The sequence below is a fragment of the Solanum dulcamara genome, chromosome 10, assembly GCF_947179165.1.
Source record: "Solanum dulcamara chromosome 10, daSolDulc1.2, whole genome shotgun sequence".
Taxonomy (NCBI): Eukaryota; Viridiplantae; Streptophyta; class Magnoliopsida; order Solanales; family Solanaceae; genus Solanum; species Solanum dulcamara.
The window spans coordinates 52,547,529-52,619,617 of record NC_077246.1 but is presented as its reverse complement, the minus strand read 5'-3'; the positions used below and the strand labels follow the sequence as shown (position 1 = coordinate 52,619,617).

Sequence of the window (72,089 nt, the reverse complement as noted above, 5' to 3'; positions counted from 1 at the left end):
AGTTGAAAACTAAAAGTATAGCAAGTTGGAATATACTTTGTCCAATTATATTTCTCCACATCGTCTTGGAAATCAAACTCACTTCCCTACCAAAAGAAGGTCTATTCATTAGTTCTTCATGAGGTGGTTCAGTGGCCAAGGCAGTTGCGCCTAAACTGTCCATAATAAGGTTGACCCACAGTAGTTGAACCACAGTAAAAGGAGTGGATCCTATTATGTTATAGAAACAGGTAAATATCAGCTATCAATTAGGAAACTTGTTCTCACTTTTTTTCCAATGGCACACACTGATCACTAACAGACAAACAAATCAAGAACTTGTATAGAACATTGAATACTTGAAATGCATACGGAGACAAAATTGATCATCAAAAATGCTGTTCCATTTAGTCATTTACTGCAACCCTTCAAAAATCATAGAAAAATAAAACAAAATAGTTTGCTATTAGCTGCCAGTATGAACAATGTATCTTTTTTGCAACCATCCAATTTTTCACTGCTACAAGCACATCACCAAGGCATACCTGGTGTCTTCTCAACTGATTTTCTAGGTGTGCCACCTGTAAAATTTGATTATATAGGCAACGTGAGACGGTCACTATGGTCTTTCAGTTTGAAGGATACATTATCATATAGAACAAAAGATTCATCATGTAATAGACTAATAGAGTCAGGGATTAGCTTTAGATCACTAAAATATCCACGAATAGCTATCTTACCTTCACTGAGTTGTTCTGCAAAAATTCAAGCACGACTACAGTATATTGAAATGATCAAGAAAGTAACTTTAATGCATTCTAAAAGTTACACGCTATCATTTTCAGTATACATTAGAATACTGTATAATGAGTTATTCAATACAAAAAGAAATAGTTTGAACTGAGAACACATCAATACATCATAGCTTGGAATTTTTGCTAAAAAATAGCTCTTTAGAACATCCATAACTGATCCAAAATCTGCTTTCACTATTTTTCAGCTTGAACAATGTAGTCAATGCCAAGTTGATATGTTGATATGCGATTACAAATCAAGAATAAGGGAATCTTTTGAGCTATCAATATCATCCATAGCTAAAAGAAATTTAAAATGTGTCAATAATTAAACTAAGTAAAAAAATATAAAAATAAAATACAAAAACTGAAAAACATAACAAGTTCAAGTTTCATAAGATTATTAAAATCTTTTTCAATATTTATGGGATAAGGCTCATTTCAACGCCAATCTTGAAGACAAATAATAGCTTGCACCAATTTTGGAGTCAAAGAACTCCTAAATGAATCAAGAATACGACCCCCGGTGCTAAAGGCACATTCCAATGCCACACTAGAAATTGGAATTGCCAACACATCACGATCCATCTCAATTTTTTTTATATCTAGGAGAATGAGCTTTCCACCATAACAAGATATCAAAATTGTCGTCATCATCATTCGAATCTAGTTCTTCACTAAGATACTTTTCCAACTCTGACTTACCACCCAAACCTGTACCATCTTGTTTGTTCCTCTTCATTTGGATCCTATTTCTCACTTTTGTTAATTTTGTGTTAGTGTTAGAGATAGATAAATCAGATGTATGATTTAATAAATCAGAGAGAGAAGATGAGCGTCGAGATGCATTAGAGAATTTTGCTACATACTCTTCAAACATAGATTTCATGTAAGTCACCATTTCATCTTTTATTTCACTCCCCTTTTCATATCCAAATATATCCTCAAGTACGTCGCCAACATACTCAAGTTTGTTACGAGGATCTAAGATAGAGGCAATAAAAATTACTTTATTTATTTTTCAAGAGCACCCCAATACTTGACAAACTTTTCTTTCATTTTTACTCCCATTTTTGCCAAAGAAGGATCATTGTCTTCCATACACTCTCTTAAATGATTGTGAAGCTCAACTATATCTTCAAAATCACCATTAGACGTGACGTAGAGTTAACCTAAAACCTTCTCAGTTAGATCATAAAATCTTTTAAGAAATATTACCATATTTCTCACCTTTTGACAATCATCACTTTCAAGTACACCTGCAACACTTTCATCTTCACAAACGTGATTAGCAAGATAAGTTGACAATCCACCATATTCAAGATCAAACCTATCAAATGCACTCTCAAAATGTTGTGCGGCATCCAACATCAAGTAGGTCGAATTCCACCAGGTTGAAACATCTAAACATAATTACTTCTTACTGTCTATAATTTTTAGTTTACAATATTCTGCAAATTTTCTAATCCTTGCGGGAGATTGTCTAACATATTTCACCATTTGCCTAACACGTTTGATAGATGGACCAACTTCTTTCATTCCATCTTGCACAATAAGATTAAAAATGCGAGCCATACATCTCACGTGAAGATGGTTACCATATTTCATGTTAGATCCCCAATTAACCATTTGTTTGTATAACTCTTTCATCATGACATTATTAGAAGAAGCATTATCTATAGTTATAGTGATTAATTTCTCCAATTTCCAATCAAGAAAACACTTACTAATACAATGGGCCATTTCGTCACCCTTATGACTAGTAACAACCTGAAAGTTTAAAATTCATTTATGCAAGAGCCAATCACTATCAATAAAGTGTACTGTCAAACACATATAATTTATTCTCTGTATAGAAGTCCAATCCATGTGTGAGTGGTTAGACAAACTCTCGGTGATATTTCTTTCAAATACTTTATAAATTTTTGTCTCTCTTCACCAAAAAATTACATAACAATCCCTAGTCACTATTCTACGGAGGGAACTCGGAATAAAGGTTGCATTTTTTGCATAAACTTCTTAAAACCTTCCTTTTCAACAAAAAAAGGAAGCTCATCAAGGATTAACATCTCAACTAAAGCCCTCCGAGATACCTCTTGATCAAAAGTCCAAATTGCCCCATCACACATTTCACCTTCTAATGGAAAGTTTAAATTTGATTGTTTGTACTTGGAATTGAAAGTGTTAACCTTATTTCGATTTTTAGGACAAGTTTTCAAATGTTTATTCAGTCCACTTGTTCCATTTTTAGTTAAATCAGTTAAGATAACTTTACCACAATGCTTGCACTTTGCTTTATTAATTCTATGAGCTTATCATAATGTGGCCAAGCAGCAGATCTTGATTCTATAGCTTTCCTCTTCACAGTCACTGAATGTTGTTCAACTTTCGGTGTTGAATTAAGAGACTCAGTAAATTCTAGAGGTGTGCTTCCACTGACATTGGTTGTTTGACTTGTTTCATCTTCCATCTAAACATAAAAGAGATTACAAATGTTATAAGACATAAATTGGAAGTGTAAAACAAAATAAAAAAAGAATAGATTTTGCTCATCTCTAATAGAAGAATTTGCGCTAAACCTGTGTAACAATTTCACAAAAAGATTAGAAAATAAGGAACAGAAAAAGGGTGAGCAAAGAAATAGAGATTACATAGATGAATAACCTATTCGTCAACAACAACAACCCCCTTTGCCGCTACTAAACTGTAAACACACTATCCCACAATAAAAGGTTGCCCAATATTCCCTTCCTTTCCCCTTTGTTGTCCCAGTGTTTTCAAAAGTGCTTGCTTCAGCGCTTTAAGCGAGAAGAAGAAGTAAAGTGCACATAGGGATTTTCTTCCATGAATCATGACCATGGAGAAAAAGTGTGCATTTCTGAGAAAGGTGAGAAAAGCGAGAAACATGCACTTTAGTGAGATCTTGGTCTTTAAAAAACAAATTGTAAAAACATACTTACGAGTTACGATAGCTGTGACCTGTGACTTCTTTTCCACTGCTCTTCGACTCTTGGGACTTCTCTTCAAGGTAAGTTCTCTTCTCTAATTATTTTCTTCTTCTCTGATCCTCTTTTTAATTTTTTTTTCTCCTTTTTTTCTTTTCTCTATTTCCTCTGCTGCTATAGTGGTACTCGATTGCACTATTGAGGTTGTGAACTTGTGATTGTGAAGGACTGAAGGGTGAGCACCGGCCGCCGAGCAGAGAAATAGAGTTGTGATTATGAAGGAGTGAAGCACTGAAGGTCTGAAGCTGTGAAGTGTGAAAGACTGAAGGTCTCAACTGATGAACTGAAGCTGTGAACTAATTTTGTGAAGGACTGAAGGTCTCAACTTAGGTTAGGGATTTTAGATTTGGGCTGGACATAAATATTTTGACAATGGGCCTTTTTTTTTACTCTTTTAGGCCATACACTCTTTTAGGCCCAACAGAATACAATGGGCTGCAGAATTGGACTATTGGTCATTTATTTATTTAACTTTGGTATTTGGGAAATACCGAATACCAAATGGTATAATTGTAAATACCGAATACCAAAACCGAAATATAAATTTTGGTACCGAATATCAAATTAAAATACCAAATTATCGAATAACGAAATACCAAAATAGCCTGTTCGGTTTGGTAATTCGATTTTCAGTATTTTATGCCCAGCCCTACCCTAGCCCTTCAAACATTCCCCATTTCCTCTTAATCTCCTAAAATTATCTAAGGCACTCAAGGTTCACTCCCAAGGTTTTCTTCTCCAAGTCAAAGCTAGGGTTTCAAGTCAAGTTCAAGTCTCCATTGCTAGAGCTTGCTTTTAGAGATATGAAAATCAAGGTACATTTAAATTCACCAATCAATTTCTTTCATCCATTGGGTCCCAAATGATCTTAGTTCTTCAAGTTTAATTTCACCCAAATTTAATTAGGGTTTTATGTCAATTATTCATGGCTCCTTTTTAATAATTTTAATTGATGTTATTCTACTTTATTATGCATGAATTTATTATGGTACATGATTTTCACTTGATTTCATATAAACTCATGCATTATATCTATAATTTTTAATTATGAACTGTGAACTATGATCATGATTTTGATGAAGGATCTACACATGTCTTTATGAGAATGATGAATTCTTTTTAAAGGGAGTTTTCAAGTAAGTATCAATTAATTGTGAACGATTTTCTCACAATATGAAAAAAATAATGATTTAGATGATTAGAAAGGTGAATGTCTATATGTCTAGTATTATACGATTTTATTATGTGGATTGGTAAATGTTCACTGCCTTTTCTAATGTTATGCTTTGACAATTGAATTTATCGATTCCGTTGGGACTTGACATAGCACCGAGAGGGCTTGAGGTGTAGGCTTGGTAAGGGAGTCTCTAGTAGCAACCTTTATTCCCAAACTATGTGCTCCCTTAGATTGTCTTAAATGACTTAGCTAGTGGATACCCAAATAGCTCATGATGATATGATACAGAGTCTAACTTGGCAAGTAGCTTGTCCTTTTTTGATGTAGGAGTTACACTGGATTCCATGTTATAGCTTACATGGACTCTTTGTCTGTTACGGTTAATATCCCACAAAATGATTATATTTTCTTACAAGCTTTTTATGATGTCTTTTATTTATGCATTGACCTTATCTCATGATTTTATGATTTACTTCAAGATTTTAAAAGATTTTTGGTCATGCATCTCATATTTACGCCTTTCATGATATCATGTTTTACGTTATGTATATTTCTCATAAACTTAGTATATTTTATGTACTAACGCATAATTTTGCCTCTATTATTTCATAATATAAGTTACGACGCTTCTACCTATTCTCGTGGCTAGAAAATGCTCATATTAGAGTTATTTATTTTGTGAGTCCTCATGCTTTGAGGATACATCCTCTATGTCATTTCTTACTTCAGGCACTTGTACTTTCTTATTGTTTGGGGCTTGTCCTACACCCTCGTCTATGTTAGTAGAGGCATTGTCGAACTAGACTAGTATTCTTATGTTTATATATTATGTTTTGAATTCTCATTTATCGAGATCTCTATGTTTTGAGAATTAACTACCACATTTAAGTTTTCTCTTGATATCATATTATCTTATGTCATGTTATGTTATGCTAAAAGGCTTAATTATTGTCCCTCAGGATTCTAATTTTCATGTCAAATCTAGGGTCTAACTTGGATCATGATAAACTTGGTATTAGAGCATAAGAGAAAACTTTACTTCTTTAATCATTCATCAGTCGTGCGATAGAGTTGAACCCTATAAGTTTTCCTTTTAACTTCTGTCTTTGCATTAAAAAATCATGCCTCCACTAAGAGCCTATGTGAGCACGAATGCGAATGCGAATGTGGATGAGGAGTAACAAGCTCCACAAGCTCTAAATGGCCCTTTAGCCAAACAAGTCTCTCATGCCCAATGTAAAGCGGCTTTCCAAGTGGTTGCCCAAGCTATGGCTGCACAAGCCAACCGCGAGGGGGTTTCTTCTGTGAACTAAAATATGGATACAATGACAACAGGAGTTCATTATTTCATAAGGTTGAATCCCTCCGAATTCCATGATTCAAATATGGATGAGGGTTTACAAGAGTTCTTAGAGGGTATCCAAAAGATTTTTGACATAATAGGGATCATCATTGTTGAAAGGTGGATTTAAACGCTCATCAATTGAATGGAGTAACCCAAATTTAGTTCAACCAATGGAAATGAGAGAGAGCTAGAAATGTGGGTCCCTTGTATTAGGAAGAGTTCAAGGATGCTTTTCATGATCATTTGTATCCCCTTAAGTTAAGGAAGGATAAAATTCATGAGTTCATTAATTTAAAGCAAGGTAACATGAGCATGAGAGAGTTTTCCTTTTAGTTCACACAATTGTCTAAATATGCTCCATTTATGGTTGCCAAATCTAGAGCTCGAATGAGCAAGTTTGTTTTGGATATTTCGAACTTGGTGATCAAAGAGTGTAGAACTGCCATGTTGATTAAGGAGATGGGTATCTCAAAGTTGATAGCTCATGCCGAGTAAATCGAGGAGGAAAAACTTAAGGAAGAAAAGAGAGAGTAAAAGAGGGCAAGGACCGATGGTGGTGACATTTCATATTTGAGGTTCGGTATTTATGGAAATCTATAGTTTCACCCAAAGTTCTCCATCAGAATTCCTTTAGTACTCATACTTCAGAGTTTAATAAGGATAGGATGTCTAACCCTAAGCCTCAAGAGAGTACTCTGGGCGGTCAGACTATCCCTGCATGTAGGAAGTGTGGAAAGAGCCATCTAGGAGATTATATGGAGGGTTCTAATGCTTTTTATGTGGCAAGTTGAGTCATATAGTTACTCAAGGGCTAGTAGAGGTGTTGCTTGTTGTTTTTAGACTCAGACTACTAGTTTTGGTGGTCCAGTTCAACAAGGTACTTCATGGGGTTTTGGTGGTGGTTAGCGTTAGAATAGATTTTATGCTCTTTAGACTCGGCAGGAGTTGGAGGATTCTCCTGATGTGGTTACTGGTATGTTATGTGTATTTCAGTTTGATGTTTATGCTTTGTGAGATTTGGGAGCAAATATTTCTTTTTTTACTCTTTATCTTGCTATGAAGTTTGATGTTAGCTCCGATGTCTTGTTAGAACCTTTTTCAGTCTATACTCATCTTGGTGATTTAGTTTAGCCAAACAAGTCTATAGAAATTTCCTAGTCTCAATTTTCCATATATTTAACTAAGTTGATTTCGTAGAGCTGGATATGACTAATTTTGATGTTATTCTTGATATGGAATGACTTCATTCATATTATGCTTCTATTGAATATAGAGCCTGAGTGGTTTTGTTAATGAGCTAGTCCTAGAATGGAAGGGTTGCAATTTCATATTTAATTCAAATCATCTCGTGCCTTAAATCTCGAAAAATAATTTCTAAAGATTGTATCTATCATATTGTACGTGTTAGATATATAAATTCCAAAGCCCCTATCTTAAGTCACTATCGGTGGTGAACGAGTTTCCAAAAGTTTTTTCCCGATGATCTTCTGGGTGTTCCTCCTATAAGGGAAATAGACTTTGGTATTGATCTTCTCTCTAATATCCAACCTATCTTTATCCCTCCTTATATAATGAATCCGATAAAACTTAAGGAGTTTAAGGATCAGTTAAAGGACTTATTGGATAAAGGCTTCATTTGGCCGAGTATCTCTCTATGGAATTCTTCTGTTCTCTTTGTTTTAAAAAGGATAGTTCTTTTCGTATGTGCATTAATTATCACAGTTGAACAAGGTCACAATCAAGAATAAGTATTTTGTCCCAAGGATTGATGACTTGTTCGATCATTCTAAAGTGCAAGTTATTTCTTAAAGATTGATCTTCGATCGGGTTATCATCAGCTTCAAGTGAAAGAATGTGACATTTTGAAGATGGTGTTTAGAACTTGGTTGGTCACTTTGAATTTTTTGTTTTGTCTTTTAGACTAACAAATTCTCTTGCTGGTTTTATGGATTTGCTGATTAAGGTGTTCAAGCAATATTTGGATATGTTCATCATTGTGTTCATTGATGATATATTTATCTATTCTCGGAGTGAGGATGAGTATGCCGATCATTTGAAGATTATCTTACAAGTTCTGAGGGATTGTCAATTGTTTGCTAAATTTAGCAAGTGTGAGTTTTGGTTGAGGTCGATTGCATTTCTTGGCCATATTGCCTTTGGTGATAGTATTAAAGTTTATCCTAAGAAAATAAAGGTGGTTAAGATTTGGTCTAGACTTCTTTCTCCTTTAGAGATACAAAGTTTCTTGGGCTTAGCCGGTTATGATAGACAATTTATGGAAGGCTTTCATCTATTGCTTCGCCTTTGACTACTTTGACTAAAAAGAAGGTGAATTCCAATGGTCTAAAGCATGTGAAAAGAGTTTTGAGGAGTTGAAAGATTGACTTAGTTCTGCTCTAGTTTTGAATTTACCAGAAGGATCTCATGGTTTTTTTGTGTATTATGATGCCTCAAAAATTGTTCTTGGTTGTGTTCTGATACAAAATAGTAAGGTGATAGCCTATGCTTCTAGGAAACTTAAGGTGCATGAAAAGAATTACCCAACTCATTACTTGGAGTTACCGGCGGTTGAGTTTGTGTTATAAATATGAAGGCTCTATCTCTATGGTGTACATGTGGATTTGTTCACCGATAATAAGAGTTTGCAATATGTGTTAAAGCTAAAGGATTTGAACCTTCGATAGAGAAGATAACTTGAGTTGTCGAAATATTATGACATGAGTATTGTACCATCTAAGAAAGGAAAATATAGTTACCGATTCTCTTAGTAGATTGTCCATGGATAATATTGCACATATTGAGGATGAGAAGAAGGAGTTAGTTCATGATGTGTATAAACTAGGTTATTTGGGTGTTCGCTGGATTGATACTGAGGATGATAGTATGGTTGTTAAAAATGGTTTTGAATCATCTCTTGTGACGATGTAAAGGCAAAGTAAGATAATAATCTGAATCTGTTTGAGTTGAAGAAAATGGTTTTCGAAAAAGCCATTTAGGATTTCTCCCAATGGGAAGATGGGGTGATTTTTACCAAGGTTGATTGTGTGGTCCCAATGTTGATAGGTTGAGGGAAATGATATTGTCTGAATCTTATAGTTCTTGGTATTCTATTCTCTCGAGATCCACCAAGATGTATCGTTATTTGAGGGAGGTTATTGGTGGAATGGCGTAAAGAAGGATATGGCAAAATTTTTGTGTAAGTGTCCAATTCGTCAACAAGTGAAGGTTAAGAATAAAAAACAAGGAGTTTAGCTCAAGACAATGAGATTCCTACTTGAAAATGGGAATAGTTGAACATGGACTTCATTACAGGTTTGCCTCATACTCGTAGGCAACATAATTTGGTTTAGGTTGTTGTGGACCGACTTATGGACCGACTTGTGGACCGAATGACTAAGTTGGCATGTTTTCTTTCCTTTAAGACTTCTTATTATGTAAGGACTATGCTAGACTTTATATTCGAGAGTTGGTTAAGCTTCAGTGGGTTACATTGTATATCATTTAGGACCGAGGTACTCAGTTCATATTTCAGTTTTGGAGATCGTTCCAGAAGGGTCTTAGTACTTAAGCTTAGTATAACTTTTCACCCTCAAACTTACATTCAAGCTGAACAGACTATTTATACATTGGAGGATATGTTGAGATCTTGTGTGATTGACTTTAAAGGAAATCAAGATGACCATTTACCATTGATTGAGGTTTTCTACAATAACAATTATCATTCGAGTATCCAACTAGCTCCAGTTGAGGCATTATATGGTAGGAGGTGTAGATATCTAACATATAGTTTGAGGTTTTGAGGTTTCTTTGATAGGTCTTGAGTTGGTGTGTGAAGCTATGGAGAAAGTTTGACTCATTAGGAAAATATTGAAGGCTTCCCAAAGTCGACAAATGTCCTATGCCAATGTGTGGAGAAAAGAACTTGAATTTGATATTGATGATTGGGTTTACATGAAAATCTCACCTATGAAGAGTGTGATCCATTTTGTCAATAAAGAGAAGCTTAGTCCTCTTTACGTAGTCCTATATCAAATTTTGAGGTTCTTTGGTAAAGTAGCTTATGAGTTTGATTTGCCTTCAGAGTTATCATCGGTGCATCTGTTTTTTTATGTCTCTTTGTTGAAGAAGTGTATTGATGATCCTACTTCTGTTGTGCCATTGGAAATTATTGATATGGAAGAGAGTCTATACTATGAAGAGGTTTTGATTGAGATTTTAGATCATCAAGTACGAAAGTTGAGGAATAAAGAAGTAGTATCCATGAAAATTCTTTGGAGGAACCAACTAGTTTAGGGTGCTACATTGGAGGTCGAAGACAATATAATGTCTCGTTATCCTCATCTCTTTTCCTCCATTTTAGCTTGAAGTGTTTAGTTTCCTCGTGTTCACTCTTCCAAACTCATGCGTATCAAACATTTTCATGTTTCCATATACATGCATGTTCATGAAATCGATTTTAAGTCTTGATTTGTCTTGGGGTTGATTACTCCTTGATTTGTGCATTTTATGTGTTGTTACATTCATTCTAGGCCGTTAGATCCTTTTCCCTACTCGATTCATGCTAGCTTGAGTCCAATTCAAGGAATAATATTTCCAAGGGGGAGATATTGTAATACCCTACAAGTTGGAAAGCCAAAGTTGAAGGAAAAGTCTAGAAAATAATCTAGTGGAAGTTTTCATGAGCCAACCTATGACCTATAGGAAGACCTACGAGCTGTAGGAAGGAAGTCGTAGGAAGCCTGGACATTTAGGAAATTTTGGAAGTTTGTGGGTTGGCCTACAAGGACTATCTATGGACCGTAGGAGGTCCTACAATCCATAGGAGGGGTCCATAGGAAGGCTCCTAAGAAATGTCAGAATCCAATGGTTCAACATGAATTTTATGAAAGGGTTCTACGAAACATAGAAAGTTCTATGGGCCATTGGATGACTCATAAAATGAGGTTCAAAGATGGGTTTTTGGAATTTTATGGTTGTACAAGATGATTGGGTTCTAGATTCGTAAAGCCTTATATGACCAATAGACCAGTCGTAAAGTTGAGGTACAATTCTAATGGTTTCTATTTTAGAATGAGATTTCTACGAGCATGTTCTATGACTCATAGGACTATCTAAGACCCTAGGACAAGGGTTGTAGTATTATAGAGTAAATTCAGTAGCCTCTGGGACACAAGTTCTACAGATGCTTCACATGGATCATGGAAAGTCCTACGGATCGTAGGTCCCGTCCATAGGACACTTCAACAGTTTAAAATTAGGGTTAATTTAGACAATTCCCTTTTGTTTAACACCTAAAATACATCTTTATTTGTTAATTTGGATATCCTACAACTATCTAAACCATTGAAACACTCCCTATTCCCTCCTAATCTCCCAAAATCATCGAAGGCACTCAAGGTTCACTTCTATGGTTTCCTTCTCCAAGTCAAAGTTAGGTTTTCAAGTCAATTTCAAGTTTCCATTGCTAGAGCTTGATTTTAGGGATTTGAATATCAAGGTATGTGGTAATTCACCAATGGATTCATTTCATCCATTAGGTCCCAAAGGATCTCAATTCTTCAAGTGCAATTTCACCCAAATTCAATTTGAGTTTTATCTCAATTCTTTATGGCTCATTTTTAATTAATTTCAATTGATGTTATTCAAATTTATTATTCATGAGTTTACTAATATATATGATTTTCAATTAATTTTATATGGACCCATGCATTATGTCTATAATTTTCAATTATGAACTATGAACTATGATCATGATTTTGATGAAGGATCTATCATGATTCTATGAGAATGATGAGTTTTTCTTAAAGGATGTTTTCAAGTAAGCATCAATGAATTATGAGATGTTTTCTCATAATATGAAATAAATTATGATTTAAATACTTAGAAAGATAAGTGTTTATATGAACAATATTATGAATCATGGTTTTAAAAGAAGCTACTCTTATACGATTTTATGATGTGGATTGGTAAATGTTCATTGCATTTCCTAATCTTATGCTTTGATAATTGACTTTATCTATTCCATCTGGACTTGACTTAGCACCGAGAGGTTTTGAGGTATAGGCTTGGTACGGAAGTCTCTAGTAGTAATGTTTAGTCCCAAGCTATGTGCCCCCGTAGGTTGTCTTAAATGACTTAACTAGTGAATCCACAAATAGCTCATGATGATATGATGTAGAGTCTACCTTGGCAAGTAACCTCTTCTTTTTTAGTGTAGGATTTACATTGTATTCCATGTTATAGCTCACATAGACTTATTTTCGGTTATGTTTGATATCCCACAAAATGACTATATTTTCTTTCAAGATTGTTATGATGTCCTTTATTGATACATTGACCTTATCTCATGATTTTATGATTTGCTTAAAACTTTTAAAGGATTTTTGGTCATGCATCTCATTTTTACGCCTATCATGATATCATGTTTTATGTTATGCATATTTGTCACATACTTAGCATATTTCATATCCTAATATATACTTTTGCCTATATTGTTTCATAATAGAGGTCATGGCACTCCCGCTAATTCTCTTGTCTAGCATGGGTTCCTATTAGAGTTGCTTATTTGGTGAGTCCTCATGTTTTGAGGATGCAACCCCTATTTCATTTTCTACTTCAGACTTCTATACTTTTTATGGTTTTGAGTGAGCTAGCGCCTATTCTACGCCCCCGTCTATGTTAGTAGAGGCATTCATTGGTCTAGACTAGTATCCTTATATTCATTTTATAGGTTATGTTTTGAATACTCTTTTATCAAGATTTCTTCTTTTTGAGACCTACCTTCCCTATTTATGTTGTCTCTTGATTTCATGTTATCTTATGTCATGCTATGTTATGCTAAGAGGCTTGTTTAGGGTCCCACAAGTTTATAATTCTCATTTCATATTTAGGTTCCTAGATTGCATCATCACATTAGACCAAATATTTCTTTTAGATTTCTCCATTCCTATTTATGAAAAAGAAGAATGGCACTACCAGGATGTACATCAATTGCATACAATTGAAAAAAGTGATTATTAAGAACAAGTATCATATTCTGCGTATTAATGAATCATTTAATTATTTCAGTAATTTCTAAGATTGATTTGAGGGTTAGTTACTATCAATTGAGGGTTAAAGTGGAGGATATCTCTAAGATAGCTTTCAAAACCTGTTATGGCCACTATGAGTTGTTGGTTATGTTTTTTGGATTAACTAATGCTCAAACATTTATGGACTTGGTGAATGGTGTGTTCAGGCCCTATTTGGATTTCTTTATTATAGTTTTCATTAATAGTATTTTTAATCTACTTTATAGTAGAGAGAAGTATGAGTAGCATTTGAGTATTATGCTTTAAAATTTGAAGAAGGAGCTAATTTATGTAAAATATTTCTAAGTGTGAGTTTTATATTATTTTTGTGACATTTGGGCATGTGGTGGCTATGGATGACAACATGGTAGATTTGAAGAAGATTGAGGTGGTTAGCGATTGGGCTAGGCCTACCTTACCTAAATAGATTCAATGTTTTGTGGACTTAGATAGTAATTGGAAATGGTTTGTGTATGGCTTCGTTCTATTGCATCTTCATTGGCAAAATTAACTTAGAAGAATATGAATTTTCAATGGTCTGAGAAGTGTGAGGAGAACTTCCAAAATCTTAAGATACTATTGACTTCAACCCTGGTTTTGACTTTGTTGATAGAAAGTAAAGGTTCCATGATGTACTATGATGTTCTATAGTGACCCATTCCTTTCATCATGGATAAGCCACCGTGGAAGAAATTTGCGCCAGAAAACTTTTGAGTAGTAACTTACAAATTTTGAGACTAGGCCAGACTTGGATGGAATATGAGTTAAGTGAGGTCTAGGGAAATCTGGTAATGGATTGGGGTTGATTTTTGAGATTTGATTATTTAAGTTAGCATCTAAGATGTTACGGAGCCTTTAAGGCTTTATGAAATTAAATTCGGGCGAGTAGAAGTCCCATAATTGAATTTGACGTGAAAAGGTTATCTTTGAACGTCAAGTTTTGAGGTTGTGTTGCGAAATGGGGGCTTGGCACATCAAATTTGAGATTTTGTCTTCGTGAAAGACACATAGTAGGCTAAAGTTTTCTATGGCAAAGCCGCAATAGCTGGATGAGGGCCGTTATAGAGAGACAATCGTGGGTTTTAAGTCGGAAAAGTCCTTAAACCATTTTTATTTCTACAAATTTGTTTTTGGAGAGGTAGTGGCTGTAATGACCATAAAGGTCATTTTCGATATTTTTAAAAATTACCATTTTACCTCTCCCATTAGTTTTCCCGTGTTATTTTTTGTTGGGTCTGAAAGTTGGTTTTTGGAAGTCTTGTGAAAAGTTGAAGTTTTACTAAAGAAATGAGTTCTAAAGGCTTAAGTTGTCAAATTTTGAGTTTTGGAGTGATTTAGAGTTTCGAGTCTCAGAATTGAATTCCATCAGTTTCAAAATATGGGAATTGATATAGGAGAGTTGTCGGAATCAGATTTGGCCGGAGATGTAGGTCTGCCATTAGATGGTTTGATTTTGTGGCGATGGATAACCTAGTCACTTATTTGCTCAGATATTCCATGGAGAGGGTTCAATTGATTCAGGGTAGGTTGTTGACAGCTCAGAGTCTCCAGAAGAGCTATGTTGACAAGCAGGTTCAACCTTTGGTGTTCATGGTTGGTGACCGGGTATGGTTGAGGATCTCACCCTTAAAGGGAGTCATGAGGTTCGGAAAGAAGGGAAACCTCAGCCCTAAGTATATTGGTCCTTTTGAGATCCTAGATCGACTGGGAGAGGTGGCCTACAGACTTGCCTTGCCACCTCGTCTATCTGTTGTACATCCATTATTTCAAGTTTCTATACTGTGGTGCTATATCCCAGATGAGTCTCATTTGATTTCCCTTAATTCAGTGGAGATAAGCCTAGATTTGACCTATGAGGAGGAACTGGAGGCTATTCTGGACAGACAAGTTAGGAAGTTGAAAAGTAAGGAGATAGCTTCATTGAAGGTTTAGTGGCAACATCAGCCGTGGGGAAGGCTACTTAGGAGATAAAGTCAAATATGCGGGCCCGTTACCCTCATCCTTTTGAGGCTCCAGGTATGTTCCTTGATTTATGTTCGAGGATGAACATGGTTTTTAGTAGTGGATGATGAAATGACCCTAATGGTTATTTTCGATATTTTCGACAAAATTACCATTTTACCCCTCCCATTAGTTTCCCCGAGTCACTTTTGGTTGGGTCTGAAAGTTGACTTTTTGGATGTCTTGTGAAAAGTTGAGGTTTTGCTAAAGAAATGAGTTTTAAGTGCTTAAGTTGTTAAATTTTGAGTTTCAGAGTTATTTGGAGTTTCGAGTTTCGAAATGAAATTCCATCAATTTCATCAGTTCCTGAATGTGAGAATTGATCTAGGGGTTTGTTTGGAAAGTCACCCTGGTAATTGGATTTGGTGTAATTGGGTGTAATTACACGGTTTGACCTGTTTGATTGGCTAGGTAATTATTTGGTCGGCATGTAATTGGGTGTAACTGGCATTATACTCTCCAATTCACAAGGGCAGACTGTGAATTGCTAGTAATTACATGGTGTGATTACAAGATGATTACTTTTGAATTTCTTTCTTTTATTTCAATTTTTATTTTTTTGTTTTAATTTATTTTTTATTTCTATTACTTTAAATTCTTTTTATTTTTATTATTCTAATATTTTTTAAAAATATATAATATTTTATAATATTTATTTTTCATTTCCATCTCATTCTCAACCTTTACTTAATGTGATTCCATGCAAATTTTCATAGTATCTTTTTTATTTGTTTATTCTATGTTTATTTTTTCATTAGCATGATTTTATTAGTATTCAAATTTTTAAATTGAAGTTCAATTCATTTTCTAATAAAGTTATAAACTTAGTTTTTTTCCTTTTAAATCATATTTATGTACGTTATGTTGAAATTTGACATAAAAGTATTATGTTAAATTTTTATTTTGAATTTAGAAGTTATGTTATATTTTTATTTTTATTTCTTTTAGTAGTATTGACTTGATATTTCATATTACAAGCCATTTATTTTTTAATTAGATTTGATAGATTATCTTTTTGTTAATTATTTTAATAACTTTACTATGATATTATATTTATAATATTTAATATTTTAGTAAGCATGCATTTTATGATGTTCGTTGAGATCTTGTATTTTTAGTTTTTTATAATTAATTTAATTAAAATATATTAATTTGAAAATAATTAAAATAAATTAATTTGAAAAATGTAAATTGATTTTTTATAATATTAGTTAAGAACATATGTTTACTGATTAATATATTTTCAAAAGATAATATATATCTTAAATATTTATTTTAATATTATTTATAAATACTCTTATTTTTCTAATATAAGTTTTTTAATTTTAAATAATTAACTTTTATTTTTAAAATCTAATATAATCTTGTAATTACACTTGTGCAACCAAACACCACACTTGTAATTACATTGTAATTATATTATTACAAACAAATAGGTAAGAGTAATTACTAGGTTGTGCAATTACTATCCCGGTAATTACTACCCTAGTAATTACACCAATTTCAATTACCAATGGCTTTCCAAACAGAACCTTAGGAGAGTTTTCGAAATCGGATTTGGAATTAAAACATGGATTTTAGGTCCGAAATTGGAAATTGAGTTAAAGTTTTATCGAAGTTTGACTTTAGTCAACACTTGGGGTTTTGGTGCTTAGATTGAATTTCTGATGGCTCCAATGGTTTTGGGGAGGGGGGGTGATTCTAATCCTAGAAATGACTTTGTTGTAATTTTTAGAGGTTCCGATGGTATTTTGGGTATTTCAAGTGTCGAAATTAGTTTAGTTGTGACTTATCGGATTTTCAAGTCAAGGAGACCTCAAATTCGAATTTCGACGATTCTATTGAGTCTGAAATATCGAATTTAGTAGGATTGCATAACTGGTTTGTGTTTACGAGGTTCCAAATGAATTTCGAGGGTCCGTTTTGAGATTTAGGCATTGTGGTGAATTGCTGATGCTAGTACATGTGGCACTCTTCGCGTTTACGGCGCTGGTCCTGCGATCGCGATAAGGTGACCCCTGCAATGTTCATCGCAATCGCGATGGGTCCTCCCACAATTGCGATTCTTCATCTTACCTTGCCTTCGCGTTTGCGGACATCTTCTCGCGATCACAATGTGACTTGCCCCTGTGCTTCGCGATCGCGGAGATAAACGACTCACGATCGCGAAGGGCATATGATACCTGAACAGTGAAATGTCAAGACTTAGCCGTTTTCCCCTATTTTTTGATATTTTAAAGCTTGGCTAGGTGATTTTCAAAGAGATGTTTCTTGGAAAACCATTTGGTAAGTCATTTTCAACTTATATCTTTGATTTCGATTGATTAAATTATGATTTTAACCTCAAACTTGGTGATTTGAATTAGAGATTTTGGTTTTTTTGCCTAATCAAAATTTTATAAAAAAATTGGGACTGTGAACTCACTTTAACCCCATTTTTGAAATTTTCTTTCACCATTAGATTCCTAATTACTTGAGGAATATTTTCATTCAAGAATTTTCAAATTTGAACCGCGATTTTCGGCATTTAATTTTTGGACCAATTTACCCTTTTCACCTGAATTGATTGATTTTAGTGTCATTGGCTTCAAAATGTGATTGTGAGTTTATATTTGATTACATTGTGGTGATTTGGAGTATAGTCGGAGAGGTAAAACTTTGGATTTGGGTTGACCATTACCTTGACTAAGGAAAGTGGACTTCTAACCTTTTGTTAAGTATGTTGAACCTTGCATTGTTCTATGTGCGGGGGATTAGGGTGTATTTGGGGTAGTAGATTGAGTATGATTCATCTATTATGAGGTGCTGATTGTGAAATTTGGGTATGGGTAATTGTCTAAATATTGTAAATTCTCGTATTATTGATTGTTTGTGTGATTATGGACTATATGGTACTATAATATGACTATTTACTTTGTATTCACTCATTACTTGTGCATATATCTATATGTGATGGCCGAGAAAGTGATATTAGTGAGATATTATATGATTTTGAGATTTCCTGTGTATGCCCGAGTATGGTGATGAGATCATATATATACTTTCTACTTCTGGACTGTTTGGTATTTCTGAGATAGTTGCTATATAAACAGTATCGACTGGGTTATCTGAGTGCAAGTGTGTAGTTGCGGCGATATGTGGTAACGATGTTAGGAGTACCTATGTTCTGTATTGCTTTACTTAGGGTTTAGTTTCCTTTTGACTGAGGACCATATTTGTTGGTGCTTACCCCTTTCTTCTATATCTATATAGGATCTGAGCCCGGTGCCTCCTGGTCTTAGTATTCCTGTTGATTGGACGGAGCTTCTGGATGCATGAGAGGCAATAAGTTTTCTTCTTCGGCAGGATCTTGCTGCCCATTTATCTTATGTTTTGTTCTACTTGGGGACTGAGACATTTGGGCATGTATCTTTTCATTTCTGTTGAGATAGTGTCTTGTACATGTGACACCAAGTGTTAGGTGGTTTGGATTTATCTTCCGCGTATCCTTATGTATATATATCTTGTTAGGGTTTACTCTTTCACCTTTATTTCTTTTTATTAACTTGTTTAGACTCTTAGACTGACTTGCCTTTAGTGGGTTAGGCTATAGCCATCACACTCGATTTCAGGTCGTGATAAGTGCGACTTAGGGCTATTTCCTTTTAGCTTTCCACTAGTTCTGTCGGTAAAGGTAAGTTAATCATTCCTCTAGCTTGTAGTTAGATTCTTAGACCTTATAATCTATGGGAATATCTTTGGGCAAGGGTTTGGCCTAATATTAATGATGAGAAAATCCTTAGCTGGGTGAGAAGATCAGGAAATTTTCCAAGGGTAAGGATTTTGATATAATTCGGGTAATGTAGGCCATTGTTCATTGATTTCTTGTATTCTTTGTTCTATTTAGACCAAAAATGAGCCAAAGCATTGGATTCCATTCTTTAGAGTTTCCAAGGCTTATTTTGAGTTTGGTGATGGTTGTGTATTCCCATTTGTGTTATATGTATCAGTTAACTACTTCGTTAGTACTGTATGCATGGTATATGATTAGGGAAAATGAAAGAACATGAATTGAAATGATATCTTATGATCAAATTGCATGCAATGAATATATTACTTGGTTGTACAAGTGTATGCCTGTTCATTGTGATTGTGATTGTAATGTGTGACTTTATGTTGTTTGGGTACCTTGTTGGTACATTTGGATCGGGTACCGCATCGGTGAAATTGGATAGAGTACCATACCGATACATTTGGAACAGATACAATGTTGATACATCGGCTATTGGAATGGGTACCACACTGGTATACTGATAGTTTTGATATGGGTTCCATGAGAGGACCATTATTTGACTGTTGCATTGTTATTGAGTATGTTCACTTGTATAATGATTCAAATGTTAAGAACTGAGAGTCCGATGTGGCATAACTGTGATGTGATTGCAAATTGTTTGCTTCACTATGTTGTAGTTTCTTATTCATATTTCATTTATTGTAATTAGCCGCGTGATCCTACCAGGGCAATGTGGTTTGTGATATGAGACTTGCTCTTTCTTTGTTGAGTACAAGATATATTCAAGCAGCTGTTGACAGACCTTAGTTAGGAGACTCGTGATCTTCGAATTCAAGGGTGAGAAATTTACATTTGGATTTATGGATTCATCTTAGTTTTTAGTCCTTTCTTTTCAAACTCATACTTGTTAGACAATTGCTTTTATATTTATCAGTATCGGGGTTGCATCTCCTTATTCTAGTCCCATAGATATAGTTGGTACAGTGACTTTCAAGTTCTAGGGAGTTAATTTCCAAATGATGTTTATAATTTTTTTGAGTTTATGGAAACTCAACTTTTAATTGATATCTACAAATGTTTACACTTGTCGAATTGCCTGTTTTGGGTAACTAACGTATTGTAGTTGGGTTAGTATTGGTTCTCCCATCGAAGGGTTGGTGTGGCTACCACTCACAATGGGTCAGGGTCATGATAAAATTGGTATCAGAGCCCTAGGTTCTTCGATCTCATTGTACCATAATGATTCTAGTAGAGTCTTGTGGAATGGTACAAAGACGTTTGTACTTTTCTTTGAGAGACTACAGGAATTTAGGAAATCTCTCAACCTTCTTTCTCCCTTCATGGTATAACTTGATTCCAATTGGTATATAGCGATCCAAACTAGTTTCTAATCTCTTTCTCTCTTATGTTTTCAAATAGTTAACACTCGTCACAATGGTGCAAGGACAGTAGCTCCAGTAATTGAGCCAGCAATGGAGCCAGTAGCAAGAGGATACAGTAGAGGTAGGGGCAGAGGAAGGGGAAGGGGCAGTAGAAGTGGAATGGTGACACCCCCAAGCGTAAAGCTCAAGCTGAGCATATACTAAGAAGAGCGACCCCCCACCCCAAGATGATGTGGAAGAGAATGTTGAGATTGAAATTAAAGAGGATGTGAAACCATAGGCGGGAGCACTTGTTGGGATTACATGTCTTCTTCTTTTGGATCCAGGGATGGTTCAGCAGGTATTGTCATTTCTAAGTGGGTTGGATGGTTCTAGATCCACTCCTACTATTCAAATTATTCAATCTCCAGTTACTGATCTTATTTCTTCCATGGTCCCTAAGATGGATAGAGCATTGGGTACTTGTGTCTTTTTACGTCCACTTTTAGGCCTTGTGATGACTGGCACTAAGCATGATATGATGACTAGGTTCTTGAAACTAAAGCCTCTAGCATTTCTTGGTTCAGAGAATGAGGATGCCTACAAATTTAACTTGGGCTACTTTGAGAGACTTCACAAGTTAGGTATTGTGCACCAACATGGGGTTGAGTTCGTGACCTTTCAACTTCACGGCAAGGCAAAGTAGTGGTGTTGGGGTTTCATGGAACGTCGATCATCAGTCTTACCTCCACTCACTTAGACCCAGTTCTATGCCTTATTTCTGGAGAAATATGTTCCCCAAACCTTGGAGGATCGAAAGAAGGACGAGTTCATGGCTCTTGAGAAAATTAGACTGATTGTAACTTTTTATGAGGCTAAGTTCCATACTTTATCCATTATGATACGTGGTTACTGAGAACTAAGGAAGAGAGGATAAGTTTATTCATTATGGGTTTGAATCCCGAATTGTAAGTTTTGTATGTTCACATAAACTCGGCAGGTAGGAGCTTTAGTGAGGTGATTGATTTTGTTAAGAAAGTGGAAGGATTTCAAAGAGACGGCTAGGTCAAGGCCTTGGCTAAGAAGCCCAAGAATGCAAGAAACTACAATGGATATTATTTCAGGGGTTTAGGTCGACTGGAATTTGAAGCCGGACCAATTTAGTCAACTATGCATAAATGTACAAGTGGTTACTCCAGGACTCCACGGCAAAATCAGACTTAGGATGGTCAAAGAGCCTCATACTCGTCAACCAACAAGACCTCCATTGATCGTAATTGCTATAATTATGGAGAATTAGGATATTTAGGGAGGGATTTCCCTTACCCTCGCATGAATGATCTATTACAACAACAAAACAGGGTATTAGTATCATTAGGTAGTGGTAATAATAGTAGAAGACATCCACAGCGTGAGAGATAAGAAAATTAGAGAGGTCATGGAGGCTGGGGAAATAATAATGCAGGTAGAGGAGAGGTACATCCTAGCAGAGAGGTTGAGCATAATTATGATAAAGCATAATGTTATGCTTTTCAAGGCAGGACAGAGGCAGAGGCATCTACGGTGATCACATGTACTATTCTTGTCTGTGATGGGATGGCTATGGTCTTTTTTGACCTAGGCTCTACTTACTTTTATGTGTCAGTTCAATTTTCTTTGGGTTTTCGATTGATCTGTGATATACTTGATGTCCCCATCAATGTTTCTACCCCCTGTTAGAGAGTCAACCATGTTTATCGTGATTATTCTGTCTTGTTTGTGGGTTTCATACTTGGGTGAATCTGGTTATTTTGGACATGGTTAATTTCAATGTGATCTTTGGTATGACTTGGTTTTCCTCCTATTATGTTGTGCTTAACTCTAATGCTAAGACTGTAGCTGTAGAGATCCCGGGAAGGGAAAAGTTAGAGTAGAAAGGTACATGCATATAAGCCAAGCAAGATTATATCCTTTATCCGAGCTAGGAAACTAGTGGGGCAGGGTTGTTTGGCATATTTGGCTCATATTTGTGATGTTGATGCATATTTCCCCTCCATTGAGTCTATTTGTGTAGTTTCAGAGTTTAAGGAGGTTTTTCCTGCTGATTTACAAAGTATGCCTCCGAATACGATTATAGACTTCTGTATTAATTTGGAGCCGGGTACTCGCCCAATCTCTATTCCTCACTATCTATGGCTCTAGCAGATTTAAGGAAATTTAAGACTTAGATCTAAGAGTTTCTTGATAAGGGTTTTATCCTTCCTAGTGCTTCTCCTTGGGGTGCTTTATTTTATTTGTGAAGAAAAATGTTGATAGAATGACAATGTGTTTAGAGTATCCGTGGTTAAATAGGGTTACCATCCAGAATAAGAATCCATTTCCCTATATATATATGACCTATTTGACCAGTTACATGGTGCTTTAGTCTTCTCAAAAATCAATCTAAGGTCAGGCTATCATCAACTAAAAATTAGGCCTGAGGAATTCTCTAAAACGACATTCAAAACCTGGTATGGACATTATGAGTTCTTGGTAATGTTGTTTGGGTTGACTAATGAACTTGTAACATTTATGAGTTTTATGAATAGGGTGCTCAAACTATTTTTGGATTCTTTCATGATTGTGTTTATTGATGATATCCTGATCTACTCTAAGAGTAAGGAAGAACAAGCAGATCATCTTTGCATTGTTCTGGGTATCCAAGGAAAACATAAATAATATGATAAATTCTCTAAGTATGGAATTCTAATTGTCTTCAGTTGCCTTTCTATGGAATGTGGTTTTAAAATGTAGGGGTGATGGTAGATCCCTAAAAGATTGAGGCAGTTAAGAACTGGGTCCGACCTAGTTCCGTGACTAAGGTTAAATGTTTTGTGGGGATTTTCAGCTATTATCGATGGTTTGTAATTAATTTTGTTGCTATTGGTTCGCACTTGAAAAGACTGACTTAGAAGGAGGTACCTTTTGAGTGGTCTAATAAATGTGAGGAGAGCTTCCGAAAGCTCAATACTTTTCTTACTACATCACCTATTCTGACATTACCAGTTGAAGGTAAGGAGCTTATTATTTATTGTGATGCTTCATATTTGGTCTTATGTGTTGTATTGATGCAGGAAAAGAATGTCATAGCCTATGCCTTGTGACATTTGAAAATTCATAAGAGAAATCACCTAACTTACGACTTAGAATTGATATCGGTAATGTTTGCTCTTAAGATATGGGGACATTATCTCTACGGTGTCAAGTGTAAGGCTCTAAAATATTTGAATTTGAGTCATCAAAGATGGATGAAGTTACTCAAAGATTATGACATCACCATTTAGTATCATCTGGGTAAGTCCAATATGGTTGCAGATGGATTGAGACGGAAGACAATTAGCATGGGCAATCTATCTTGCTTGGGTATGTCTAATCTACCATTGTCTAGAGAGATTCAAGCTTTGGAGTCTAAGTTTATGCAATTGGGCATCTTAGAGAAGGGTGTAGTTAGCCAATATTGAGGCTAGACCAACCTTTATTGAATAGATCAAATCTAAGTAGTTTGAAGAGGATAGTTTGAGCGAGCTCAGATGAACACGGTGTCTAGCAAGGCTCAAGATGTCTCTCTTGATGTTGGTGGTGTGCTCATTTTTAGGGGAAGGATATTTTCCCCAATCAACGATTTGATTCAAAAAGTGTTGATAGAGTCTCATAGATTACAATATTCTATTCATTTAGGTGTTACCAAGATGCATCAATACTTGAATCGGCTTTATTGATGTCCCAAAATGAAAACGGACATAGCGGAGTTTGTGGATGTGTCAAAATTGTTGTAGGTAAAGTATGAGCATCAGAGGCCTGTAGGTTTGCTTCAGAGAATTTCCATTCATGAATAGAAGTGAGAGAGAATGGACATGAATTTTATGGTGGGTCTTCCTAAGACTTTGGGTAAGTATGAATCTATTTAGATTGTGGTTGATAGACTGACAAAATCATCCCACTTCATTCTAGTCAAAGTGGATTATAATGCCCGACCATTATCAAGGATCTATGTTAAGGAGATAGTTAGGCTACACAAGGTTCCCCTCTCTTTCCTCTTAGATCATGGTACTTAGTTTACTTCGATGTTTTGGCATAAGTTGCACGAGGAATTGGGTACTCAACTCAGCTTCAGTACAACTTTCCACCAGCAAATTGATGGACAGTCAAAGAGAATGATCCAAGTGTTAGAGTACATGTTGAGTGCATGTGTGATTGACTTTGAGGGCCATTGGGATTAGTTCTTTCTCTTATGCAAGTTCTCTTATAATAATTGCTACCACTCCAACATTGACATGGAGTTGTTTGAAGCACTTTATGGGAGGGGATGTAGATCGCCCATAGGGTGGTTTGAGAAGGGAGATGTGAAGCCTTTGGATGTTGATCTAGTAAAAGAAGCTTAAGCTAAGGTAAGGAGTATTCAAGCCAAACTTTTGGCAGCCCAAAGTCGATAAGAAGAGTATGAAAATCACAAGGTGAGATAAATGATATTTCAGGCTAGTGAACAAGTATTCTTAAAAGTGTCACCCATAAAAGAGGTTATGAGGTTCGGCAAGAACAACAAGATTAAACCTAGTTGTATTAGCCCATTTGAGATTCTTGATTATGTGGGGCAAATGGCTTATAGGTTGGCTCTACCACCTAGGCTATCTGGAGTTCATCCTTTTTTTCATGTATCCATGTTGAAGAAGTACCATGGACATGGAGACTACATTATTAAGTGAAATTCAGTCTTGTTAGACAAGGATCTCCAGTATGATGAGGAAACCATTGCAATTATTGATTGTTATGTTTGTGTTGAGGACTAAAAAGATCAAATCAGTTAAGATACAACGAAAAATTATCCGACTAAAGAAGCCACCTCGGAGATCGAGAAGGACAAGCAGGACAAGTACCCTTACTTTTTGGATGATTCAAGTACTACTCCACTCTTTCCTTAGCCCAGTTTTTCGTGTTTGTTCACTCAAGGATTAGCGATGGGTAAATTGGTATCTATTGTGACAACCTATTTCTGCCATTATGGATAAGCCAATGGAAAGAAATTTAGACTAGAAAACTTTTGAGTAGTAACTTAAAAATTTCAAGACTAGGCCAGACTTGGACAGAATGAGTCAAGTGAGGTCCAGGGCAATCCAGTAATGAATTTGGGTTGTTTTTTGGCATTTGATTTTTTTTTATAGTAACTAAGACATTAAGAATCCCCTAAGGCTTTACAGAATAGAATTCGAGTGACTAAAACTCTTGAATTGAATTTGGTGTGAAGGAGTCAACTTAGAACGCCAAGGTTTGAGGATGTTGTGTCACAAAATATGGGCTTGGGGAAACAATTTTGAGATTCTGTCTCTGTACAAGCTGCCATAGAGAGCTAAATTCCGCTATGGTGGGGCCGCTATAGTGGGATGAGGGCTACTATAGTGGGATAGTCATGGATTTTAAGTTAGAAAAGTCTTGAAACCATTTTTATTTCTACAACTTTATTTTCTGAGAGCTAGGAGCGACTTAGGAATATTTCCTTTCAGTTTTCCACTAATTCCTTCGATAAAGATAAGTTAATCATTCCTCCAACTTGTGATTCGATTTATAAACCTTAGAATCTATGGGAATCTCTTAGTTGAAGATTTTGTCTTGAAAATAATGGTGAAAAAAGCCCTAGTTAGGTGAGATGATCATTAAATTATCCAAGGGTTAGGATTTTTTGATATAATCCGTGTAATGTAGGTAATTTTTCATTGATTTCTTATACTCTTTGTTTGTTCTAAACTAAGAATGAGACAAAGCATTGGAAAAAAGGAAAGCTCTAGTTCTTTAGAGTTTCCAAGGCTTGTGTGGAGGTAGGTGATGGTTGTGTCTTCACGTTTTTGTTATATATTCTGTTAACTTGTTAATTAGTATTGCATGCATGATATATCATTAGGGAAAATGAAATAACATGAATTGAAATGATATCTTGTGATCAAATTGCATGCAATGAATGTATTACTTCATTGTATAAGTGTGTGTGCCTATTCGTTGTGGTTATGATTATGATGTATGACATTATGCTAGATTGGTTACCATGCCATTATGTTTTGATATGATACCATACAAGTACAATTGGATTGGGTACTACACCGATATATTTGGAATGAGTACCATGCTGGTACACTGAGTATTGGAATGGGTACTATACGGGTACACTAATAGTTTGGGTATGGGTTCCAAGAGAGGACCATTTTTGACTATTGCATTGTGATTGAGTATGTTCACTTGTATAATAATTCAAAAGGTAAGGACTGAAAGTCTGGTGAGGCATAATTGTAATGTGTTTCTATATTATTTGTCTTACTATGTTATAGTTTCTTGTTCATATTTCATTTACTGGAATTAGCCGCGTGATCCTAACAGTTTACTGTGGTTGTGTACTAATACTAAACTATTATTTTTTGTTGAATACATGGCATATTCAAGCGGATATTGAGAGACCTCAGTTAAGAGACTTGTAATCGTCGAAATCAAGTATGAGCTAGTTCTTTCAAGCTGTTGTGGGTTCAATTTATTTTTTAGTCCTTTCTTCGGACTTAGACAATTATTTTTATATTTATTATTTTCGGGGTTGCATCCCCTTATTCTAGACCTTTAGATAGAGTTTTGGAATAGTAACTTTTAGATTCTAAGGAGTTAATTTTGAATTTTGATAATATTCTTGAGTTTATGGGAACTCAACTTTTAAACAATATTTACAAATGCTTAACTTTTTGAGATGGATGTTTTGGGTAACTAGAGTATCATAGTTGTGTTAGTATTTGTGAGGCCCCAAAAGTTGAAAGGTTGATTTCTAAGTCAAAAAGGAGAAAACTGTGAAAATTTTTGGTCTTCATCTCGCTAACAAGCATATGCGACTCGCCATAAAAGGTTAAAGGCTCTCTCTTTAGTTCTGAAAAATGTGCTCAATGGTCGGGGACATTTTGGTAGAAAATAAAGTCCTTGGTGACTCGCCAACTAAGGAAGGCGAGTAAGAGTAACTCTTCAAAATGCTTAGAGAAAATTGCTGAGAAAACTAGGAACTTTGGCAAGTGCATGATCAGGTTGGAGACTCGCCAACCTTGTTCTGCGAGAAAATACCTATTGCCCAAAAGTACAGTAAATATTAGAAGGGGAAGAAGATACTGGGCAAGTAGAGAGAAAGGTTGGCGACTCGCCAATCATGCTAAAATATTCAATGGTTTTTACTTAGAACTCAGGCATTCACAGAGGGTCACTTACTAGGCATCACGATCACATGGCCCTTGTCCGCATCGCGATGAAGATTTGACTGGGAGTTGACCTAGTTGGTCTTCATGATTATAAAACATGAACTTCGTGATCATGATAGTCTTGTTTGGGGATGGTTATTATGTAAAAAGGCCCATGTTTTTTGGCTTCCTATACACCCCTCCTAGGTTGTGGAAACTTTCTACTCCTCCAGAAATGGGATCATCCTTGTGTTAGATATTTGTATAGTCATTTCTCTCTTGTTTCTTCACCATTTTTGGTGATTCAAAGCTCTAATTGTCCAGAATCTTTGTGGCTTCATGGGTAATCAGTGAGGAAGTGTCGAGGAGGCATTAGCAAAGGTAATATCCATAAATTAGCTACTGCCATTGTGTATTTCTTAGCTTAGAATGCGATTTTTATGCATGTAGTTGTTGGGGCTGATTTGAGCCCTGAATTATATTTATTTTTGGGACACATTTTCAGGGTAGTGTTTAGGACCTTTTTACGAAGGCAATTCTATAATTTATAGAGTGGGTCCCACATTACCATTTTTGACTCCAAAATTGGTCTATCTTTGAATTTGGTGAACTGGGTGCTAAAATGACCGTGTTAATATTGTGATTCTATTTTGATAGCTTTGTGTTATTCTAAGGCCGTTCGAAAGGGAAAATCTTTGGTTTATTGAGTTGGAGCACGCGTGGTCCGTGTACAAGTAGGCTATGACTTTCTCCTCTTTAGACTAATTATTCTTAGGCATTTGTATTCTGATTTGTATGAGTTTGGGGTATTTGGGTGTCAAGCAATCTAAATTCCTAGAATTCGTGTCGTAGGCTCTATTTTAAATAAATTCATGCTACTAAAGCATGTCTCATGTTACTATTGATCATCCGTACCTAGTTGTGTGTATTGCGACTTTGGTTTATGTCTTTGAAAGAATTTTTGGCCTTAGTCTAGGCTTAGACTAGTATTTCCTTAGACTTGAGTAATTTTGGTGCCGCTAGGCCTTGGAACTTCTTTAACGTTTCTTCAGACAACTTATCTCCCTATAGACTGATATATCAGACTTGAATCTGATAGTCTAGGCCTTATCTAGGTAGTAATATAGCCTTGGAACCTTACTTCCATAATTTCCTACCTTTCATCGGTTGCGTATCATTTGATTCTTGGTTTTGGAAGTCTATTCATCGATTCTGGTTAGATGTGGTTTAGTATGGAGTGAATTATTGATGGCACTCGGAATGGGGTACTCCCCGTGACTCGATTGGCTATTGATCCTAATTCTAATTGTTTCATGTCTGTTTGAAGTTCAAATCTCCAAATCACTCCAGCAGGAGCAGTTTAAGTCCTTTCCTTGGTATTATTGCCTCGATTCAAGTCCCTGTCTTTGATTTGCCTTGGTTCAAGTCCACTGTTGCTATCAGCCCTGGTTCAAGTCCATAGATACTTATTAGCCTTGGTTCAAGTCTATAGCTACTATTACATAGGTTCAACTCCTTAGTCTCTTTTGTACGTGATTCAAGTCCACGATCATCCAAACTTTGGTTTAAGTTCTTGGTTATGTCCAAATATTAGTTCAAGTCCATAATCCTTTTATAATTCTCCAGCTTAAGTCCTTAGCTCTTTCATGCTTTGGGTGCAAGCTTTAGGTTCTTTGAATGGTCTGGTTTAAATTCGTAGGGTACTGTGGCACTATTGGTACTTTATTGGGTTTTTTCGTATCACTTCAACTATCTTTGCTCCTATCAGGCTTATGGGGGAACATTTGGGTTGTTACTTTTAGACTTATGCACGAGCGTACCCATCAGGTTTATGAGAGCTCAACTGATTTAACTAGTTTCTCTCATTCTCCTTGTTTGTTGAGTACACTCATGTACATACCTACCTTGATTTCTTGTTTCTATCTTTAGTTGTGATTAATTTCTTGCATTTCAGTTTACTTTTTCTTACCTTGCTCAGTCGGCCTATGATGCATACTGGTACCTATTGTTTTGATACTCATACTATACTCTGCATCTAGTTTCATGATGTTGGTCCGAATACTAGCTATCAGCATTGATTTTGAGCCGACTACAGTCATGATAGGAGTCGAGAGTGAGCATATAACATTCTAGATTTACCCATTGCCCTCTCTCTCTATATTTTTTTTGTGTTTTGATTTTTGAGATAGTCTCATTCTGTGGTCCACTTTTGGGACTTGTACTCATTTTTAGTAGCTTTATACATGTGAATTCCAAGTTCTGGGATGGATCTTTTGGTTTGTATATATTTTGATTTGCTTTCGCCCATTAATTTTTGTTCCTATTATTTTATTACTAATTTTAATTTAAAGTGTTTGCCTTCTACCTTGACATTCCATTACTCGTAGTTCTGGGATATGGGTCGGCTTGCTTACTGGTGGGTCAGAGTAGGGGCCATCATGGCCTTGATTAGCTTATTTTAGATGGCTTATTTGATGTTTATGGTGGTTGGCAGATTTGTGCCTTAGAATTGAGTTTGAGATGACCCTTAGTTGATATAGCTGTTGTGGGCAGAAATTTTTGAGACCTAGTGTCCTTCTATTCTGTAGCACGTATTTTTAAGCCTTGGTGTAGTTTTTTTAACCCAGTTAGGCTTGTGAATTACCATTGGATCCCATTTCTGGATTTTGAGCTAGAATCCCTTAGGCTTTCTTTTGTCGTTTGATGGGACAAGATGTGTTCATAATCTCGAGGTTGTATTCCCAGTTGGATCTGGAGGTATTAATTGACTAGTTGAGTACTTGTTTCCTCATTTCCTCCTCTTTTTCCCTAGTTAGGGTTGAGTTCCCTTTTGGGATTTGTTGTTGAGTTATAGGACTAGATTTGAGCCCTAGGCCTTGGTTAGAGGTCAATTGCATATGCTAGTCCTATTTCTATGCTCTAGAGGGTAAGGTTCTTGTGGCGTCATTATTTTATGTGATTGTGCATATTGTTTGGGTGCTGGTGATGGAACATATTGCATTGGATCCTTGTCTTCTCACGAATGTCATTGACCCTGATGCATGCATTGGTTCTTGGCATTGATTTGAGAAAGCTGGGTTATAACCCAAACTATTTTATATTGTTTTTTTGAATGGGGGTCGTACTACCTTTATTACTACTATTTTCAGTGGACTGGAGGCATCGATAGTGCACTCATTTTATGATATTGGTTCGAGCATCGAGGATATGCTCATTTTATGAATTTGGTTCGGTCGGAGAGAGTTCTCGACCCATGTTATACTGATTTGAGTATTTATCTCCGGTCACCTCAATGGAGCAAATTTTTAATGATCGAATAAACAATTAATATCTATATTGATATAAGACCTTGATCGGGACCATACAGGTATATAAGGGCATTCCCGAGCCCCCCATGGCGATCCTAAAAAGATGCATGGGTCCTACTTCCTGACTGGGACTAGAAGTAGGTGTATATATCTTGGTATGAGGCACCTGACACTGGAGGTACTACTGGTTTTATTGCATAACTCTTATTCATATATGCACTACCTATCACTAGCATAGTTATTTATACTTATCGGTTGTATGGAATGTCGAATGGGTTTACCTGTTTGTGAGTGAACCTCCTTGGCACACAGGGGCTCAGAAGGTATTGTCTGGCTATTTGCTAACTTGTGGCGGTATAAATGGTGGTCTCCTGTTTGAAGGTAGTTACTGTCCTTGTTCTTAGTTATCTAACTTTTTTGTTTAGGGATTTAGTTGATGCGGTCGTTTGGGCCTTTATGTGATATTTGTATTTACTTCTGTTAGTAGGTTGTCACCTAGTTGTCCTCCTTCATAGTGTGTTGTCGTGTTTAGGTTATGAGATGGAGCCACCAGATATGTCCTTTATGTCTTGTTTGTTTCCTATCTTCTCCCTTCCTTATAATAGATGTTTCTTATTGTACGCTTCCATATTATTCTTGTTAGTTACTTGTGATATATATTCCTTGCTTACATATTCTTTATACTTGCTTTATCTTTGGATCTCAGTTGGTCGATGCCTACTGAGTTCCACTTGTTGGTACTTATAATACACTTTCTCACCCTGCAGATCATAGTACGATTTTTCTTTGCTGATTTTGATATCATGTGGAGTATCTCTAGTATTTTGGAGACTTGGGTGAGCCCTTGGAGTTCGGATTTGCCTATCTCCTTCTATTTCATCTTGGACAAGTCTTTATTTTGTATACGGAGACAGTTGCACTATTATTGTATCTATATAAACCTTGTACTTACTTATTTGGTTTAGTAGCTCGAGTACCTACTAATACCAATTCTTGGGGTTATTTTGTTGTATAGGGATCATTTTTCTTTTCTTACTACTATTATGATACTCTTTATAGAATGAGCTAGGTACTCGGTTGGAGCTTAACACATCTTTTATCCAGAAATGAATATCTAGTTTGAGAGACAATTCTAGATAATAAAAGATATGCTATGGGCTTATATGATTGATTTTGGTGGTCATTGGGACCAATTCTTGTTATTAGTGGAGTTTTCTTATAATAATAGTTACTATTGCAACATCTAAATGACCTTGTTTGATACTTTGTATGGTAGAACATATCGTTCTTCTATGGATTGGATCGATCCATTCGAGGTCAAGCTTTGAAATATAGACTTGTTGAGAGATTTAAGATAAAGTCAACTTTATTAATGATTGAATTATCACAGTTTCAAGTAGACAAAAAATCTATAAAGATTTGAAGGTTCATAATCTAGAGTTCATGGTTAGAGAAAAGTTTTGTTGAAAGTGTACATATGAAGGGTGTTATCAAGTTTAGGAAGAAAGACAAGCCTAATCCTAGGTTCGTTGATCCCTTTGAGGGAATTCAACATATTGAGGACGTGGCTTATGAGCTTACTATGCCACAAGACTTATCAAGTTTTCATTCGATATTTAATTTTTTGATGTTGAATAATAATATGGTGATGATCTCATATGATTCAATGGAACTCGGTACAGTTAGACCAAATATATGGGATTTGAGGAATAACCTACAATTATTTTCTACAGTAAGGTTAGAAATATGATATCCATGGGGATATCATCTATGAAGGTGAAGTGGAGGCATTGCCCTATGGGGAAGCCACTTGGGAGGTTTAGTCTGACATGTATAGTAAATACTCTCAACTATTTGACAATTCATGCACTTTTCTTTTCTTTTCGTTCGAGGACGAATGTGTGCTTCAGTGGTGGATGATGTACCGACCCTCTAGTCGTTTTATGAATTTTACCCATTTTTTCTATTTTATCCTTTTTATTGCTTTTATATGTGATTTATGACTCGCGAAAATGAATGATACAATTTTTGAATTAGATTAAGAGTTATTTAATTTTTATTAAATAATAAGAGGGAAAAAAATTAAGAAAAAAAAGGAATCCATGTAGGCAAACCCCAAAAGGAAAATAAATAAATAAAATCATGACTATAAGTCATCGGCAGAACACAACAACTAACAGGAAAAAAAATGCATGACACAAAAGCTGTGAAAGACATTGCTAATAAAGAAAAGAAAAGAACGGAAGAAAATGAGAAGCAAGAAGAAGAGAAAATAGGTATTTTCATCCCAAAGAGTTAAGATTTTGACCATTCGGAAGTGTTATAGAAGGGAAAATTTGTAACTTAATGCTTGGACATCGTTTTGAGGTAAGTAGAGATTTCTTACGTCTTTGAAGTGTCAGTTTTGATGTGATAAATAAATTTAAGGGTAATGGGTAATAAGGGTTGATGTGTCACGTATTTATGATACTTTCAATACTCCAAATGATGAATTTGTGTGGGTTTCAAGCATGTGTTTGTAAATATGATGTGCTTTTATGTTTTTTTTACAGGAAAAGTAAGTCACGCATGAATTGGGTTGAATTAGGAGCTTTTGCTGAAAGTTCGCGAAAGGTCTAATGCCACGATGCTCTCCATGAATCGTGATGTCTTACACACTTCTTGGTGGTTGCCTATTAAATGCAGTGCTAGAAGAAAGTAAGAGAGTTTTTGTCCAAGTGTATTCCCACATAGCCCTTCATGGGATGTGGAAGAGCACATGGGTCATGAAGATGAAGCATGAAGTATGTACTGAAAAGAGTCAAAAGAGTTGCCAAGAAGATCCTCACGATACCTACCACGGAACATGGAAATGATAATGAGGCGTGAACTTTGACCATAAGGACGGTGGTGAGTATAACCGGGAAGAATCTAAGGATATCTCCATGAGGCCTTGAACAGAAAGTTGTGACCAGAACGGCCCGTGCAAACCTATCTGTGGAACTAATGGAAATCAGCAAGTAGTGAAGCTAAGGCAAGGTACATGGGGCAACACCATAGAGCATGAAAAGCTGCATGGGTTAAGATTTGGTTTTTTATTCTATAAATACCCTAACACGTCTTATTTTTAGGGTTACACTATTTTTCTATTTGTTTGAGACTTGAAAGATGTAAGAAGCATATTTCAAACCACTATTTTTGAGAATTCAACATGAATTAAATATTTCGTTCGTTTTAGATTCGTTCTTCATTCTTTGATTCATGGTTTATTATTGCATAAACATATATTGTTTTATGAATTCTACATCAATTCTTGATGCTTTACTTATGAATATGAGTAGCTAAAGCCCATAACTAGGATTGTAGAAACCATGACGGAATAACAACGTAGGCAAATGTATAGGGGATTTCCGTCCTTGCTTAGCATGCATTGTTATTTTCCTCATCTTATTTTCTTTTTAATAAGTGCACACGTTAAAACTTGCCTCTATTCATTACTTTCATGGTAGAGGGGTAGTGATAAGGAAAATAAAACCTTTTGGTTTGAAGTTCCAAACCTTCGTCTAAGAACTTGTGCCCGGAAGGAGATAGTTTTCTGAGGTCAAAATCAAGAATTAGTTAGATACACATTTAGAGAACGGAAGGTAAAGAGTGAAATTCATCTAATATGACCGGAAGGTGTTTAGATGTACATAACTTGCCAGATTTTGTATGCAACACATTGAAATGATATCACCAATACGAGACGTCTACTAAGTTACATGTCATGGGGAACATAGTTCTAGCTACCTTCTCATACTATTCAAAACCTTAAGTTTATTTTTCTCTGTTAATGCAAACTTTGATAATTGTTGCTGATTAAACATTTAAAACCCCAATTTACTTTATGCATTTTTACTTTTTGGAAATAGTGTTTACAACTGAACGTAAGTGCTAGTAGACTTGTTTCCTCTACATTCCCTATGGGTTTGATCCCAACCTAGCTGGGTTCTATATTTGACAATGACTACTTTATACTTCTTAATTGGAGTGTAAGTTTGGGCGTATCAAATTTTGATGTCGTTTCCAGGTAATACGGCTTTGAAATACTCTATTAGTAGTTATTTTGGTTTGTAGTATTATTTCCTAATTTTATTTTTGTTTCTTATTTTTTTGTGTAATGTATAGATTTATGTAAACTCAATACCCGAAATAAGGGTGAACAACTACTCTCTTACAATTCTGAGCTATTGAAATCTATTTGGAAAATGAATGCACAAGACCGTGAGGCACAAAGGTTGAGAGAACTTATGGAGGCTCAAGATGGAGCCAACAATGGCAACAATGATAATCTGGGGGATGATCACGAAGATATGGATGATGAACCTCAGCGTTCTCTACCAGTGCCAAAAGGTAGAGGGAAACAATGACCCATTGACTTTGCTCTGAAGGATAATGATCCAGATATGCATGGAGTGGGAGCTACTGAGCTATTGTTATTACTCCACTACAACTGGGCATGAAGACATCATCACTAGCACCATGCTCTAGCTGTTGAACTTGAAAGGACTATTTAAAGGAGAAAATGGAGATGATACACATTAACACTTAATGAACATCATTGCTACATGAAACTCTTCTGATATCCCTGAAGTTAGCCAAACAACGATACGTCTGTGATTATTTTCATTGCCTCTGTCTGGGGAGGTAATAAAGTGGCTAAATGAGCTCTCACATGATTCTATTACCAACTTAAAAGAGTCAAAGAAAGCATTTCTGGAGCTATTCTTTCCACCTTCAAAAAAGTTACAAATCAAGGATGAGATAAATGCGCACAAGCAGCTCCCTAATGAAGCACTACATGACTCATGGTTGAGTTTTAGTCAAAAGGTGAAAAAGTTCCCAAAGAATAATCTCATAGATGAGCACTTGATGGAGCTATTCTATATGTCTTGCAACTTTGTGACTAAGTCGATTTTTGATTAAGCTTGTGGTAGATCATTCATTTCTAAAACTTTCGCAGAAGCATCAACTATCTTGGACAAGGTTTCCAAGACATCTAGGTCTTGGCACACGAGAGATTCTGAGATTGGAGGAGTGGGCTATACATTTGAGATATCGGCTAAACAAAGAAGGAGAGAAGAAGAGCGAGACCAAGATATGGATCATATTAAAACCCAAATTGATTTATTGACCAAGTGCTTACTATCTAGAGGTGATGAGAAAGTAAATACAATTAAGGTACAAACATATATGATGAGCAAGAGATAGACTTTGATGAGGAAGCTACGTATCTAAACAACAAGGGGGGGTTTCCAAAAGGATGCTACTATGACCGAGCTAGAAACTGTGCTTAAGGGAGCTAGCAAAACAAAGATAATTTTAAAAACAACTGAAGCAGTGTGCATGTGCCTCCTATGAACATTGATTGAGCTAGAAATGGTTCTGTAAATTCAAGAATTGTAATATCCCAAGCTTTTGAAGGTTGGAATATGATATATGAAGGGTAAGAATTCCAAAAATAGTCTGAGTGAATTTTTAGGACCCGTATATCAAAAGACAATTTTTTCAAGAAATTGCACAAAATAGTAAGGTGAACAGGAAGTCTGTGTAGTCCACTTGCTCCCACACAGTGCAATTTTTTCCCGAGTTAAAATTTGGCCAAAATCTTATTCGCTCAAAATTGGCCTATATGGGAGCACATCCGCGTCATGGACTTGGTGGAGTTTTTTCTATCCGAATTGAATTTCTAAGTCGGGGGGGGGGTACTTTAGATAACTCTCTAATTGTTAGTTCATGAACTGGACATTTTAGGACCTAATTCGGCACTATAAATGATTCCAAACCTCTAATTTCATTCATTCTATCACAATTCACCTATTCAAATATTTCACTCTCCACAAAAAGCTCTCAAGGACACTATTGTAGACATCTAAGAAATTGACTCAAGCTCTCTATCAAACTCTCAAATTCTTCCAAATTCGTTGGTCTACTCATTCAAGGTATGTGGGTATTTTATCCTAGGGTAGTTTCACCCATGGAGCCCAACAAATTCTTCTATTTTCGATCAATTAAAGTATGTATTTTTATGGATTTTATGATCTTTATTCCAATTACATGAAATATGTTTCTAATTTTGTTTATGAATCTATTTTTAATATAAATTGATGATTATTGCATTGAATTTAAGAATTTTTCTATGAATTTTACTACATTGATCTTTAGGGTTCATGATATGAATTATGAGTACTTTCAATTATACTTCCACAAATGATATTATCTTTATGAATTATGTATGGGTTGCTAGAAAGTATATGATCATGCATGTTTTCAATTCAATTTCATGATTTCCAAGTCAATAGATCATGTATTCATATTCTACCCTAATTTTAAATATATGCTATGATCATGAATTTCAAGTATGTAAGAAAAATTTATGAATGAGGGTGATTTAAGACCCTAATGATGTTTCATGCAAAGGATTCCTAACGATGGAAGGCCTACACCCACATTACATGAATCACATAATGATGAGATATTCCTATGAACATGTTTGTAAAGTATTATTAGAAAAGACTTGTGATTTATGATAAGTATAATTTATGATTATGATATGATATGTATTTCGTGGGATGTTGATTTTGCACCGAGAGGACTTGAGGTGGGGGCTCGACCTAAGCCTCAGTAGCAATCTCTAGTCCCATAAACTATGTTGCCATCGTAGGATTGACAATATGGCCTAGCTATTGGATTCACATATAACACATAATGATGATAATATTGGGTGGAACCTACCTTGGCAATTAGCCTCCCCCCTTCTCGATGTGGGGATCATCAAATTCCATGTAATAGCTCGCATGGTCTTAATGTTTGTTACGGTTATCTCCTACATATATATGGTTCTTGTGATACTTACAAGATTAATCATATCCTTTAATTTTTAATGATACTCTTATAGTTTAATTTTCATTGATCTTTCTTATGCTTACTTATGATTTCACTACTTCTCTTATCATGCAATTTGAGATGGTCATTTACAGAAACATGGTTTTAATTATGCATTGCATTGACTACATACTTAGTACATTCAAAGGTACTAAAACATACTTTATTGCCTACATTATATCACAATGTAGGGATGGATGCTCCATCTTATTCTTGTGCCTAGTAGGTGATCCAGTGTGAAAATTGTATGGTGAGTCCTCATACTTCGAGGGCAAGCCAAGTCATTTTCTCTTTTATTGTCATTCCTATACTTTGATAATGTTTAAAGACTATTCTATGTCATGTTATTACTATCTTGAGGGTGATCTAGAAGCATATCCTAGAGTCCCCACCTATGTAGTAATGTAGAGGCATGTTGGGCATATGTTATCATGATTCTCTCTAGTTATGCTACATTCTTGGAATTTTATGAGTTTTCACTTATTTTTTACCTTATGTATGCTTATGATATGCTAAGAGGCCTGGTTGGGGTTTCTTTGTAAATCCAAATTGCCTTATCACGGCTAGGCCCTAGTTTGGGTCTTGATAAACTTGATATCAGAGCCCAAGGTTTTGAATTTTCTTAGGGAGTCCAACATGCCATGTCAAGTAGAGTATTATTCATGGGTGTGAAGTGTGCCATATTTATGAGTAGAAGGCTATGGGGCGTCTTAGGAAATCCTCACCTCTTTCATAATATATATCGTGCAATAGAATGTACTCTAAGTCTTTTCCCCCTAATAATTATTCTTTGAGATTTTTAGAAAATGCCTCCAAGAAGAGCTTCACTTCCAAGAGAGGTTAATGCTAATGAGGGACAAGCCCCTCATGCTCCTAACGATCCTCTAGCGGATCAAGTTTCTCATACTGAGTTTCGGACTGCCATCTCTATACTAGACCAAGCCATGACTTTTTAAGTGAATCAAAGAGTAGTGGCTCCTTCCAATGTGTCTACACCGATTTCAAGGGTTAGGGATTTCACAAGGATGAAACCTCCTGAGTTTCATAGTTGCAAGGTTGATTAGGATCCCCAAGACTATTATGGGGGTGTCTTCGGAGGAGAAGGTAGAGTTGGTGGCCTACCAACTCATGGGTGTTGTTCATGTATGGTATCATCAATAGAAGACCGAAAGGGTTAAAGAAGGTCCCACAGGTTAGGAGAATTTCAAAGTTGCTTTTGTTGACTATTTCTTTCCACTTGAGTTGAGGGATTCAAAGGTGTTGGAGTTTATCAAACTCAAGAAAGGTAATATGAGTGTGAGGGAATATGCCCTCAACTTTACAAAATTGTCCAAGTGTGCCCCTTCTTTGGTAGTTGACTCTCTTAACTCGAATGAGTAAGTTTATTTTGGGTATGTCCCACTTGGTGATTAAAGTGTGCTGAACCACTATGCTTATCAAAGAGATGGATATTTCTAGTCTCATGACCTATGCCAAATAAATTAAAGGGGAAAAGCGTAAGGAGAGGAAGGTGAGGGAGTTCAAGAGAGCTCAATTTGATTGTGGGTTTTCTCAACCCAAGTCCAGTGGTGGTAATGGACGTTTTTGACAAGGTCAGACATTTCAAGTCCAAGGATCTTCACAAGCTTCAGACCAAAGATTTGATAAGGATTCTGTGCCTATCCTTAAGGCCCAAGGTGGTGGTGATAGTGAGTCTACTCCTCTTAAGTGTACCAAGTGTGGGAGAAACCATGAAGGTAAATGTTTGTTTGGTATGGGTGCTTGTTTTGGATGTTGTAAAATGGGGCACAAGGTCCCCAAATACCCTAACTAGGGGAGAGAAGTATGTCCTCAAGGAAAAGCTACTCAAGGTGGATAAGGTCAACAAAGTGGTGGCCAATGCCAAAAAGGTTCTATGCACTCCCATCTAGGCAAGATGTTGAGGAGTCTCCCGATGTGGTTATGGGTATGTTGCGGGCCTTTGACTTTGATGTTTATGATTTACTTGATCCGGGTTCCAAATTAGCTTCTTTTACTCCTTACCTTGCTATAAGATTTCATATATGTCCCAAAATCTTTCTAGAGACTTTTTTGATTTATACTTCCATTGGCTATTTGGTTCCATCTAAGAAAGTCTATAGAGATTGCCCCATGTCAATTTTGCATTGAATAATCCCGTGTGATCTTGTTGAACTTGACATGACAGATTTGATGTTATTTTTGGTATGGATTGGCTACATGCTTTCTATGCATCTATTGATTGTAGAATCCGTATGGTCAAATTCCAATTTACTAATGAGTCGGTACTTGAGTGGAAGGGTAGTGATTTGGTATTTAGGGGTCAGTTCATATCATGCCTAAAAGCCTGAAAAATGATTTCTAAGGGGTGTATCTATCTTCTATTGTGGGTTAAGGATACAAATTTTGAACTTTCTTCAATTGTGTTGGTTCCTATAGTGAGTGAATTCCCTGATATGTTTACCGATGACTTCCCGATATTCCTCCCAAAAGGAAAATAGATTTTGGTATAGATCTTCTTCCCAACACTCAATAGATCTCTATCCCTCCTTATCGTATGGCCCTGTTAGAATTTAAGGAGTTGAAGGAACAATTGAAAGATTTGTTAGATAAGGATTTCATAAGGCCAAGTATTTCATGATGGGGTTCTCCCGTGTTGTTTGTTAGGAAGAAGGATGTGTCACTTTGCATTTGTATAGATTATAGGCAATTGAATAAGGTCACCATAAATAACAAGTATCCCATTCCAAGAATAGATGATTTATTCGATCAACTCTAAGGTGCAGGTCACTTCTCCAAAATTTATCTCCGATTCGATTATCACTAATTAAGAGAGAGGGAGTGTGACATTCTCAAGACGACATTTCAAACAAGGTATATCCATTTTGAGTTTTTGGTTATGTCATTTGAGTTTACTAATGCTTCCGTTATTTTATGGATTTGATGAATCAGATTTTAAAACCATACTTAGATATGTTTATGGTAGTTTTTACTGATGATATATTTATTTATTCCCAAAATGAAGAAGACAATAAGGGTCACTTGAAAATTATGTTGCAAACTTTAAGGGACAAGTAATTATTTGTCAAGTTTAGTAAATGTGAATTTTGGTTGAAATCAATGGCATTATTTGGTGACATTGTTTTCGGTGATAGTAACATGGTTGATCCAAAGAAAATGGAGGCAGTAAAAAATTGGCCTAGACCATTGTCTCCTTCGAATACTCATAGATTTTTGGGTTTTGCCGGTTATTATAGAAAGTTTGTAGAAGGGTATTCATCTATTTCATCGCTTTTGACTAAGTTGAACCAAAAGATTGTAAAGTTGTAATGGTCAGATGAGTGTGAAAGAAGTTTCCAAACATTGAAGGATCATCTTACGTCAGCTCCTATTTTGACATTGTCGAAAGACCCTGATGGGTTTGTTGTATATTGTGATGCCCCACAAGTTGGATTAGGTTGTGTTTTGATGCAACATAGAAAAATGATAGCATATTCCTCTAGGTAATTAAAAGTGCATGAACGAAATTATCCAACTCATGATCTTGAATTGGCAACAGTTGTCTTTGCTTTGAAACTTTGGGGTCACTATCTTTATAAGGTGCATGTTGATATATTTACTAACCACAAAAAATTGCAATATGTGTTTAGCCAAAGGGACTTGAACCATAGAAAAAGAAGGTGTCTTGAACTCTTAAAGGACTATGATATAAGTGTGTTTTACCATCTGGGTAATGCAAACGTTGTTGCCGATGCTCTTATTCAATTATCCATGAATAGTATTACTCATGTGGAAGATGAAAAGAACGAGTTAGTTAGAGATGTACACTTTTTTTTTTTTTTTTTTTTACGGGAACAGACCCTACACGAGGCTCCCACCTCTCGTGCACAGTCAGGGGTTAAGCAACACCCCCAAGCCTTAACATAAATAATCAAAATAAAAAATACAAGGAGGGGGACATAAACCTTACCTCCGATCCTATGGTGGGTCATAAGTCGGCTAACCTATTAAGGTCGGCTAACTCATCCCCGATACAAAAAAGAAACTAACTATAACTAGAAAGCATTAAACCTGTGAGAGGACTCCTCCCGGTACAATTCAACTATGAAAGCATAAATGAGGGAGACTCTCCCCTTCCATGAGAAAAAAGAAAAGTAACCTACACTAGTCATATTCAACTATGCTACGTACCAGACATAGCTACATTGAAGAAGAACAAGCATACGAAACTTCTATCTCGCATGGGATGGGAAATTCCTTTCATCTTTGCTCCTTTTAGTCTTGTCGTACCAAGTAAATCCAGGTGAAGTGTGCCTTTGTATCAGCATCATGATTACCAGCTATGGAGGTTGAAAGGAAGGAAGTAGCTGCATGGTGGTCCAAATGTATGGTTGCTGCAGACCTGTACCTGCACAGCCAAACAAGACCAACAATACATACAACCAAAGAGGTGTGCAAGCTGCTGTAGCATTAGCTTGTATTTGTTCCTTGGCTGCTGCAAGTTGGTGGAGCTGTTGCAGCTGTTGATGGAATGCATCCAAGGCTGCCAATCTGCAGGTGGCTGCAGGTTCCCTAGGCTGCTTGTTGGTCTTTGTTTTGAGGTGGTTAGGCCTCTTGGAGCACCTGCACAAAATAACAAAACCAACAAACTTGTATATGTTTCTTGTCTGCTGCAGGTTGATGGAGTTGTTGCTGGAGTGTGTTAGTAGTGGAGAATGTGTTTGGCAAGCTGAGGGTGCTGCTCCAAAGCAGCCCCAAGATACTGCAGTCCTTTTAGCAGTCTGCCAGCTGCATTGGTGAAGCTGAGAATGACTGATCATGGAGATCAATGCATTCTCCTGGAGGGGGGTGAAGCTGGGGTACCTGCATAGACAAACACAACCAACAAGATAAACAGCCAAATACAAGCAACCAAACAACCACAAAATCCAGAAGGAAGTTGCTGCTCTGCATAGTCCTTGTGTAGGTCTCTTAGTGAAGGTATTTGTTTTGGTGGTTGTATCTGTGCTGTGCTCTATGTAGGTGTTGGGAACACATGTTGATGAGTTCATCCTGACATCTGCATCTACACAACAAACAAGAACCAGCAAGAAAGGAGTTGCTGCAAGTGTTGTGTTATTAGAGTTATTAGAGAAGGCATAGGTGGATTGGATTTGTTCCTTGTCTGCTGCAGGTTGGTGCTGGGGTGTGTTGATAATAGAGAGTGTGGTTGGCCAGCTGAGTGTGCTACTCCATATAAGCCCAAGGTTACTGCAGCCCTCATAGCAGTGCCAAATAGGTTCTAAGCAAAGAAAGTCAACCAAAGACAAGCAACAAAGCAAACAAGTGTTGAGCTGCTGCAGGTGTTGCAGGTGTTGGGCTGCTGCAGGTGTTGAGCTGCTGCAGATGTTGTCCTCTATGATTTTGATGTTAAAGCATGTTGGTGTAAGTCTCCAACAACCTGCAAATACACAGCAAGTAACCAAAGACAAGCATAGACATATACAGGTTAGTAGAGAGGAATGGATCTCAAATAGGATTTTGGAGCCTGTTAGCATTTTCCATGTCGCTCGACTAACGTCTCCACTTATCCGTTTGAGCTGAAATTTCATGAGGTTTGCATATATATTCTTTACTTTAGCCTTGTAAAGTTTGAAGGCTTGATTCCCAAGTTGGAGCTTCCATTTAGCAAATTTCTTCCTTTTTAAGCTTAAGACAGCTGATTGTTTCAAGCTCGCTCGCCTAACGTCTAAAATTATCCGTTTGGGATGAAATTCCTTGGGCCTTATCAAAAATATATATGCTACCATCCTGCAAAGTTTGGGAGACTTTGGACAAGTCCACAAGTTACTCCCTACCCTGCACCTACTGCCCTGCTGAGGCTTAGAGGTTGCAGGGGGTTTGGAAGATGTTGTTGTGCTCTTGTCTATGTATTTGTTGTTGAAGAATGCTAATATATTGCTCCAGACACCTGCAATAATACAACAAACAAGCCCAAACAAAACATAATATACACAGACTATCAATAGAGAGGGGACCTCAGTAAGAGCTTTGGAGAGTGTTATCATTTTCCAAGCCGCTCGACTAACGTCTCCAATTATCCATTTGAATTGAAACTTTATGGAGTTAGCATGTATATCCTCTCCTTTAGTCCTGCAAAGTTTGAAGACTTGTTTCCCAAGTTGGAGGGTCCAAATTACTAAAGACCCTCTCGTTAGAGATGTACACTGATTGGCCCATTTGGGGGGTAAGATTTAGTGACTCTAATGAGGGTGGTATTCTTGTTCAAAATGGTTCAGAATCATCATTGGTAGCGGATGAAAAGGCAAAGCAAGACATGGATCCAATTTTAGTTGAGTTGAAGAAATTAGTGGTTGATAAGAAGATTGAGGTTTTTTGCCAATGGGGAGATGGATTACTTCATTACCAAGTTAGATTATGTGCTCCAAATGTTGATGGCCTAAGAGAAATGATATTGAGTGAAGTCCATAACTCTAGATATTCGATACATCCAATTTCCACCAAAATGAATAGAGATTTGACAGAAATGTATTGGTGGGATATGAAAAGGGACATAGCAAAGTTTGTGGCAGAATGTTCAAATTTCCTAAAAGTGAATATTGAACATCAAAGGCCGGGTGGTCTAACCCAAAATATTGAAATTCCTACTTGGAAGGGAAGATGTGAACATGGACTTCATAATAGGTTTACCTCGTATCCATAGGCAACATGATTCTATTTGGTTGGTAGTAGATAGAATGACCAAGTTGGCCCATTTCCTCCCAGTTAAGACTTTTTATAGTGCCGAAGATTATGCTAAAATAAATATCCAGAATTGGTAAAGTTACATGGTGTTCCTTTGTCCATCATTTCAGATCATCACACTCAATCTACTTCTCACTTTTGGAAGTCCTTTCAAAAGGGTCTTGGTACCCAAGTTAAGTTAAGAACTGTATTTCACACTCAAGATGATGGGCAATCCAAAAGGACAATCCAAACTCTAGAAGATATGTTAAGGGAATGTGTCCTTGATTTCAAAGGAAGTTGGGATAATCACCTACCATTAGTCAAGTTTTCATACAGTAATAGTTACCAATCAAGTATTGGAATGGGACCATTTGAATCCTTGTATGGAAGAAAATGCCAATTACCCATTGGATGGTTTGAAGTGGGAGAGGGTGCCTTATTATGCCCCGAGTTAGTTTTTGAGGCTTTGGAGAAGGTCAAGATTATTCTAGAAGGGTTAAGGACTTCCCAAAGTCGTCAAAAGTCCTATTCGGATGTTAGAAGAAGAGATCTTGAATTAGATATGGAAGATTGGGTTTACTTGAAGATTTTGCCAATGAAAGGAGTAGTGCATTTTGGAAAGAAGGGGAAACTTAGTCCCCGATATGTAGGACCATATAGGATCCTAAGGCGTATTTGTAAAGTGGCCTATGAACTTGAGCTTCCAATAGAATTAGCCCCGGTTCATCTAGTATTCCATGTATCAATGTTAAGGAAATGTGTTGGTGATCCCAATACTATTGTGCCTTTGGGTAATGTGAGTGTTGAAGATAACTTGACTTATGAGGAAATTCTGGTTGATATTTTGGACTGCCAAGTTAAAAGATTAAGGAACAAGGAAGTTGCATCCATTAAAGTATTTTGGAGAAACCTAGAAGTTGAAAGTGCTACTTGGGAAGTGGAGGTGGACATGATGAAATGATATCCCTATCATTTCCTTCCTTTATGACCTAAGGTATATAGATCTTCATGCTCGAATCCTCCAATTGTCACATTCCAATCTCTCGATGTCTCATTACATACATTCATACTCATGATCCTGATTTTAAATGATATTTAAATTGCATTATTGTATTCGTGCGGGGTTGTTAAGCTATACACTCTACTCTACTCAAGCTAGTTCTACCTCATTCAAGGACGAATATTTCCCGGGGGACATATTGTAATATTCTAGGTGTTTGAATGTTAGATTATGATATATGAAGGGTAAGCATTCCAAAAAACCCTCGGTGGATTTTTAGGACCCGTATATCCAAAGATAAACTTTTTAAAGAAATTGCACAGAACAGTAAGGTTCACGGCAAGTCTGCATTGCCCGCTTTCTCCCACATAGTGTAATGTTTTCTCGAGTCAAGATCTGGCCAAACTTTCATTCGTTCAAAATTGGCCTATCTGGGAGCACATCCGCATCATGAACTTGATAGGGTTTTTTTGTCCGAATTCAATTTTTAATTGGGGATACCTTAGAAATTTTTCTAATTGTTAGTTAATGAACCTGGACATTTTTAGGACTAAATTTGGCTTTATAAACTATTCTAGACCTCTACTTTCATCCATTCAATCAGAATTCACTTATTCAAATATTTATCTCTCTACTAAAAGCTCTCAATGACTCCATTGTAGATATCTAAGAAATTGACTCAATCTCTCCATCAAAACTCTTAAATTCTTCCAAATTCGTTGGTCTTCTCATTCAAGGTATGTGGGTATTTGATCCTAAGGTACTTTTACCTATGGAGCTCAACAAATTCTTCTCTTTTCAATCAATTAAAGTATGTATTTTTATGGGTTTTATGATCTTCATTCCAATTACATGAATTATGTTTCTAATTATGATTATGAATCTATTTTTAATATAAATTGATAATTATTGTATTGAATTGAAGTCCTTTTCGATTAATTTTAGTACATTGATCTTTAGGGTTCATGATATGACTAATAGGTACTTTCAATTATACTTCCAAATGATATTATCTTTATGAATTATGTATGAGTTGATAGAAAGTATGTTATCATGCATGTTTTCAATCCAATTTCATAATTTTCGAGTCAATTGATCAGGTATTCATGTTCTACCCAAATTTCAAGTATATGCTATGATCATGAATTTCACGTATGTAAGCAAGCTTTATGAATGAGGGTGACTTAAGATCCTTAAAATGTTATATGAAAAGGATTTATAATGATGGAAGTCCTACACCCACATTACATGAGTTACATGATGATGAGCTATCCTATGAACATGTTTCTAAAGTATGATTATGAAAGGCTTGTGATTTATGACAATTATGATTGATTATTATGATATGATATGTCTTTCGTGGGATGTTGACTTAGCACCGAGAGGAATTTGAGGTGGGGACTCAACCTAAGCTTTATTAGGAAGCTCTAGTCCTTTAAACTACGTTGCCACCATAGGATTGCCAATATTGCCTAGCTAGTGGATCCACATATAGCTCTTACTGATGATAATGTTGGACGGAGCCTACCTTGTCAAGTGGCCTCACTTCTTCTCGATGTTAGGATCATCGAATTCCATGTTATAGCTCGCATGGTCTTAATGTTGGTTATGGTTATATCCCACATATGTATTGTTCTTATGATGCTCTACAATATTACTCCTATACTTTACTTTTTAATGATGCTCTTATGGTTTATTTTGCATTGATCTTTCTTATGCTTACTTACAGTTTCACTACTTCTCTTATCACACTATTTTAGATGGCCGTTTGCTCAAAAATAATTTTAATTATGCATTACATTGCCTACATACTTAGTACATTCAAACGTACTAATGCATATTTATTGCCTATATTATATCACAATGTGCGAATGCACGTTCCATCTTATTCTTATGGATAGTAGGTGATCTATTGTGAAGATTGGTGAGTCCTCATGCTACGAGAGAAAGCGGAGTCATTCTTTTTTTTATTGTCATTCCTAGACTTTGATGATGTTTAAGGATTATTCTATGTCATGTCATTACTTTCTTGAGGGTGAGCTAGGAACGTGTCCTAGTCCCCACCTATGTAGTCATGTAGAGGCATGTTTGACGTATTGTATAAGGAGTCTATGTTGTCATGATTTTTTCTAGTTATGCTATATTCTTGGAATTTTATTAGTTTTCACTTATTTTTTACCTTATGTATGCTTATGATATGCTAAGAGTCTTGGTTGGAGTTTTTTTAAAAATCCTAATTTTCTTGTCACGGCTAGGCCCTAGTTCGAGTCGTGACAATAATGGAAGATATGTTTGCCAAGGTTCTGCAAAAGGTAGAGTCACCTGACGCGGGTGTCAAAAATCTGCAAGGCGACATGTCCAACATGATTCAGTGTGTATATTCACACTTCACTACCATTAAACACTTAAAGCATCATATGGGACAACTACAATTATCAGTAGCATTTAATTAGAGAAAGATTAGCAAACCTCCTAGTGACATTGTACAAAACCCAAAGAAAGACAGGCAATGTACGGTAATGACCACTAGGAGTGGTAAGATAATTTAGGGACCAACACCTGCAGGTATTGAGTAGGAAAAGGATGTTGCATTTAATACTGACGAGGATTCAAAAAGTGGTACGAATGATATTGTTATGATAGATGATGATGGTGAGGTTGAGGAGATGGTAGAAAAGACAAAGTTGACAAGGAAGTCAAAAGGCAAACAACAAGTTGATGCAGAAGTAGTACTATCATTATCACCGATTAACAAACTGCCTCCTCCATTCCCACAAAGATTAAAGAAGAAGGTTGAAGATGGCAAAATCTTGAAATTCATTACTATGTTGAAAGAACTGTTTGTGAACATAACATTGATAGAAGCGTTGGAGAAAATGTCGGTCTATGAAAAATTCATAAAGGACCTGGTTACTTGCTATCTATGGACAGTTGGCCTTAGGATCTCACAAACCGACTATAATGAGGTTGTTGATGGCTGACCAACCAGTGAAGAAGCCTGTGGGGATTTTATGTGATGTGCTGGTGAGAGTTGAGTGAATTCCCTGGTGATTTTTTCATCTTGGACTGCGAGGTGGACTTTGAAGTTCCCATAATCTTGGGAAGTCCATTTTTGGCCACAAGCAAAACTTTAGTAGATATGGAAAGCGGTGAGCTCACATTCAGGCTGAACAATAAGGAATTCAAATTCAAAGTGTGCAAATTGATGAAACAGCCTAGAGACATGATTATGATGACCGTGATCGATATAGCTGATGAGCAATAATTGAGATATCTATTGAGGAAAAGTTAACTGTTAGTTGCCGTGATCATGAATTTTGAGGGTGATGCCTTAGAGGAGTACGATGAGATGGTAAGTGCTTTGTAGAGCATGGGATCATACTTTTATTCTCCTAAAAAGCTAGATCTTGATTTGAATAATTGTCATGACCTGACACTATAGGTCATGATGGTGCCTGTTATATCCTGCCTACAAGCAAGCCAACCCAATAACCAAGGTGACCTGTCTAGCAAACTGTGAATGACTATAGCTAAACAACAACAATACAAGCCAAAGATAGCCTATCCCAGAACCTGGAAGTCAACTGTACAAAGCTACTATAGACAAAAATAAAAATATACAGACTCTAAGTAATACAAATTCAAATACAAGCAAAAACTATGTACATAGGCTAGTGTCTGGATACAAAGACATCCAAGCTAGATAGAAGGAGACTGCAGAAGATCCCAAAAGCCGTCTGATGCTCACCAAAAGTATCCTAGGACGGTAATGGTAGATCGAAGGCAGCGATGGTGGCACGTGCTTGGACCTGCACCATGGATAGATGTAGAAAAGTAGGGGTGAGTATGAATGTGAGGTACCAGTAGGCATCATCAGCTGACTGAGTGAAATATAGAAAATATTGTAAGAATAACTAGACTATGCATTGTAAACATTGTCTGCCGAAAAAAGCCAAGTGATACTCTCTGTAGATTCAAGCAACCCAGGTGACGTATGTTTGTACCAAGGACGTAACTAGGAAGAGGTGAAGGTATACAAATGTACATAGGTGTAAGGTCCTAATGTCTATTCCTGTACGCCAACTGGGCCCCCATAAGCCCATAAGGTACACCTACACACAAAAATAGGGTTTATAGGTGTATTGGTATGGGTATTGAACATAACCCCAAGATCTCAAATTGAACATAACCCCAAAGTCGCACTGAGCCTCTTACTCCCAAATTATGCCTAGCCATTACCCAAAAATATCGCACATTAATCAGTATATAGCTCACAACAATTCTAGCCGGTTAAACAGATACCATGTCAGCACTATGTATCAGTTAATATAGTAAATCTAGCAGTTACAACCTCCGACGTATCAACCGCAATAATTATAGCCTCTAACAGATCAAATTCAGTAGTTATGACCTTTTACTCATCAAATTTAGTAAATACAGTTTTAATCCAGTAATTCCAACAATTATACAGCTATCCAGGCAAGATTTACGTATTCTAACTCATCTAAAAGAAAGGGGAAGCCTAGCCTACCTGGAAGGCGAATAAAAGTACTCTGGCTCAGTCTGCATGAGCTTTCCCATTCTGGATTGCCTCCAAATGTTGTTCGGTTGTCAAAACATGGTTCACGGCGTTAATACGATCGTATTAATACCAAAATTCCAAGAAACATAGAAGAAAAGTTAATTGTGACTAAAATAGGAAAAGGTGGGGCCTTCACCCAAAATCCCCCAAAAAACCCTTAACACGACCTCTACGTCTCCCTAAGCATAGCTTGAAATTGAGCTTAAAATGAGGCTTAGATCAACGAAACCAACCCAAAACTAAATAATATTTCTTATCGGAAAACTTATGTTTCAAACAATTTCTTTATCAAATTCCTCCAAAATATAATAAAATCAGTAGAATCCAACTATACCACAATGTTAAGCTTAGAAAATCCTTCAATTTAGATCAAGATTTCACTAAATGCTGATAAGAAAAGGCCTAGTTATCACATTCTGAAGTTTTCGGCTAAATTCAATACCAAACAGAAACAAAAAGGAAAAATTACCATGAACTACGTGCCAAAAGCAGTTGTTGATACTCCCACAATGTTTTCCTCGAAATTTCACACAAGATAGCCTCCGAAATCACTTAAATCAGACTAAAATTGAATGCGAAATCGAGTCTAAAATTTTTATTTTAAAACTTTTCATTTCTGGAAAGGAATAAGGGACCTTAACAATATAAATACATGCTGCCATGTGGCTTCACGTCGTCCAGCCATGTGGTGTCACTCAATTTTGCATGTCACCACCGCCTTTGACTTCACAACCCTTCAAACTTAATTTTGATGCTCCGGACTCATCCAAAGTTAGAAAAACACAAACCATCTATGGAATCTAATTGGAAACAACATTGTGGACTCAATAATGAAGTCAGAATTTCCATTGGTAGTCATTACGACCAAATATGGGTCCCACTTCCTTATATAAAAATTTACCGAGGGGGACAAAATGAACCCAGAAGCCTCGGAAACCAAATGAAAGCTCATTCTAGACTAAAATTGACATTCTAGAGTTGAGCGCACTATTAGAATTCTTATCCAAGCATGTTTTCCAAGGTTATTGGCTAAAGTCAACTTTTAGCCCATTTCTAAATTAAATTTGCCAAAAGTATTTTAAACTCGAATCTAAAGCCTCGGATCTTGAGTCAACCACGCCTCTAGCCTAATTTCTCCATTCTTGAGCTGATGGAACTATCAGAATTTTATTCCGAGGATGTTTTCTAAGATTTTGCTTGAAAGTTCCTTTTCCAGTTATAATTGGCCTTCTACCCTGGAAAACTGCATATTTCCCAAACGAATGCCCTGACAACCGCTCCATCAGTGCCACCAACTCCCAAATTTCCTAGGTCTCTATAGAAATACAATGACCAATGAGATACATACAGAAATATAGAAATTGTATGTATCGGCGCAACTTCGATACATAGAAAATCAGGTGTATAGATGAATATGCTGGAGGCAAGGCTAACTCAAATGCAATCGGCCTAACTCGCCTCAAGATCTCAAATGGCCTAATATAGTGGGGACTGAGCTTACCCCATCGGCCAAATCTAATCACCCCCTTTAAGGGAGATACTCTCAGAAACAATCGCCATAAACCTCGAAACATAAGAATCAGTGTCTGCGGTCGGCATAACTCTGATGTTGACTCTGTGCTGTCCTCAATCTGTCTTGAATAATCCGAATACTAGCCAAAGCATCCTGAAGTAAATCTGTGGTATATGGATTTGTCTCTATGGACTCAAAACAGCTAATGGGAGTACAACAACGTCTACTATACAACTCCTCAAATGGGGATATTTGAATACTAAAATAATAACTATTATTCACCACAAACTCAACTAAGGGAAAGAACTGATCCCACTGTCCGCCAAACTATAACACATAGCCCTGCAACATATCCTCTAGGACCTGGATAGTATGCTCTGACTAGCTATTGGTCTAGGGATGGAATTGCATATGCAAATCAACCTGAGTACCCAACTCTCTTTGAAATGCTCTATAGAAGATGGAGGTAAATTGTAAACCCTGGTCTGATATAATGGATACTAGTACTCCATGTAAATATCTCTGAAATGTAGATATGAGACAATAACTCAGCACTAAAGGTAAATTGAACAGGGAGAAAATGCACCGATTTAGTAAGTCGATCTACGATGACCCAAATATATCAATACTGCTGGAAGTCTGAGGTAAACCTAGGACAACGTCCCTTGAGGGAATAGTCCTTCATCCCCATATTGCCTTGTCGAAGATTTATAAACTCCAACACTTTAGCCTCCCTTAACTCAAGAGGGATAAAGTGATCAAGGAAAGCAAGTTTGAAAGCTTCCCATTTAATAAGACCTTCATCCACCCTCTCTCTATTGAGTTTACCAAACTTGGGCAACACCCTTAAGTAAGTAAGCCGCCAACTCTGCTTTTTCTTCCGAAGTCACTCCCATAATACTCACTATCTTGTATACCTCATAAATGAACTCTTGAGGATCCTCATCAACTTTTGAGCTATAAAACTCCGGAGGATTCATTCATGAAAAGTCCCTCAATCTTGAGGATGGAATAAGAACATTAGAAGGAGCCTAAAATATTTGGTTAGTCACCACTTGGTATAGCATAGTAATGGTAGTTCGAAACTCCACATTGGGCACTTGTTCTGGTAGAGGTCCATTATCTTGAGGAGTCGGGGGAGCTTAGGCTTCATTATCATTATTTCCCCTTTGAAATGGTGGTCTTCGTGGAGCCATATTTATGAAAATTGTAAAGAAAGACCATTAGGGAAAAAAAGTCTTACGATAAACACTTATAACACGGCGATTGAAACCATGAAGGGCTTCAACCAAGACTCTTGTACGTATCATAACCATACATAAGGTAAAGTAAAAGCAGAAACATCATAAGAGAGTATAAACCATGAATAGAAATTGAAGAAAGTCACATGAGAACATAGACTTGAAACATTTGTCCAACTAGATGCCTCTACTCATGAGCATAGGCGGGGGCTAAGACATATCCCTAGCTCATCCTTAATATTAAATACAACAAAAGTTTTTAAAAATAATAACCAACTCAATGACTAGTCCTCGATATATAAGGACTCACCACACACACTGCCGTATAGGAAAGCTTAACTAGCCACGTAGATAAATATGATCTTCAACCTCAAGTCCTATATTATAAGACAGTGTAGGCAAAAAGTATGCATTAGTATATTAAAATGTACTAAGTATGAGGGCATGACATGTAATATAAATCATGAGATGCAATGGTCAAGTAAAAAACATGATAAGACGAGATAAGTAAAGTCATGAGAAAACCATAATGACCAAAGCATTTAAAAAGCATAATTTAAAAATCAAGGCATACATAGGAGATCATACTATGTGGGATAGGAAACATAACCGATAATAAGACCATGCGGGATATAACATGGAATCCTGTCATCTCCCCATACAACAAAGAAAAGGGGAGTCTACTTGCTAAGATAGACTCTACCCCGCTAGGCGGGTCATAGATACGCTATATATGGATCCAATAGCTAAGCCATGAGGCAACCTACGGTGGTACATAGTTTCTAGGACATGAGGCTTCTACTATGTCTTTTGGTAGGGCCCCCACCTCAAGTCCACTCGATGCTAAGTCAAATCACATGGAATATAGACATAGCATAGAAATCATAAATGACATATATTATAGTCATTATCATAGGTTTGAAATCATAGAGTAGCTCATTTTTATAACATACTTGTAATGTGATAATTGTCCTTTCATCATTACAATCATATTTGCATAATTCATATAGTTAGGCCCTAGGTCACCACATAGGGTCCTAAGTCACCTTACTTCATAACTTGCATGAAATTTATACCTTGAACTTAGAGTAGAACTCAATTGCATAACCAATTGACTTGAAAATCATGTAATTGTCTTGAAAACATGCATGATCATATACCTTCTATCAGCCCATACATAATTTATAAAGATAATATCACTAGGAAGTATAATTGAAAATACTCATATTTTACATCATGAACCCTAGAGATCAAAATAGGAGAAATCATAAGAAAACTCTTCAATTCAATGCAATAACCATCAATTTATATTAAAATAGACTCATAATTAAAATTTGAATCATAATTCATGTAATTGGACTAGAGATCATAAAACCCCTAAATATCATACTTTAATTTGATAGAAAACTTGAGAAATTGATGGAGAGCTTGAGTGAATTTTCTTGAAGTATTCAATGGAGTCCTTGAGAGTCTTTTATAGAGAGAGAAATATTTGAGTAGGTGAATTGTAGAAGAATGAATAGAATTAGAGGTTTAGATTAATTTATAGAACTGAATTAGGTCCTAAAAACGTCTAGGTTCATTAGCTAATAATTAGGAAAAAGTCTAAAGTACCCTTACTAAAAACTAATTTCGGCCAGTAAACCATCGCCAGGTCCGTGACATGGACTTGCCGCATAATTTACCATTTTGCACAGTTTCTTTGAAAAATCTATCTTTCGATATACGATTCCTAAAAATTCACGAGATTATTTTCCGCAGATTTTGACTCCCTGATCTTTATTTTGAACTCAAATTTTCCAAAAAGATTATGGATAATGCATTACATTAGGGGCCTATTTTCAAGGCATTCGTAAGGCACTTGGGAGTATTTTTAGGGATATTACAACACCTCCCTCTTAGGAACATTTGTCCTTGAATGAGATCTAACTAATATAGGAAGGACATGGAAAATGTATTTAGAAACCCAACATGGACATGAGGACACTTTGAAAAATGCATAGAACATGTAAACTTCATACTTAACATAAGACATAGTCCTTGAGAAAAACCATTTTCATGAATCATGCATGCATATGAATGACGTATGAAACTGAAATGTAGGAGTTTAATCAATTTGATCATGAACAACTTAGTACCTTTAGGATTGAGTGGAAGGAAAGAGTTATGGATAAAGCTACATCATGTCCGATTCCACTTCCCATGTAGCACTCTCTACTTGTTGATTTCTCCATAACACTTTGATAGACACAACATCTTTATTTCTTAACCTCTTTACTTGCTGGTCTAAAATCTTAATTGGTACCTCCTCATAAGTCAAATTCTCTTCAATACTCACATTATCCATTGGTACAATAGAATTTGGATCACCCACAAACTTCCTCAACATTGACACATGAAATATCAGATGAACCAAAGCCAACTCAAGTGGCAAGTCTAACTCATATTTTACTTTGCCAATGCGCTTCAATATCCTATAGGGTCCTATATATCTAGGACTCAACTTCCCTTTCTTACCAAACCGCATTACCCCTTTCATAGGTGAAATCTTCAAATACACCACATCATCTACATCAAATTCAAGTTCTCTCCTACTAGTGTCCGAATAGGACTTTTGATGACTTTGAGCCATTTTTAATCTGTCTCTTATGAGCCTTAATTTTTCCATTGAATCAACTACAAAATCTAGACCAATCAATGCCATCTCACCCACTTTAAACCACCCCATCGAAGACCTGCATCTTCTTCCGTACAAGGCTTCAAAAGGAGCCATTTGGATGCTAGAGTGATAACTATTATTGTAGGCAAATTCAATCAATGGAAAATTCTCATCCCAACTTCCTCTAAGATCAATCACATATTCCCTTAACATATCCTCCAAGGTTTGTAATATTCTTTTGGCTTGTCCATCGGTTTGAGGATGAAAAGCGGTACTTAGCTTGACTTTAGTACCAAGACCTTTTTGAAATGACTTCCAAAAATGTGAATTAAATTGAGTACCTTTATCCGATATAATCGAAAAAGGAAAACCATGAAGTTTCACAAGTTCATGAATGTACAACTTAGCATAGTGTTCGGTATCATAAGAAGTCTTGACCAATAGAAAATATGTCGATTGGGTCATTCGGTCCATAATGACCCAAATAGAATCATTTTGTCTTCTAGTATGAGGCAACCCCATGAAAAAGTCCATATTCACATCTTTTCACTTCCACGTAGGAATTTTAATTTCTTGAGCTAGACCTCCCGGCCTTTGATGTTCAACTTTCAGTTCTTGACAATTAGGAAAATTAGCCACGAACTCTGTTATGTCTTTGTTCATGCCATTCCACCAATACACTTCCCTCAAGTCACGATACATCTTGGTAGATCCTGGATGAATTGAATATTGAGAACTATGGGCCTCATTCAATATCAACTCTCTTAATCCATCAACATTTGGAACACACAAATGACCTTGGTAACATAGTACCCCATATTCTCTTAGGGAGAAAGCCTCAATGGATTTTTCGGCAACCGACTTCTTCAGTTTGACCAAAATCGAGTCATTATCTTGTTTGACCTTAACGTCTGCCGCAAGAAATAATCCCGAACCATTATGTATAAGAACACCTCCATCATTAGAATCAATCAAACGCATATCTAAACTTGCCAATCTATGGACCTCTTTAACCAATTCCCTCTTACAACACTATCCATAGACAACCGACTAAGAGCATTGGCTATAACACTTGCCTTACTCGGATGGTATAATATGCTCATGTCATAGTCTTTTAGAAGTTCAAGCCACCTTCTTAGCCTAAGGTTCAAGTCCCTTTGACTAAACACATATTACAAACTTTTGTGGTCGATAAACATATCAACATGCACCCCATAAAGATAATGACATCAAATTTTCAAAGCGAATACAACCGCCGCAAGTTCAAAATCATGAGTTGGATAGTTCCTTTCATGCCCTTTAAGTTGCCTTGAGGAATAGGCTATAACCTTACCATGTTTTATCAAGACACAACCAGACCAACACGCGACACATCACAATAAATAACAAACCCACCCGAACCTTCAAGCAATGTCAAAATAGGTGCTAACATGAGACAATCCTTCAATATTTGGAAATTTTTCTCACATTCATCCGACCATTGGAATTTTACCTTCTTTTGGGTCAACTTAGTTAAAGGAGAAGCAATAGATGAAAACCCTTCAACAAAACTTCTTTAGTATCTAGCTAAGCCCAAAAAACTTCTAATGTCCGAAGGAGATGATGGCCTAGGACAATTCTTAACCGCCTCTATTTTCTTTGGATCTACTTTAATCCCATCACTAGACACTACATGGCCAAGAAATGCAAATTTTATCAATCAAAATTTGCAGTTAATAAATTTAACAAATAATTGCTTCTCTCTCAATGTTTATAATGCAATTCTTAAGTAACCCATATGATCTTCCTCATTTAGCGAATAAATCAAGATGTCATCAATGAATACCACTACAAACATGTCCAAATATGGCTTGAAAATACGATTTATCAAATTCATGAATATCGCAGGAGCATTAGTCTAGTCAAACCAAATGACATTACTACAAATTCAAAATGACCATACCTTGTATCAAAAGCCATTTTGGGAATATCACACTCTCTTACCTTCAATTGATGATAACCGAAACAGAGGTCAATCTTAGAAAAATATCTTGGTCCTTGTAATTGATCAAACAAGTCATCTATCCTTGGAATTGGATACTTGTTCTTTATGGTGACCTTATTCAATTGCCGATAGTCTATACACATTCGGAGTGACCTATCTTTCTTCCTAACAAATAACACAGGAGCACCCCACGATAAAATACTTGGTCTTATAAAACCCTTATCCAATAATTTCTTCAATTATTCTTTCAACTCCTTAAGTTTCGCCAGAGCAATACAGTAAAGAGGAATAGAAATAGGTTGGGTATCAGGAAGGAGATCTTTGCCAAAGTTAATTTCTCTTTTGGGAGAAATATTGGGAAAATCATCGGAAAACACATTGAAAAACTCATTAACTATAGGGACCGACTCAAGAATAGGAGTTTTGGAATCGACGTCCGTAACTCAAACAACATGATAAATACACCCCTTGAAAATAATTTTTCAGGTCTTAATACATGAGATGAATCGACCCTTAACCACTAAATCATTACCCTTCTATTCAAGAATAGTCTTATTAGGAAAGTGGAGTTTAACCACACGAGTCTTACAAAATATAAATGCATAAGTAGCATGTAACCAATCCATACCAAGAATGATGTCAAAATCAGTCATGTCAAGTTCAACAAGATCACATGGAATAACTCTATGCAAGACCCATACGGAAGAGTTTCTATAAGCTCTCTTGTCTAATACCAAATCACCAATGAGAGTATAAACTGAAAAAGGTTCTATTAACACTTTGGGGCATACATCAAATCTCAAAGCAATGTAAGGAGTAACAAAAAACAAGTTGCCACCCGGATCAAGCAATTCATAAACATCAAGGTTAAATACTTGTAACATACTCGTGACCACATCAGGAGTCTCACTAACATCTTACCTAGCATAAAGAGCATAAAGGCGGTTGTTGTGTTGGCCACCCTTAGTAAACTTGAGGGCATAGTTTCTCATCTCCATATTATCTTATCGAAGATTTATTAACTCCAACACTTTAGCCTCTCTTAACTTAAGAGGGAGAAAGTGATCAAGGAAAGCAAGTTTGAAAGCTTTCCATTCAATAGGACCTTCATCCACCCTCTCCAACCTCCAATGAGTTTACTAAACTTGGGCAACACCCTTAAGTTGGTAAGACGCCAACTCTATTTTTTCTTCCGAAGTCACTCCCATAATACTCACTATCTTGTAGACCTCATCAATGAACTCTTGAGGATCCTCATCAAGTTTTGAGCCATAAAACTCCATAGGATTCATTTGTGAAAAGCCCCTCACTCTTGAGGCTAGAGTAGGAATATTAGAAGGAGCCACAATTCTTTGATTGGTCACCACTTGGCATAGCATAGTAATGGTGGTTTGAACCTCCGTATTGGTCACTTATTACGGTAGAGGACCATTATCTTGAGGAGACGGGGGAGATTAGGCCTCATTAGCATTATTTCCCCTTGGAAATGGTGGTCTTCTTGGAGCCATTTTTCTGAAAATTGTAAAGAAAGACATTTAGGGAAATAAAGTCTTACGATAAACACTAATAGCACGACATGAATCGTGAAGGAAGTGAGAATTCCTAAAATATCTCATAGCCTCCTATTCATAGATGTGGCATGCTTCACAACCATGAATAAGACTCTACTCGACGTGGCATATTGGACTCCCTAAGACACTTTAAAACCTTGTGCTCTAATACTAAGTTTGTTATGACCCGCCCTAGGTCCTAGTCGTAACACGACGATCGAAACCATGAAGGGCTTCAACCAAGACTCTTGTACGTATCATAACCATACATAAGGTAAAGTAAAAGTGGAAACATCCTAAGAGATTCCAAACCATGAATAGAAATTAAAGAATGTCACATGAGAACATAGACTCGAAACATTTGTCCAACTAGATGCCTCTACTCATGAGCATGGGTGGGGGCTGAGACATATCTCTAGCTCACTCTCAATATTAAACAAAAAAAAAGTCTTTGAAAATAATAACCAACATAATGACTAGTCCTCGATAAATGAGGACTCACACACATCGTCGGAAAGGAAAGCTTAACTAGTTAGGTAGATGAATATGATTTTAAACCTCAAGTCCTATATTATGAGACAATGTAGGCAAAAGCATGCATTTGTACATTGGAATGTACTAAGTATAAGGGTATGAAATGCAACATAAATCATGAGATATAATGGTCAATTAAAATACATGATAACATGAGATAAGTAAAGTCATAAGAAAACCATAATGACCAAAGAATTTAAAAAGCATAATTTAGATATCATGGCATACATAAGAGATCATACATATGTGGGATAGGAACCATAACCGATAATAAGACCATGCGAGCTATAACATGGAATCCCGTTCTTTCACCATACAATGAAGAAAAGGGGAATCTACTTTCCAAGGTAGACTCTACCCCGCTAGGCGGGTCATAGATACGCTATATGTAGATCCAATAGCTAGGCCATGAGGGAAACATACAGTAGCACATAGTTTATGGGACATGAGGCTGCTACTAATGATTTTCATAGGGCTCTCACCTCAAGTCCACTTGGTGCTAAGTCAAATCCCATAGAATATAGACATAGCATAGAAATCATAAATGACATATATTATAGTCATTATCATAGGTTTGAAATAATAGAGTAGCTCATTTTCATAACATACTTGTAATATGAGAATTGTCCTTTCCTTATTACAATTATATTTGCATAATTCATATAGCTAGGCCCTAGGTCACCACATAGGGCCCTAAGTCACCTTACTTTATAACTTGCATAAAATTCATATCTTGAACTTAGAGTAGAACTCAATTGTATAACCAATTGACTTCAAAATTATGTAATTGACTTGAAAACATGCATGATCATATACCTTCTATCAGCCCATACATAATTTATAAAGATAATATCATTAGGAAGTATAATTGAAAATACTCATATTTTACATCATGAACCCTAGAGATCAAAATTAGAGAATTCATGAGAAAACTCTTCAATTCAATGCAATAACCATCAATTTATATCAAAATAGACTCATAATCAAAATTTGAATCATAATTCATGCAATTGTCTACAGATCATAAAACCCATAAAAACCATACTTTAATTTAGAAAACTTGAGAAATTGATTGGGGTTCATGGATGAAAGAATCCATGAATCAATACCCACATACCTTAAGTGAGGAAACCATATAATTTGGAAGAACTAGAGAGTTTTGATGGAGAGCCTTAGTGAATTGTAGAAAATGAATAAAATTAGAGGTTTAGGTTAATTTATAGAGCTGAATTAGGTCCTAAAAATATCTAGGTTCATTAGCTAACAATTAGAGAAAAAATCTAAAGTGCACTTACTAAAAACTAATTTTGGCCAGAAAACCATCGCCAGGTCCGCAACGCGGACTTGCTGCGCACTTTACTATTTTGCGCAGTTTCTTTAAAAAATCTATCTTTCGATATACGGGTCTTAAAAATCCATCGAGAATATTATTCACAGATTTTTATCTCCTGATCGATATTCCAAACATGGATTATCCAAAAAGATTAAGGATAATGCATTATATGAGCTGTCTATTTCCAAGGCATTCTTAAGGCACTTGTGAGCATTTTGAGGGATATTATAATAGTAATGCTGCCTCAAATATTGATACACCTTCAATATGCCTGGATGAATAGAATATCTAGAGTCATGAGCCTCTCATAGAATCAGCTATACCAAACCCCCGACTCTAGGAAGACATAACTTGCCATCAAATCTGAGAACACCACCTGAATCAACAGTAGTCTAACCACCAACATCCTATGTAACTTTATCTTTAAGGGCCATCAGCATCTCATCCTCATATTGTATGGCATGGATTTGATCAACTAACAAAGACTGAGCCCCAACAAAGGATAATATCTTCTTGGAGTCTAAATTATCCAATCCAACTAACCTATCATCTAAGGACTGAATATCCCAAGCCAAAGGCCGCTCTGCTGTAGATAAATATGTCAAACTACCCATACTCACTAAACTCTGACTCAAGGCATATGCCACTATATTTGCCTTATTCGGATGATAGAGGATAGAAAGATCATAATCTGCCAGTAACTCAATCCACAATCTCTACTTGGAATTCAAGTCCCTATGACTCAAGATGTACTGTAAACTACGGCGATCTGTATATATATCACAATGAACCCCATATAAGTAATGTCTCAAAATTTTTAGTGCAAACACTACCGCTGCTAACTCTATATCATGAGTGGGGTAGCTACTATCACGACCCAAGCCTAAGGCCTAGAGTGACACAGCGAATAAGACACCTAGAGGTACCTCACCTAAGCCTCTTAGCATTCATTAAGCATTTCATTGGTAATGATAAATAAATCAAGTAGAAAAAAGGATGTAGGGACTAAGGGGCTTCACATTTAATAAGAGTCGAAGACAACATAACATCTTTTTCTATGTCCAACCATACCTTCTACAGTAAAGACTTGGCGGGGGTTAAGACATGTCCTAAGCTCACCCTCAAAATAAGTGTCAGGAAATGCCTTAATGTTCTACATAACATAAGCTTAGAATAAAAAAGATGTTGTTACAGAAATATGGGAACTCACCACAAGAAATCTTCAACCTAATATGACCTAGCCTCATGGAGGAGGTCGAGGAGCGACGTCGGTTCCTATATGGTGATATCATGTAGGCAAAAGTGTGTGTTAGTACTTTGAATCTACTAAGGTATGTGAGTATGCTATGAAATATAGAACATAAGAGAGACATGAGTAAGCAATATGCATAAGTGAATGCATGCATTAGGCGTCATCATAACTGACATTTAAGACCATGCGAGCTATAACATGGAATCCAACATAACCCCCTACGTTTGTACGGGGAGATTACTTGCCGAGTAAAACCCATCAACTTTGATCATTTCTTTAACTTTGACTTTAAGGGATAATTGTGGATCCACTAGCCTAAATAACTTACAAGTGCTCCAATGTTGGTGCATAGTTAATGGAACATGAGACTTTACTTAAGGACCCCTTAGGTCGAGTCCCAACTATATGCTATATTCGGTGCTAGGTCAATCCCACGAAATAATATTTATATATCATAATAACATAAGCATTGTATAACTTTAGATATTAAATCATCGTCGGTGGAATAGCTCATTAAAACATTTTCATTTGATTCAAATATGTGAGAATTGTCCTTATACATTGAATCCTTTATTTGGCTAAAAGCCCTTTCAGCATCATTCAATCATTTTACAAGACTCCCTTAAACATAGGTATTATCTTCATAAACTTCTATTTGGAGTCAAAACTTTCAATTTAACTTTATTTCAACATAAGAAGACTAGGTGGGTTCATTTTATATAACTTTAAAACATATTTAATGCATGAGACTGATGAAAATAAATCATATGAAATATCTTAAAACAACCCACCATATACACTTTAAAACTACCTTTCAAGCCTTTATATAAGAACCTTGATAAACAATCTATTTCATATAAATAAGAATCAACATAAGTCAATATAGGTAAATAAACTTCAAATATTCAAGAATCTATGCATTTGGAATTGTAGTATGAAAATCCATAAAAAAACTCATCACTTAAAATTGTGAGTCGATATACATATATATCAATAGGAGTAAATAAACTTAAAATATACCATAATCTATGCATTTGGAACCATCGTGTAAAAGCCCATAGGATTTTATCATTTAAAATTTAAATACTAAGTTGAGAAAATATTTGGGCTCCATGGGTAGAAGAACCCATGGATGAAAACCCACATACCTTAGAGTAGAACTTGAAGAAATCTTGATTTTTGGTTCTAAATGGGAAACTTGAATCTTTGAATTTGAGAGAAAAATTGGAGGGGATGATTTGAGAGAGAGAAGGATAAAGTTTAGGGTTTTGGGGAGGTGAAATACTACAAAAATGACCCCAAAACACGTCTAAGTTCGTATGTATTTTTTTAGGTAATTTTCCAAAATACCCTTCATAAAATAAATCTAGAAAATAGGCTCAAAACCCTACAGGCGTGATAGTGGCACGCCGCGCCAAAGACCAAACTACTGGAGCTAGTTTTGGGCGCTCTGCTGATGTTCACGCCAAGGGCCAAACTATTGCAGCTAGTTTCAGGTGCATTGCTGCAGCAATAGTCTTTGGTAAAATGATCATAACTTTTGACTCTGAACTCGGAATGAGGCGAACTTGGTGGAGTTGGAAAGAGGACTCAAAGAACTTTAATTTGATAATCATAGATTACTAAATTCCTTATATAATAGGAGATATGGGCATTGAAAGTTGACCTTATTACGAAATCATATGAAAACTTAGCCGATGAAAGTTCTTTGGACTTGTCTTGGTGTAGAAATATTTGGGGTGTTACAATATCTCCCCATTGGGAACATTCGTCCTCGAATGTGAATCATTAGCCTAGAAAGGGACATGGCACTAGGACTAGCACCCAACAAGAACAAAATGACACTCTCAATGAATAAAACACGAGATCTTTAAACTTGGAATAAAACATCACTTTAAAATTAAACTTCATGAATATGCATGCATATGAGGACTTAGAAAAGTGAAAATAGGAGTCTTAAGCATTTGAGTATGAATAAATTAGTACCTTAGGCTTGAGTAGAATGAAAAATATGAGGGTAAAGTTTCATTATATCTATTTCTGCTTCCCATGTAGCACTTTCAACTTGTTGATTCCTCCAAAGGACTTTAACAGATGCAACCTCTTTATTCTTCAATCTCTTAATTTATCGATCCAAAATTTCAACCAGGACTTCTTCATAGGTCAAGTTTTCTTCAACATTACTATTTCCAAAGGAACAATGGAACTAGGATCACACACATATTTCCTCACCATAGACACATGGAACACTGGGTGAACCATGGCCATTCCAATGGCAACTCCAACTCATAAGAAATTTGCCAACACGTCTTAAGATGTTATACGTCCCTACATACCTAGGGCTCAATTTCCCTTTCTTACCAAATTGAACCACATCCTTTATGGTTGAAACCTTCAAATACACCCAATCATCCACATTACACTCAAGATCCCTTCTTCTAGTGTCGAAATATAATTTTTGACGACTTTGAGTCATTTTCAACCTTTCTCTAATGATCTTCACCTTCTCTAAAGCACTAAGTACCAAATCAGGGTTCAACAAGGTCATCTCACCTACCTCGAACCTACTGACCAGGGATCTATATCATCTCCCATACAAAGCCTCAAACGGCGCCATTCAATACTTGAGTGGTAACTATTATTATATGCAAACTCGATGAGCAGTAGATGATCATCCTAATTTTCTTTAAACTCCAACAGAAAGTCCTTAACATATTCTCTAGTGTTTGAATTGTCCTTTAGGCTTGTACATAGGTTAGAGGATGGAATGCGGTGCTCAATTTTTACCTTAGTACCAAGGCCTTTTTGATACGATCTCCGAAAGTAAGAAGTGAATTGGGTACCACTATCTGAAATAATGGATAACAGCATACTATGCAACCTCACCAACTCTCGAATATATAACTTGGTATAGTCTTCGGCACTATAAAAAGTCTTAACCAGTAGAAAATATGTCGACATAGTCATTCTATTAAAAATTACCCAAATTGAATCATGATACTTCCGGGGATGAGGCAAACCCACTACAAAATCCATATTCATAGCTTTCCACTTCCAAGTAGGGATTTCAATATCTTGGGCTAGGCCACCTGGCCTTTGATGTTTGTCCTTCACTTGTTGGCAATTCAGACATTCAGATACGAACCTTGCTATGTCCTTCTTTATGCCATTCTACCAATAGAGCTCCTTTAAGTCTTATTACATTTTCGTTAAACTGGATGAATGGAGTTTAAAGAATTGTGAGCCTCCTTCAAAATCAAACTCCTTAGGCCATCCACATCTGAAACACATAATCGACCTTGGTAGTATAGTACCCTATCTCTCCCTTAGAAAAAGACCTCTACCTTCTTTTCCTTCACCAACATCTTTACCTCAACAAACATTGGGTCAAGATCTTGGGTTGACTTAACATCCACCACCAAAGATATTTTGGACCCATTTTGAACAACCATACCACCATCATCGGTACCACATAACTTCACCCCCAATATAGCCAATCGGTGAACATCTTTTACCAACTCCTACTTTTCTTCATCAACATAGGCCACACTCCCCATAAACACTCTACTAAGTACATCGGCAACCACATTGGCTTTACTCGGATGATAATGCACACTCATATCATAGTCCTTGAGGAGTTCTAGCCACCTTCTTTGTCTTAGATTAAGGTCCTTTTGGGTCAACACACATTGAAAACTTTTATGATCGGTATACACATCTACATGCACTCCATAGAGGTAATGCCACCAAATATTAAAAGCAAAAATAGCGGCTGCCAATTCAAGGTCATGGGTAGGGTAGTTACGCTCATGTACCTTTAATTGCATAAAAACATAGGCTATGACCTTTCTATTTTACATTAAGACAACCCAAACCAATTTTTAAAACATCACAATAAACTACCAACCTTTCTAATCCTTCTAGTAGAGTCAATATAGGAGCGGAGGTAAGTCGATATTTCAAGGTTTGGAAACTCTTTTCACACTCATCCATCCATATGAATTTTTCTTTGTTTTGGGTCAGTTTTATCATAGGAGATTAGATGAAAAAAAACCCTTCTACAAACCTTCTATAGTACCCGACTAGACCTAAGAAGCTCCTGATGTCTAAAGGAGACAACGATCTAGGCCAATTCTTCACAACCTTCATTTTCTTAGGATTAACGTTGATTTCATCATCGGACACTACGTGACCAAGAAATGCCACCTCTTTTAGCTAAAATTCACACTTACTAAATTTTTGCAAATAATTTATTATCCCTCAACATTTGAAGTACAACCCTCAAGTGATTCTTATGTTTTCCTTACCCCAAGAGTAAGTTAAAATATCGTCAATGAAGACTACAATAAATGTATCAAGGTAGGGCTTGAACACTCTATTCATTAGGTCAATAAACACTGCTGGCACATTTAACAACCTAAAACTCATCACCATAAACTCGAAGTGACCATACCTTATTCAGAAATCTAGTTTGGGAATGTCACACTCTCTCACCTTTAGTTGGTAATAGCCAGACCATAGGCCGATCATAGAGAAATGACTTGCCTCTTTCTATTGATCGAACAAGTCATCTATTCAAGAAATTGGGTACTTATTCTTAATAGTTACCTTATTCAATTGTTGGTAGTCTATACACATTCAAAGCAACCCATCCTTTTTCCTTACAAATAGCATGGGAATAGCCCATGGTGAAATACTGGGGCTTATGAACCTTTTTTCTAAAAAGTCCTTTAATTGTTCTTTCAACTCTTTCAATTCCATTGGGGCTATTCAATAAGGAGGAATAGAGATAGGTTGGGTATCGGAGAGGAGATCGATACCAAAATCAACTTCCCTTTTGGTAGGGACACCGGGAAGGTCATTAGACAAGACATCGATGAACTCATTGACTATGGGAACCGACTCAAGAAAAGGACTTTTGGAGTCGACATCCCTAACCCTCAAAAATATGGTAAATACAACCCTTAGAAATCATTTTCGGGCCTTAAGATAAGAAATGAACTTACCCTTCACCATCGAATAATAACCTTCCCATTCAATAATGTAGTCATTTGGAAATTGGAACTTGACTCGACGAGTCCTACAAGCCATGAAAGCATAAACCAATACATCCTAAGAATGACACCAAAATCTACCATGTCAAGCTCAATGAGATCACAAGGAATAAATTTATGCAAGATAGACACGGGACAACCCCTATAAGACCTTTCTAGAAACAACCGACTCACTAATAGGGGTAAACACCAAATAAGGCTCTAATCATATTTCGGGTGGCACATCAAACCTATTAGCTAAGAATGGGGTAACAAATGACAAGTTTACACTAGGATCCAATAATGCATATACATAAAACGTAAAGACATTTAACATACTGGTAACAACTTTGGTGCTTCTTCAACCTCTTGTCTCCCATATAATGCATAGAAATGATTAGTGTGTTGGCCACCTCCTTGAGCTTGTTGTCCATAAGCAACTTGGCCTTGAGGCCTACCACCACTACCACCCCTATAATATTGGGCATGATGACCCGGCTTACCACATTTGAAGCACGTGTTTGAGCCTGCCAAGCACTTCCCTTTGTATGTCTTCCTACACTTCCTACATGTGGGAAAAGATTAGGTACCCATGTTATCTCTTGGGACCATTAAGTTGGGACTTTTTCCTTATTGAATTTAGGAGGATTATTGGTGGAACCTTGTCCCACAAACTGTTTCCCACCTTGGCCTTTGCCATTGTTACCATAACCGGACCTTTGAGGTTTAAACCCTCCACCATCCACTCTAGCCTTTTTGAACCCCTTGATCTCTCTCTCCGCTTCTCTTCTTCAATTTGTTCTACGTAAGTCATTAACTGAGAGATATCTATCTCTTTGACCAACAGGGCCATTTTGCACTCCTTGGAAAGTAAGCTTGAGATACTGGAAATAAACTTGCTCATTCTAGCTCTTGGGTCAGAGACCATAAAGAGAGCATACTTTGACAACTTAGTGAATTTGAGAGCATACTCTTTCACACTCATACTTCCTTGACGGAGGTTGATGAACTCTTGGATTTGGACTCTCTTAGCTCCAATGGGAAGAAGCGGTCTAGAAAGGTACCTTTGAACTCTTCCCATCCTATCAGCCCTATTTCTTCATCCTTCTTAACAACCCATTATTCATACCACACTCGATCCACACCTTTGAGTTGATAGACCACTAGCTTGGCCTTCTCTTTCAGTGGCACAGCCATGATATCCACAATCTGGTACACCTTATCAATGAACTCTATAGGGTCCTCATGTAATTTAGAACTATTGAACTCGGGCGGATTCATCCTTTGGAAATTTCAAATCCTAGATGCTGGATTTTGCATTTGGGAAGGAGGAACACCTTGATGCCTTTGGTTGGCCACATCTTGAGCCAATAACGTGATGATGTTTTATAACTCGGCATAGGTTACCCCTTCCTCATGATGTGAGATATCTGGAATCAGAGGAGTTTGGTCCTCATCATCAACCCTTTCTCTTTGAGGTGCTCTTCCATGAAGAATTATCTAGGGAACACAAAACTGGTCGTTAGTTAGAGGAAATCTTAGTACATTCTAAGACACGACATGAATATGAAAGAAGTGAAAAACTTTCCTAAATGTCCTATAGTTTCCTACTCATAGTTGTGGTACACTTCATAACCATGAACAAGACCTTATTTGACGCAGTATGTTGAACTCCAAGGACCATTTCAAAACCTCGTTCTCTGATACCAAGTTTGTCATGACTTAATTCTAGGGCCTAGATGTGACATAGAAAATGAGATACCAGAAAGTACCTCACCCAAGCCTCTTAGTATTCATTAAGCATTTCATTAGTAATGATAAATACATCAAGTGGAAAAAAAGGATGTAGGGACTAAGGGGCTTTATATTTAATAAGAGTCAAAGATAATATAACATCTTTTTCTATGTCCAACCATACCTTCTACATTAAAGACTTGGCGGGGGTGAAGATATATCCCTATCTCACCCTTAAAATAAGTGTCAGGAAATGCCTTAATAAAAATCATAATGTTCTATATAACATAAGATTAGAATAAAAAGGATGTTGTTCTTAAAACATGGGAACTCACCACAAGCAATATTCAACCTAATTCGAGCTAGCCACATGGAGGAGGTCGAGAAGAGACGTTGGTTACTACATGGTGATATCATGTCGGCAAAAGTATGAGTTAGTACTTTGAATGTACTAAGTATGTGAGTATGGTATCAAATGAAGAACATAAAATAGACATGAGTAAGAAATATGCATAAGTTAATGCATGCATTAAACATCATCATATGAAGCCTTAAAATATTTATTTTGTGGGGAAGTGACCATAACCGATATTCATGGATGACTTTTCTTTAGTAGGTAATACTTTTGAGGACTATTTGTTCAATCATAGCAGGGCATTGCAGATATATGAAGAGGCCAACCTGGCTCTTAACTAAGGAGAGTGTCATTTCATGGTCAAAGAATGTATAGTGTTAGGCTACAAGATTTTTGAGAAAGGCATAGAGGTGGACCAAGTAAAGATTAAGGTTATTGAGAAGTTGCCCCCTCCTATCTCTGTGAAGGGTATCCAAAGTTTCTTAGGACATGCAAGCTTCTATGGGTGATTCATCAAGGACTTCTCTAAAATTGCACATCCCTTGTGCAGGTTTTTAGAGAAGGAGGTGAAGTTCTATTTTGATAAGGCATGCATGAAAGCGTTTGAGTGCTTGAAAGAGAAATTAATTTCAGCTCTAGTGATTGTTGCTCTAGACTAGTCTGCACCATTCAAGATCATGTGTGATGCTAGTGGTGTCGCTTTGGGGGTTGTGTAGGGTAAATGCGCGACAAGATCTTTCACCCCATACACTATGTAAGCAAGGCACTAAATGTAGCCTAGAAGATCTATATTGTCACTGAGAAAGATTTGCTAATAGTTGTTTATGCCTGTGAGAAATTTAAAGCATACCTTCTAGGTACCAAAGTGATAGTTCACACTGACCATGTAGTGCTGAGGTACTTAATGGAAAAGAGAGATACAAAGCCAAGGTTTATCAGATGGGTCCTTTTTTATAGGAGTTTGACTTTGAATTCAAGGATAGAAAGGTTGTAAAAATTAGGTAGCAGAACACTATTCGTGGTTAAAACCTGAGAAAAATGATGGGTATGAGCTTGAAATTAATTATAATTTCCCAAATGAGAAGGCATTAGCAGCTACTCTTAACCTCATTCCTTGGTATTCTGAATTTTACAACTATTTGGTAAGTGGTATGATGCCAGAGGAACTAACATTCTAGTAGAGGAAGAAGTTCTTACATGATGTGAAAAAGTATTTTTTGGATGAGCCTTACTCGTTTCGAATAAGTTCTGACAACCTTATTAGGCAGTGTGTGCCAAAAGCTAAGATGTTGAGTATTTTTGAGGCGTATCACTTTTCTCTAGTGGGTGGACATCATAGTGGATCCCAAAAAGCTCAAAATTTACTTTAATATGGATATTACTGGCCCATCATCTATAAAGATACATATGATCTGTCCATGATTTGCGACAAGTTCTAAAGGCAAGGTGTAATATCAAGGTGACAAGAGTTTCATATAACTTCAATCTTGGAGGTTGAGCTTTTGGATGACTGGGCATTGATTTCATAGGACCATTTGTAAGTTTATATCAGATGAAGTATATTTTTGTTGCAGTTAACTACGTCTCTAAGTGGGTTAAAGCTATTGCGTTGGAGAATAATGAAAGTAAGAGTGTAGCTGGTTTTCTGAAGAGGAACATCTTTTTTAAGTTTTTCACTCTTAGAGAAATCATCAATAATGGGGGGGCCCATATTTACAACAAGATATTCCATACTCTATTGGCAAAATACAGTGTAAAGAAGCATAAAGTTTCCATCCCATATCATCCTAATTCAAGCAGGTAAGTTGAAGTGTCCAATAGGGAAATCATGCAAATATTGACTAAGTTTGTGAATACAAACAGAACTGACTGGTCGAAGAAGCTTGATGATACACTATGGGCATATCAAGTAGCTTTCAATCACCCATTGGTATGTCACCATATAAGTTAGTATTTGGAAAGGCATCTCATTTTCCTGTGGAGTTAGAGCACAAGGTGTTGTGGGCACTCAAGAAGTTCAATCTGAGTTGGAGTGAAGCTGCCAATATAAGGTTAGAGTAGATTAATATGATGGATGAGTTTCGTCTGAGGGCATATGGGAGAGCATCCCTGTACAAAGAATGAATGAAGGTATATCATTATTGATGTATTGAGAAGCGAGAGTTTTGCCCCATTGACTTAGTAATGTTGTTCAATTCTAGACTCAGATTATTTCCAAAAAAGTGGAAGTCAAAGTGGTCTGGCACTTTCACTATAGCACAGGTAGTTCCACATGGTGCAATCGAGCTCTAAGAACAATATAGGCATAAGTTCAAAGTGAATGGGAAACGTGTGAAGATGTCCCTAAGAGCAAAGGAAGAAGCAAAGATAGTTGAAGAGCTCCAACTTGATGAAATCTAAGTAATCAAGGAACCTATGTCATGCCACGATGTTAAATTAGGTGCTTCATGGGAGGTAATCCAAGGGGAATCTTGATAAAGTTTAAGTAGTCGAGTGACCCGTGTCGTATCGCGATGTTAAATCAAGCGCTGCTTTGGAGGCAACCCAAGGATTATACTTGTAATAGCTAGGCTAAATTTTGTTTTTGAAGTTTTTATAGTGTCATGGTGTGTTTTATGAGTGTAGGGATCCAACAAAAGAAGAAAACTCAAAACTTACTGAAGTCACTTCACC

General features: G+C 36.4%; 2 protein-coding genes across 2 annotated transcripts; both read left to right on the top strand.

Annotated features, from left to right (window-relative positions):
* Positions 1-14,831: 14,831 nt before the first annotated feature.
* Positions 14,832-15,302, top strand: LOC129869799 (uncharacterized). The gene has a single exon (XM_055944410.1). It carries the CDS (start codon positions 14,832-14,834, stop codon positions 15,300-15,302), a length of 471 nt encoding a protein of 156 aa, XP_055800385.1.
* Positions 15,303-45,007: 29,705 nt separating this feature from the next.
* Positions 45,008-45,607, top strand: LOC129869798 (uncharacterized). Its single transcript, XM_055944409.1, has one exon. It carries the CDS (start codon positions 45,008-45,010, stop codon positions 45,605-45,607), a length of 600 nt encoding a protein of 199 aa, XP_055800384.1.
* The last annotated feature ends 26,482 nt before the right edge of the window (positions 45,608-72,089 follow it).

Excerpts from the sequence above, each read along its gene's own strand:
- LOC129869798 (XM_055944409.1), top strand. The coding sequence starts at position 45,008 with ATGGGACCATTTGAATCCTTGTATGGAAGAAAATGCCAATTACCCATT.
- LOC129869799 (XM_055944410.1), top strand. The coding sequence starts at position 14,832 with ATGGATAACCTAGTCACTTATTTGCTCAGATATTCCATGGAGAGGGTT.